Source organism: Tiliqua scincoides, chromosome 5 (assembly GCF_035046505.1).
Source record: "Tiliqua scincoides isolate rTilSci1 chromosome 5, rTilSci1.hap2, whole genome shotgun sequence".
Lineage (NCBI taxonomy): Eukaryota > Metazoa > Chordata > Lepidosauria > Squamata > Scincidae > Tiliqua > Tiliqua scincoides.
Window position 1 is genome coordinate 94,168,307 of NC_089825.1, and position 72,089 is coordinate 94,240,395.

At 42.1% G+C, this 72,089-nt stretch overlaps 3 protein-coding genes across 3 annotated transcripts; all 3 read right to left on the reverse strand.

The window, feature by feature from the left end:
• Positions 1-4,700: 4,700 nt before the first annotated feature.
• Positions 4,701-41,445, reverse strand: LOC136652364 (vomeronasal type-2 receptor 26-like). Its single transcript, XM_066629301.1, has 8 exons — positions 41,307-41,445; positions 20,832-20,931; positions 18,421-18,712; positions 16,797-17,630; positions 15,091-15,303; positions 14,164-14,290; positions 12,895-13,458; positions 4,701-4,813 (listed from the first exon to the last, which is right to left on the reverse strand). Exons 1-8 carry the CDS (start codon positions 41,443-41,445, stop codon positions 4,701-4,703), a joined length of 2,382 nt encoding a protein of 793 aa, XP_066485398.1.
• Positions 41,446-53,989: 12,544 nt separating this feature from the next.
• LOC136652366 (olfactory receptor 10A7-like) lies at positions 53,990-57,545 on the reverse strand. The gene is made up of 3 exons (XM_066629302.1): positions 57,514-57,545; positions 55,853-55,964; positions 53,990-54,949 (listed from the first exon to the last, which is right to left on the reverse strand). Exons 1-3 carry the CDS (start codon positions 57,543-57,545, stop codon positions 53,990-53,992), a joined length of 1,104 nt encoding a protein of 367 aa, XP_066485399.1.
• A 4,403-nt stretch (positions 57,546-61,948) lies between these two features.
• Positions 61,949-62,920, reverse strand: LOC136652367 (olfactory receptor 6C4-like). Its single transcript, XM_066629303.1, has one exon. It carries the CDS (start codon positions 62,918-62,920, stop codon positions 61,949-61,951), a length of 972 nt encoding a protein of 323 aa, XP_066485400.1.
• Between the last annotated feature and the right edge of the window lie 9,169 nt (positions 62,921-72,089).

The window sequence follows — 72,089 nt, forward strand, 5'->3', positions numbered from 1 at the left end:
TTTCCAAGGGTGACCAGCACTGCTCCTGCTTGTCCAAACTGTGTCTAGGGAAATTTTTGGGGGGCCTATTTTTTCCATGACTATCGTTTTTCATGGTCATCGTTTTTCATGCATGAACCCCATTTTTCCAAGATTGCCCTCATCCTCTCCCAATCAGTTCAATTGATGCTGCAGAGTTTGCAAGGGTGACCAGCACTGCTCCTGCATGTTCAAACTGTACCTAGGGCAATTTTTATTATTTTTGACCTATATTTTTGCTGACCCCAGGGTCATCATTTTTCTGGCCTAACCCCCATTTTTCCACAATCAACATCATCCTCTCTCAGTCAACACTTTTGATTCTCCAGAATTTCCTTGGGTTATCCACAATGCTCCAGCATGTCCAAACTGTGCCTAGGGAAATATTTTTCTTTTGGCCTATTTTTTGGATGACCACCAGGGTCATTATTTTTCTGTCCAGAACCCCAGTTTTCCAAGATTGCCCTCATCCTTTCCGAATCAACTTTTTTGATGCTCCAGAGTTTGCAAGGGTGAACAGCGCTGCTCCTGCATGTCCAAAATGTGCATTGGGTAAATTTTTTTGGACTATATTTTCGATGACCTGGGGTTCTTCAGGCCTGAACCCTATTTTTCCACAATTTCACTCATCCTCTCCAAATCAACACTGTTGATGGTCCAGAGTGTCCTTGGATGACCAGCACTACTCCTGCATGTCCAAACTGTGCGAATATTTTTTTGATGACCCCGGGGTCATCGTTTTTCTGGCCTGAACTCTATTTTTCCAAGATTGCCCTCATCCTCTCCCAATCAACTCTCTTGACACTCCAGAGTTTCCTTGGCTTATCTGAAGTTCTCCAGCATGTCCAAACTGTGCTTTGGGGGGAAAAATTTTTTTGGTCTATTTTTTTAATGACCCTGGGGTCATCGTTTTTCTTGCCTGAACCCCATTTTTTTACGATCAACCTCATCCTCTCCCAATCAACTCCTTTTATTTTCCACAGTTTCCTTGAGTCATCCAGAATGCTCCAGCATGTCCCAACTGTGCTTTGGGAAGTGTGATTTTTTTTTTGCCTATTTTTTCAATGACCCCGGTGTCATCGTTTTTCTGGCATGAACACAATTTTTCCAAGATCGCCCTCATCGTCTTCCAATCAACTCTCTTGACACTCCAGAGTTTCCTTGGCTTATCCAAAGTTCTCCAGCATGTCCAAACTGTGCTTTGGGAAAAGTTGTTTTTTTTTTTTTGCCTTTTTCTTCAATGACCCCGGGATCATCGTTTTTCTGGCCTGAACCCCATTTTTTCAAGATCGCTCTCATCGTCTCCCAATCAACTCTCTTGACACTCCAGAGTTTCCTTTTCTTTTCAGCACTTCTCTAGCATGTTCAAGTTGTGCTTTGGGAAAAAATTTTCTGAAGGACCATTCACCATCATTGATCCAATGCCAAGTTTTCAGGCCACACACTAGAACCAAAGAATGAGTGGAACTGACGATTAGGGCCTGGAAATTCTGTGAACTGGACTGGGTGGCCAACTGCTGAGATCTAGGAGTTCTGGTCTAATGATTTAAGATGCACTTTCCCCATGCAACTGATTATACTAATACATATTGGTGCTTATGGAGACGACCTGGGTTGTATTTTCACTACAGCTTTAATCCACTTTCATTGCACTTCTATTCCCCCAATGCATTCGAGGAGGACTGTAGTTTGTTAAGGTATCTGATAGCTATTAGAGCTACCTGTAACAAATTACAGTCATATTAAGCTACCCTTAACAAATGCATTGGGGTAAAAGAAATGCATTGAAAGTGGATTAAAGCTGTAGTGGAAACACAGCCCCCAATGGGTACCCAAATTGATTTTGTAATTTATTTATACTGTATAGTTTGTTTTGTCATGCCCTGGGCCCCTTGGATGCCCTGGGGATTCCCCCCCCCAGGCCTGTATGGGAGTAGACAAATCAACTGAGCTCTCATTGGGATCTAAATGCCTAACACCCTTGGGTTTCCTTCAAACAGACCATAGAGTCACCTACTGGAGCCAAAATTCCTTTGGGTTTAGGAGGCTCATTAAACAAAGGAGATTCTATTTAAAAGAATTCAAAGGAAATTCCAGTCTTCTCCTTCAGAAAGAGATGGAGAGATACATAGCAGAATGGAGATCGTAAAGAGATGGGAATGATAGTAAGTGAACATGAAAATTCAGCCTCCTACCCATAACTCTTGCATTTGAACTGGGGCAGAAAGTTAAATAAATGGAAGAGGCACTCAGGCTCAAGTCGATGCAGCAGCTGTGAGTGGGGAAACATGAATGAATCCAATGTGAATTTCCAGAGGTTGCCAGTAAAGAAAAACACCCAAGAAAATCGGTCTCCAGGTAAATGAAGTAAGTGTCAAAGACTACAGCCTGTCTTTTGTGTGTATTTTGTGGGAGGAAAATTTGGAGGAAGGAGATTGACAAAATTGCTTCTTTTCCTGCAAATATAAGCATTCAGTGCCTCAGTTAGAAATGTTGTCACAAGGTATGGTGATGGCCACTAGCTTTGGTAACTTTAAAAGGAAATTGGACAGATTCATGGAAGAAAAGCCCGCCAATGGCATTTAGTCATGACGGCTATGTGCTATCCAATGGCTCTATGCCTCTGACTACCAGTTACAGGGGAGCAATGATGGGAGAGAATGTCTCACGCTTGTGAATGTAGCAATAGCAGCTTGTGGACCACTGTATGAAATAGGATTTAAAGAAAGCCAACCTCGACTAAGGATCTTTGAAAGGAATGACTCATTGATTTCTGTGGTGCTTAGCTTGGGATTCATAGGCTTAGGATACAAAGCATCAATATCAATCCTTTGTTACATGTTTTTTTCTTGATGAATGTTTCTGAATGTAGAACTCTTTGCTCTTCAAAATATGGGGTTGAAACCCATTCCAAAGAAACATATGACTAGGGGCCCAGTCCTAAACGCCAACACTCCGTTGGCGCTGAGTGTCACAAACGCGTGGTAAGGCACACCTGCGATGCTCAGTGCCAGGTCAGTGTTGGCGCCAGCTCAGCCCCAGTTCATATTGAGCCAGCGCCAGCCAGAGACCCACATAAGAACATAAGAACAGCCCCACTGGATCAGGCCATAGGCCCATCTAGTCCAGCTTCCTGTATCACCAAATGCCCCAGGGAGCACACCAGATAACAAGAGACCTGCATCCTGGTGCCCTCTCTTGCATCTGGCATTCTGACATAGCACATTTCTAAAATCAGGAGGTTGCACATACACATCATGGCTTGTAACCCATAATGGATTTTTCCTCCAAAAACTTGTCCAATCCCCTTTTAAAGGCATCCAGGCCAGATGCTGTCACCACATCCTGTGGCAAGGAGTTCCGCAGACCAACCACATGCCGAGTAAATAAATATTTTATTTTGTCTGTCCTAACTCTCCCAACACTCAATTTTAGTGGATGTCCCCTGGTTCTGGTGTTATGTGAGAGTGTAAAGAGCATCTCTCTATCCACTTTATCCTTCCCGTGCATAATTTTGTATGTCTCAATCATGTCCCACCACACTGTCCCCATTATCTGGAACCCTGCATTGGGCCAGGGACAACACTTGTCATGGAAATGGCCTTCTTATCTATCCAAGAATATTAAGCAGGTGCTGTATCGTCCATGTGAAGGGAATAGATTTGGGCAAAGCATGCCCCATGTCCAATTGTCTTAGAGGGACAGCAGACTTCTAAGCTCAGATGTAGCCAGAACACCTAGTAGCTTGTGGTGCACTTCACTCTATAAGAACATTCAAAACATTCAACCAAAATTCAGTATGGTGGAAACATTGCCAATTGTGCTGGGATTAGAATTTGCTAACACCTTGGCATGGAAAACATGGAAAACAACATGGTATCCTGATTATATTTTACAGTTAGTGGATGAAAATTATGGTCAAATCACAGCATGGAAATCAATCCTCTGTCACGGAGTTTATCCTTCTGGGATTTGGAGTTCTGCCTGAGCTGCAGATCTTCTTGTTCTTGGTATTTCTGGTGATCTACCTTTGTACGGTGGCCGGGAATCTTCTAATAGTGATACTTGTTTTGGCTGATGTGCACCTTCACACCCCAATGTACTTCTTCCTGGGGAGCTTGTCCTGTCTGGAGACATGTTCTAGCACAACCATTGTGCCCAGAATGACAGGCAGTTTCCTATCTATGGACAGAACCATTTCAGTTCAGGGATGCATTACTCAGTTTTTTTTCATCTGTTCATTAATCACTACAGAAAATTGGCTACTGACAATCATGTCATATGATCGTTATTTAGCAATATGCAAACCTTTGCATTATGCCACCATCATGACTGTGAGATGCTGTTCCCAGCTAGTGATGGGAGCCTGGGTCGGTTCTTTTGTACTTACTTGAATACTGGGATTTCAGATGTCCAGAGTATATTTCTGTGGCCCCAATGAGATGGACCATTTCTACTGTGAGTTTATTACAATGTCAAAACTCTCTTGCAGTGATATTACCCAAATGGAACTTACCTGCTTTGTCTTTAGTTTTGTTTTCACAGCCTTGCCATTTCTTCTGACAATCACTTTCTATATCTTTATAATTATCACCATCCTGAAGATTCCATCCACCATTGGGAGGAAGAAGGCCTTTTTGACCTGCTCCTCTCATCTCATGGTGGTTTGCATTTTTTATGGCTCAATCATCATTTTTTACATGTTGCCAGATGTCCCCACCCTGAGAGAACTCAATAAATTCTTCTCTGTCTTCTACATGGTTCTGACTCTCTTGATCAATCCCATGATCTACAGCTTGAGAAACAAAGAAGTTCACCAAGCCCTCAGAAGAGTCAGCAGTAAATTAATCATTTTTGTGAGGACTCATTAAAACTCATCCCTTTCTTTAGTTTATCAGGCATTCACCATATTGACTGATTGCTGATTGAACCTGATGGGCAACCACTCCTTTGGGATGTCGAACTTGCTGTGGGACATTGCAGTTTCTTCGTGATTGTGCGGAACAGGTTTTTTCTGATTATGGTTTCATTAGTGACTTTGTACCATGTTATGATGTACAACAATACAGTTTGATTTATTGATTGACTGTGCTATTAATTAGACCAAGGTAGGTCAAGCTGTGCCGTAGCTGCTGCCCACCATAGAAGAGGGGGGCATGGGGGGTCGTCAATGCCCACAGACTGAGAACCACTTTCATGAGACAGGTGGTCTTCACGTCACACAAACCTGACAAACTACATCACACAAACCATAAAAGTAAGTCATTTTGTAAGGGAATGGGAGTTTTCAGTCAGTGTTTGCGGATGAGTAAGCATCAGAAAGCCAACCTGATAAGGATTTTAGCTATTCCCATAGATATAAATGACAAACTATTATTAAAATTTTAAGGTATTATTAAAATATTTTATATCAGTGATTTGCAACCTTTTTCATCTAATGGCACACAGACAAGGTGCTAAAATTGTCAAGGCATACCATCAGTTTTTTGTCAATTGACAAGGCACATCACCCTGCTGGTAGGAGGATCCTATCACCCAATGGCCCTACCAATAAACAACTCTTCCCCAAGCTCCTGCATGGCACACTGATTGTGTTGAAAAATCACTGTTTTACACTATACTATGCATTGCATAATATGCATACTATGCATACTATCCTATGCACTATACCAGATTTCTGCTTTCTGGATATACTGTGTTGCAGGACACAATCCTAACCAGGTCTGCTCAGAAATAAGTCCTGTTTTGTTCAATGGGCTTACTCTTAGACAAGTGTGGTTAGGATTGCAGCCACAATCATTTGGGGGAACATTTTGAGTCTTCTACTTGGAAGAAGAAAAGAAAATGTTTAATTGCCAGATTTTTTTAGCATGCAGGTTATCTTACATTACCTGATATGATCAGGGCCTCAGTTTATTAAGGTGAACCCCATCATAATGAACCAACAATTTCAATATCCCCCTCCCCCCAAATTCCAATTCCCTGAAGTGAGTTCAATGGGACTTACACCCAAATGAGTATGAAGGGTGAAACTTTACAGCCCAATCCTTGCTAGAGCTGGTGCCATGGGTGCTGCACTGGAGCTAGGTGTCGCAAAAGTGCTTTGCAATGACTTTAGAGTAAGTAGCACTGGTGGGAGGGCCTGTGCCATCCTGCTGGTGCTGAATGTGAACAAATACCCAAGCAAGTATGACCTGCTCTGTGCAGCAAGGAAGCGGAGGAGGGTTTTTTTGCCTGCCCCAGACTGATGAGGGAGGGACAGTATGTTCAGTAGGTTTCATACATTAAAAATTAGTCACTGTGTTTAATAAAGTAGCACAAGTACAACCCAATTGCAATCTGGTGTCTTTGCTGGGGGGTGTGAGTATAAATAGAATGCTAGATGCAGGAAAAGTGGCAGCAAGATGCAAGTATCTTGTGTGTGCTTCCTGAGGCATCTGGTGGGCCACTGTGAGATACAGAAAGCTGGGCTAGATGAGCCCTGGGTCTGATCCAGCAGGGCACTTCTTATGTTCTGATGAGGGAGAAACAAAGGCTGGGAGAAGTTTTTTTGGGGGAGGGGAAGGCAGGGAGAGAGCAGTTCAGGCTCAGGAGGGGGCAAGGACAGTGGAGGCGGTCTCCCCAATATCCAACCCCATCCTGAGCCTGAAAGCCCTGCATGGGGCTTCTTTGGCTTGCACTAGTGATTTTGCTGGTGTAGATGAGAATAGCCCCATTGCACAGGCTGGAGCTCAAGAACACCTTTGGCATGCTTAGTTACAGTGCTGTATACAGCATGGAACATGTGGTCCTGCTGCGCCAGATCTGAATAGGATTGGTCTATTAGTTCCTGCCTGGTCAGTCATGGAGTGTCTCAGACCAAAGCAACTTTCATAAAGATAGAAGCAAGGAAGGAATATAAATAAGTGCTGTTGCATGTATTTTGAGTTAGCGTCAAAATTCTTTATTAACCAACATCATTATCACATTTTTTTTTAAGTTTGAAAGCCTGCATTGGATTAGTAGGCAATATCTTGTTTCAAATGCAGCTTTTGAGGGGATTTTCCTAAACAACAATCCTGACTCATGCTGTAACCAAGGCATAAGGGAGTTAGAAAAAAAATATGGACCTCCTATTGGGATCTGAATGCCTAACACCCTTGGGTTGTCTTCAACCAGACAGTAGGGTCACCCGATGGGGATGGAATTCCTTTGGGTTTAGGAGGATAATGAAACAAAGGAGATGGTACCTAGAAGAAGTGAGAGGAAATTTCAGTCTTCTCCTTCAGAGAGGCTACAGATGGACAGATATGTAGTAGAATGGCAATTGTAAAGAGAAGGGAATGATAGCAAGTGAACATGAAAACTCATTCTTCCACCCATAACTTCCGCATTTGCACTGGGGCAGAGAGCCAAAGAGAGGGGAGAGGCACTCAAGCTCAGACTGAGTAGGGAAACATGAATGAATCTGATGTGGATTTCCAATGGTTGCCAGTAAAGAAGAACACACAACAAAATCTGTTTCCAGGTAAATGAAGTAGGTAAGATTCTTATGCTTGGGCCACAAACCATCAATATCAGTCCTATTGTACATGTTCTTTTTTAATATTTCTGAATGGAGGATTCTACTCCTCAAAATATAGGGTTGTGTCCAATTCCAAAGAAACTTATGACTACATTGAGCTTAATGGGATGAGTTAACAAAGGCTAATGTACTTCACAGAAGAGCAGAACTAGCTGGCTCATCTCAATTACAGATGTGGCTTTTGTATATAGAAGAGGTGCAAGGCATATTTCTATCGTGGTTATATTTTACAGTTGCTGGTTGAAAATCATGGTCAAATCAAGGCATGGAAATCAATCCTTTGTCACAGAGTTTCTGGGATTTGGAGATATGCCTGAACTAAAGGCCTTCTTCTTCTTGGCATTTCTGGTAATCTACCTTTGCAGAGTGGCTGGGAACATTCTAATATTGATGCTTGTTTGGGCTGATGCGTACCATCACACCCCAATGTACTTTTTACTGGGAAACTTAACCTGCTTGGAGACTTGTTCTAGCACAACTATTCTGCCCATAATGATGGCTTATTTCCTATCAATGAACCGAACCATTTCAGTATAAGTGTGTGTTGCTCAGTTTTTTTTTTTTCCTCTGTTCATTAATCACTACAGAAACATGGTTATTGGCAATCATGTCTTACGACCGTTATTTGGCAATATGCAGACCTTTGCATTATGGCGCCATCATGACTATGAGATGCTGTTCCCAGCTAGTGACGGGAGCCTGGTTCGGTTCTTTTATAGTTACCTGGATCCTGGCATTTCAGATGTCCAGCTTATATTTCTGTGGCCCCAACAAGACTGACCATATCTTCTGTGACTTCATTAAAATGGCAAAACTCTCTTGCAGTGATACTACAACTATGGAACTTACCTCCTTTGACTTAATTTTTGACACGGCTTTGCCATTTCTGCTGACAATAATTTTCTATATTTGTATCATTGTCACTATCCTGAAGACAATTGGGAGGAAGAAGGCCTTTTTCACCTGTTCCTCTCATCGCATTGTGGTCTGCATTTTTTATGGCTCAATCAGCATTATTTACATGTTACCAGACACCCCTACCCTAAGAGATCTCAATAAATTATTCTCTGTTTTCTACACAGTCCTTACTCCCTGACAGGTATTCTGACTCTGTCAGGTATTCAGAAAATTGAGTGATTGCTGATTATACCTAATGGGCAACCACTCCTTTGGGATGTTGGACTTGTTATGGGATAGCACAGTTTTTTTTATGACTGTGGCTAGGCTGATTTTTCTGATTATATTTTTGATTAGCCATTGGTGACTTTGTATTGTGTTACAATCTTAAACAATACAATGTTGATTGACTGATTAATTAACTGATTGATTGATCATGCTATTAGACCAAAGGTAGGTCATCTGGGTTACAGGACTCCTTTCTCTGTTGCCTGCTTAGTCCTCTACAGATGGTCAAAATGCCATAAAGGAATGCATATTCTATTCAAAAAAGCTTATGCCAAAATAAGATTGTTCAGATCTGAAGCAGAAAGGCTGCCCAATCCAAAGTAGCACCCTGCATGGTAATACAATTGCATCAACAGGGCATCTTCTGCCACAGGCAACTTTGGTTTCCAGACGCCTCCTTGGGGCAAGGGAACATTTGTTGCCTTGTTTCCTTACCAGCACCTACCTGGTAGGCACCTGTCAGGCCAGTGGGTCTACTTGGACCTATTCCAGCAGTATTGTGGACCTGTGAAGGCAGATCAAGCCTGAAAAGGGGCTGTGGATTTGGCAGATATCCAAACTGTCGAACCTACTCCTTTCCTGGTCTCAATCCACCCTACTCCCAGTCCCCATAGATACCCCATTCTGCCCACCTCCCTCCAACCCCTTCTGCGATCCTACCTTGTGCAGTGGGCATCCTTGATTTGTTACTGCATGGAGCCAGCAGTGCACTGATTCTGACAGATGCAAGCCCGCAAACCCGCAAGTATGTTGTGCTTTGTGACTGGAAAAAAGTGTCTAGTGCCCCAGAACATTTATTCCTGTGGCACTAAGCACTGTTAGGATTGGGCTATATAGGATTGGGCTATATAGAATTGGGCTCTCGCTCTGTGTGTGTGTGTGTGTGTGTGTGTGTGTGTGTATACAGGGCTTTTTTTGTAATGGAACGCACCGGAATGGCGTTCCGGCACCTTTTTTCTCCCCTCCTCCTGGCCCCCACCTTTTTCCCCCTCCTCCTGGCCCCCACCTTTCCCCCCTCCTCCTGGCCCCCACCTTTTTTCCCTCCCTGCGCTGCCCAGCACTGCTGGCTAGGGAGGGATTTGAACCTCCAACCCCCCTCCTGGCCCCCACCTTTTTCCCCCTCCTGGCCCCCACCTTTTTCCCCTCCCTGTGCCACCCAGCACTGCTGGCTAAGGAGGGATTCGAACCTCCAACCTTGTGCTCCACAGCCCAGCACTCTCTCCACTGGGCTATAGGAAAGCCTAGAGTTACAGTGTTCAGAACTAATATATAAGGTCCTGAGCCCAGCTGGTGGCCATCAGCGCCTCAAGTATTAGTGCCAAACACTTTGAGCCTAAGACTTCCAGTGGCTCAGTTACTAAAGTGCTGGTCTAAGGAATAATTTTTTTTCTTTTTTTTTTTTTTAGGTGGGGAGGTAAATAAAAGATTACACTTGTTAATCTTAAACTTGTTCTTGTAAGTGGGTTCCTGCACCTTTTATTATTTTTTTTTTTTACAAAAAAAGCACTGCCCCTGCCTCATCGCACTCAGCTCTCGCCTGAGCCCAGCCCGCCTTTCCTCTCCCCGCGCTCTGCTTCCCCACGCTCAGCTACCAAGCTGGTGAGGGCGTGGGGACATGTGCTGAGGAGGAGGAGGATGACGAGGAACAGCAAGCCAGGGAGACGGGTTGCAGCACCCAGGTACTGGCTTGGCAAGAGGAGGGGGGGAAGGAAGCTGGCTGGTGCAGCCCCTGCACCTGAGACAGCCTAGGCATGTCTACTGAGAAGTAAGTCCCCTTGTGTTCAGTGGGGCTTACTCCCAGGAAAATGTGGATGGGATTGCAGCCCAAGCCTATGCAGGTCTACTCAGAAGCAAGTAATTCATTCATTTTTATAGTTATTAATATAAGGCTTGGCTGATCTAAATAAATTAAGCAAAAATTATTACTAATAATTTAGTAGCTTTGTAATGTCATCAACAGGAGATTTAGGTTTTTAACTATAAATGGGGAAGCTTAAGTGTCCTTGCTGCATTATAACAACACTTAGGAAATATGTATTCCTCTGTGCAGTAGGTCAGATCATTGTTGTCTATTAATTTTTGGTTTTTTTAGACTATATTTAATAATCACTATTATTATAATGGGGACATAGTACACAGGGGAAAGGGGGGAACCACAAAAGATGGGTTAATGAATTGATTAAGTTATGAAGTTATGAATCAAAAATCATGTGGTCACACACCCTCTATTGGTTCAAGATGAGTTGTAAAATAGATTATATTCCGGTATTATATAATTTATCTATTTTACAATTCATCTTTTGTGTTTATTCTTCTGCTCCCCCCCTTGTGTGCTTATATTGCGCATTCATTGTTATCTGATCACATATTTCTCTTTTTTTTTTGCACCAATCATGTTTCAATGTTTTGAGCCAATAGAAGGTATGTGACCACATGATTTTTGATCCATAACTTGTTTATTAATCAATTAATTAACCCATCTTTTGTGCCCCCTCTCCCCTGTGTGCCAATTGATTTGGATTCAAACAAATCTGTAGAGTGATGTAATGTAATCATTTTTTATATTTTGCCTTCATCAATTGTTTTAACCAATATTTATTAAATGTTTTAAAAGTTTTAATTATTTTTTTTGGTTGTTACATATTTGCAAATACATGCAACAAGCCGTGATATAATCCTTGGTGTGTGCTCCAGAGGTGGTCCGTCTCTTTTTGTTCTTCTCTCTTGAAGATCTCGCCTCATTTTCTAGTTCTTAAGTAGTTGGGGAATGGGGATTTAACGAGAGAGAAATGAGATGAATAAATAAATAAATAAATAAATAAATAAAAGATTTATTTTATTTTAAATAAAAAAATATTTTATATATATATATATATATATATATATATATATATATATATATATATATATATATATATATATATATATATATATATATTTTATTTTAAATAAATTTAAAAATAAATAAATAAAAGATTAACAAGTCATGAGTTCTTGCACTTTTTTTTTTTTACAAAAAGCACTGTATATATATATTTTAAGGACTCCAGGGGCCCTTAAAATTCCTCTAAAGTGAAGTAAAGGTCATGGATGAGCCTACTCTCTTCTCCGGAACTCCAGACTTAATACAAATTGTTCCTGCAGTTGCACTGAGCTGTAGAATGCCATCAAGCCTTTGGGATGATCAACTTCTACTAAGTGCCCAATCCAGATAGGGACTTATGCTGCTAGAACTAGCATTCCAGAAGCATAAGGTCTTTTACAACTGTCTAAAAGTGTGACATACGATTCTGCGCTGTTTAGCCACCCCTACAAGTGGGTAAGCACCATTAGCCCATGTTTTCAGCACTTTACATTGCAGAGATAACCTGACATTGCAAAACTGGGATTGGGTAGGGGGGACACAGCCAGCTGGTGAGGCAGCATGGTGGCTTGGTCAGCTGGTGCATTCACGTTTGGCCCTTAACACATTCAGGCACAACACATGAATAGAGTTTCTGTGTATGTGGACTTTACTTCAGTTCACTGGCAATCATAATTAATAAGCACAAAGGAGTGTCCTTTCAGACGGAGTCTCTACTTCAAAACAAACAGCAAAATAGAGTATATGTGTAACTCCAGCCCCAGAAACATTTGATAGATTGGGGTACATGTCAGAATTTTCAGATTCCTTTTTTCTCTTGAAATTTTGTGAACATTTCCAGCTTAATCTGGTTTTGCCTCTGATCTGAAAATTGTATTCTGTGGTGCAGATTCTGATCCAGCGTGATATTTTGGATACTTGCACATGAAATACAAATGTTCCTTCTGACATAACATATCTGTCTCATCATGCAGAATTCAAAGCAATCAATTTATAAATGGGTTGCAATTTTCATGATCATAAATTCATGGAGGGGGGAATCATGCAAAACACCTACAATTTTAAAATGAGGATCAATAATTTCTTTTCTCTATTAGAAGCTTCCTGCAGTTGAGATCTGCTCTTAGAACAATAATGTAACATTTGGGGAGAAAAATGCAAGCCAGTAGCCCAGTGTTGGAGGCCAAGATGGCAAAGACCTCCACGGCCACTACATATTTCCCCTTGGTGCTGAGGTAAGCAGGAATGAAGGAAATCCACACACTGCAAAAGACGAACATGCTGAAGGTGATCAGTTTGGCTTCATTAAAAGTGTCGGGCAGTTTTCTAGCAAAGAAAGCCACACAGAAGCTGATGAGGGCGAGGATACCAATGTAGCCCAGTACAGAGTAGAACATGATGACAGAGCCTTCATTGCATTCCACTGTGACTTTCCCAATCTCAGAGTGCATGTCCACATCTGGAAATGGAGGTGAGGTTGCCAACCATGTCATGCAAATACCCACTTGAATGAGGGAGCCAGATAGAACAATGGAGATGGTGACATTTTTCCCCAGCCATTTCCTCATCCTGTTGCCTGGCTGTGTGGCCATGAAGGCCAAAACTACTGTAATTGTTTTGGCAAACAAGCAGGAAACAGCGACAGAGAAAATGATGCCAAAAGCCGACTGCCGGAGAAGGCAGGATACCTTGCCAGGCTTCCCAATGAACAGTAGGGAAGAAAGATAGCAAAGCAGTATGGAGCTTAGAAGGACACAAGTGAGTGCCCTGTTATTAGCTTTGGCAATTGGGGTATTCCAGTTCTTTTTAAAGGTGTATATCACCAAAACTGTGATCACAGCAAAGACAAAAATAAGGAAAACCAAAACAATTCCCAAAGGCTCTTGGTAAGATAGAAAGATGATGGCCTTGGGGATACAATGATCTTGGTTCTTGTTTGGATATTGATCTTCTGGACACTTCACACAATGTACTGCATCTGAAAGGGACAAACTACTGTTAGCAGCTCTGTTCATTCATTCAGAGATGTAAGCTTTAGGGCAGTGGTTCCCAAACTGTGGATCAGGGTCCACTGGAGGGTCACGGCCTGATTTTTGGTAGGTCGCCAAAGGGTGATGGAAAGATCAGACAACTAATTGTCTCAAGCCCTGTGATAATATAGCTGCTAATTATCCTGCAATGAGCTCAGCTCCTGCAGTTTGCAAGCATGTGTAAATATAGGGAGATAAATATTGCAGGGCCTTTTTTCTGATTATTACTTATAAATAAATAAAATATTTCTTTCTAGATCTCCTTTTATGAAAGTCTGGCAAACCTAGGTTGGTCCTGATAGAGCGTCATTTTAAAAAGTGGGTCCCTGTGCTAAAAAGTTTGGGAATGACTGCTTTAGGGAGAAATGATGAAAAGTTGGTGGACCTTAAAACGGAAAATGGCATATCAATCAATAACTGCACGCAAGGGAAATTTCTTTAAATTAGGAAGTTATATGTATATTTGAAAATAGTTCTTAGCAAATTTTTGCGCTGTTGTTTACCTGTCTGGTTAGAGACCGTGTCTTCTGGGCATCGTCTACAATCATAGCAACAAACTGGTTTCCCCTCTTGAACTGTTCTGCTCTGTCCAAGATGGCAGCTCGCAACACATGTTGAATGGGGCTGCATCTAACAATAAAAGAAATTGGGAGGTAAGTTGAAGCTGTATGTGAGGGGGAGGGGCTTCTGTAAACTGACTCAATTCCTGGGCCCAATCCTCTTTCATGGATCAATTCAAACTTTTTCCAGTAATTGATGCAGGTCCCCGTTGACCCATGGTTGTGGGAGTTACCTTGAGGTAAAGGAATTAATGTTCCCTTATCCTAAGGTGATGTCCAGTGGTAAAAAATCCCCTGCAGGATACAGTGGAAGCCATGCTGGTGCTGCTGCATCACTGTGCAGGGATTTAGTTAGGATTGGGCTATTATGGAATCACAAAGGGTATGCTGCTGTTGTACACTGTGGGACCCCTTGAACAAATGGCTGAAGGAACCCCCCCCCCCAGACACACACACATCACTGGCTCCCAGATACCATGCTGGAGCAGGTAAGGTGGTGCAGGTGTTGTTCCTGGGCAGTTCAAGGGACATTTGGGTGGGGAACAGGGCAGGCAGGGATGATTTGAGAGTGAACGGGTTAGATCTTGGCAGTAGTGCACATCAAGATTCTACCCCTTTTCCCAGACTGACATGCCTCCTAAATCTCCTTGGGCTTATGTGAGCTAAATGTCTGGCATAAGTCTGAGGAGACCCATTGGTGGCTAGGTGGCTTACAGAGAGGTAAGTAAAAAATATTTTTACTTACCTCTCCTGGGGTATCTTGTCATTCCCCCCCCCCCCACTACAGCATGCAGTGTGCACTCTGGGAGTGGGGCTGAATAGTGTAAACTGCTGGAGGGTAAGATTGGGGCATTAGTTAAGTATTTCTACCTGCTGAAATTTGCTATTCCAAATGATGGCATCATCACTGATGGTAAACTTTTTATTTGGAGAAATTGTTCCAACTCGGATCTTAAGAAAAGATTGGTTGGGGAAAGTAACCCAGTTGATGATATCAAATCCAGATGACAATTCTTCATTGGCAAACAAGACCTCATGCCCAGCACCATTGTTAAAGTGAATATTTTTCAGGGAAGAGTGCAGCTAGGTTTGAGAGGAAATATATTTATAAGGTTCAGTCCATTCCCTCAGTGTGCAAATTACAGTGGGCCTACCGTATCCGTGAGTCACGGACCTGCAGAATCAACCCACTGTGGTTAAAAAACATTGTCAAAATGCAACCATAACATAATGCCTTTTGATGGTGGCTGCTATCTGTTAGCCAAGCAATGCATCTGCCCCACTTAAAAGTCAAAAAGGAAAGGCACTGGGCTGCCAAGAGGGTGTTTCAAAGAAACTTGCGTCACTTTTCTTAACCAGATCACCTAGTCACACTACCCTCTTGCTCTCAAGCCTTGGACACTGCCGAGGGTACCTGCCTGTGGCAACATCAGGCACAAGTACAACCATAATCACTGAGGTGGACAAAAGTCTAGACTCTAGAGCGACAAATCCCATGATTCAGCAATGGGATTTTGGCACCTACAGATTTTGGAATCCACAGGGAGTCCTGGAACGAATCCCCCATGGATATGGTAGACCTTCTGTATAAAATTGAGTGTATACAAACCTCTCCCCCCCCCCCAAAAAAAAAGGTGCCTTAGAGCCCAGTTCTAACTAAACACTGCCTGCTGTGCCAGAATGGACTCTGCTGCAACCTGCAGGCAGCTGGAAACAATGCAGGGACCGAGAGCTAAGCAAAAATCTTTTTTTTTTTTTTTTAAATTCACCTTCCACCCACATGGTCCCCAGTGGGTTTACTTAGACTTGCACCAGCTCTTTAGCAGGTAGGAAAGTTTGAATAGAGGGAAGGAGGTGTGTCAGGGTGAAATCGAGGACAAGTTTTCTGTGGAGCCATTGTTGCCAACACCTGCCATCTGTCTGCCCAAAATGCCTCTTGGAGGTCCCAAACTCCTCTCCTTTCTTCCCACATTCTGCCCTATTCTGCCCACCCCATACCCCCCCTCTCGTTGGCTTACCAGCACCAGCAGGGGTGAAGGGCTCCCCTGGTGCTGCTGCAAGAGCGACCATAAAATGACCATCAGTGGGAATTGTGTTCCACTGTCATAAATCTCTCCGCATGCCAACCCAATTCTAATTAGGACCAGGATGTTAGACCTGAAGTGTACAGAAATAAAGCGGGCAAATTTCCTTCATTTTTCTTCCCACCTTATCGCCATACAACATTCTTGCATTTTTAAGAATTATTTTATTTGGTTCTCTCCCCTAAGATTTCAAGACAGTTTCATGGTAACAACGTTACTATGTGGTTTCAGTCATCAAACATTTATATCACATCTTCTGTCCATTATGGAGCTCTAAACACCATACATGGGATTCCCTGGAGGTCTCTCACTGAGGTTCTGGCCACACCCAGATCTGCTGACCTTTGGAAAGGTGACAACCATGCATGCCTCCAGATTAGAGACTAGAATTGGGATTTAACTCACACTAACAATGGAATCCCAAGCAGTCTCCTCCCTACTAATTTGGTTAGGATTGCACTGTTAAGTCATTCATTACAATGTGGAATGTACCTGCCAGGGTTTTACATTCAAATGCTTGGATTTGCCTCTGTCTCGCAGGGTTATTTGTCCAGACACATCTATAGTGTGTAAAGCATGAGCTACAGCATAGATAGCATTGTAAATATGATAGCTCTGACCACTCATCTCCATCTCTAATAGAGAGGCAGGCATGTTCTCCAGCGTCTCTTCTCCTGCACAGTGTTCACAGTCTTTTAATACTCCATTAAGACAACATTGGAATGCATCTGGCAAGAATAAACAGAGAAGATATTTCAATGAGTTATCAGGCTTTAAGTTTTGAAGGAAGTCTGTGAACGCTGGCACAGGACTTGTAGCGGTTGAGAAAGACAAGGTGCCGTGAAACGTTTTGGAAGCGAAGCCCTGAACATCAACTGCATTGGTGAAATCCCAGTGAGGTGGGGTGATCCAAACCTTCCCTACATGGCGCTTCATCACAAATTCAGTAAAATGTATGGCCATTGTTAAAGCATGCAAGGACTGAGAATCTCCACTGACAACGACCACATTGCCTTCGGACAGTAAAAGTGTTGAACGTAGACTTGATACGTGTTGAATGTATTGATGGAAATTGGCATGCTGGAGTAAAGCAGTCCTTTCCAAGAAGGCAACACAAATGTTCTTCTGGACAAGCAATGGTGTGAGCCTCTGCAGAAAAATTTCTCCACTCTCATCATCCGAAACAATGAGGCCGATCCACGTCCATTTGAAATGCAGCAGAAGCCAGATGATTCCACTGTGAAGAATACCATTCCTTGGTGCATTCCAGTATGCAGTAGGGAAGTAGTTTCTGGTGACTGGAGTCTCATATGCACCATAGGTGACCTAATGAGACAAAAAAAAAATATGACTCATTAGAGCTTTGAGACCAAGCTGCAGCTTTCCAAAGCAATGTGGGAAACATGGTGAGCAACTGTGAGATACAGGAAGCTGGACTACATGGGCCTTTGGCCTGATCCAGCGGGGTGTTCTTATGTTCTTAATGTGCTTATTGCCAACATTAAAATGTAGACTTTGGTTTTACTAGAGATGGCCAATCTTTCAACTTTAGGGCTCCTGGACCTTTAACAATTGTGTAGAGGAGGGAATTTCAGCAGATGCAGCTTGTCATCTGTGACATGAGAAGCTGCACCTGCTTAAATTCCCTCTTCTACACAATTGTTAAAGGTCCAGGAGCTCTACAGTCAAAAGGTTGACCACTTCTGCGTTATAGAGACAAATCTTGATTTAACTGACTAATGGCAGAAGGAGGTGTCCGTTAAAGCCCTTTAATTCTAAATGCTACAATAGCCGATTTACTTTTCAAACCTCATCAAATTCTGGCACTCCAAAAATATTCATACATATTCAACTCAAAGCCAAAGTACCAGTCACAAGTTGCTCAGGCCCAGTAGCAAAACCCTACAGTGGGCCTTACTGCCATTCTCCACACCGCTGCACAGATGACACATTGTATCATCTACTATCACCGGTACTGAGGGTTCAGAGGTTGGGCTGGCTGGCTGAGTCTCATGATAGACATGGGGTCTTGGCCAGTATCTGACCTTTCCAACTACATCAGAGGATAACTAAACAGATGTCGAACTGCATTCATACACAAATACAAAGCGCATACCTGCGGAATCTTGTAGAGGCTCAAGATGGAGTCCATTTGGATGGTGTATTCCACAGTGAACCCTGCAATGACAGACAAGACAGTCTCTTTCTTATCACACTTGTAATTGAATTTATTCCTTGGGTGTTTGAAGAGCAGATCCAGGGTGGTCTCATATGTGATGAGTCCATTAAAAAAGTTGTCATAGATCTTAAACCCCAGGGTCGCATTGGGCAAGAGGATGAGGTTCTTGTTGATCTCATGAATGGCAAAAATGAAGGACAGGACGTGCTGATAGTTTTTGAATACTACCCTGCAATGAAATTGACATTGAGACTTAGCGCCCAATCCCATCCCCCATCATTTTACACTATGCACCCATGGTGATGGAGCATATGCTGCATGCTGTGGTAGAGGGAGTGTGATCAGATAGCTTGGGAGAAGCAAGTAAAAATATTTACTGTCAATGATTATTGCGGGGACTTCCGGTGGAGGAACTGTGTCGGACGGCTGTATCTTCGCTGCGGTGGAGATATCAACACAGTTAGAAATCAGCTTGGGAGAATGTCAGCTGATTAAATTCTCCCCTGGAGAACAGGGGAAGACTAAGAGTTTAGCCAGGTGCACCGAAAAGGACCACCTAAAAGATTTTCATTGCTGAAGCAGAGGCTTTATCAGTGGATTCCTGGAGGTGATACTGGTGTCGGCTATTCCATTACTCTCGCTGCTGTGTCTGAAGTTGTAATATGCTACAACGCCCGACGCTTCCCATTTCCTTGGATAATTTAATGCTATGAAAGATTTGAGAATCAGGAGCTTTCCCTCCACAGACCTGGAATATCCACAGGACTGGGGTGAGTTTGGTTACTGTTTGGGGGATGCAAGCAACAAAAATACAAAAGGATTTGATTTACCCTGTGAGTCCTGCAGAATTGGACTTTTGCTTGGTCTTTTGAATTTAATTGGTACAGCTGAGATAAGAGTGAAATTACAGCTCTGGGAAAACAGCCAGAAATATTTGACCTTCAGTTGCTATCTTGGTGAAGGCTTTTGAAAGTTTGTTTTAATATGAAGAAGACAACTAGAAAAACTTCAGTGGATTCAACACCTGAAACAATGGCGGATTCTGAGATATTACAGAAGCTTTTGGATAAAATGGAGGAAGTGAGCTGCAGGATGGTGAAGTTTGAAAAAAAAAATGGATGAGAGACTGAATATAATGGATAAGAGTCTTAGGGCCCAATCCTGTGGTTCGTGCCGCACCTCCACGGCGCGGACCACAGTCACAAACGTGCCATAAGGGATGTTTGCGGGGCTTACCGCTGGGCTCCCACTGTAGGTGGCTCAGCTCTGGCCAGCACTGAGCCACCGTCCGGCGGGCACCCGTGTTCCACGGCTTGGCAGTGCCTGCGACCGCCGTGTTGCAGAACAGGGAATGGGGGCGTGGTCGGGGGCATGGGGGAGGCATTCTGGGAAGGGGGGAGGCATGGTCAGGGGTGTTCCAGGGGGCAGGGGAGAGGCGGATCCGCCGAGCTGAGCTCCGCTGGATCCTAGGCGCTCATGGAGGTATTCCCTAAAACAAGCATCTGGGGAAGTTAAACGAATTAGAGGCAAAGTAGAAGCTTTGGATAATAAAACAGAAACTATGTCTAGAGAATTGGATAAGTTAGACATACTGGGACTGAGAAATAAAGAACATTGTTTAAGGGTCAGATCTATTCCTGAGACAGAGGAGGATATCATAATAAAAATTATTAAAAATCTGGCAACTTTTTTGGAATGTGAAGAGGAAGTTATGGAAAAGGAAATTGATAGAATTTATAGAATAAACTCTGCAGTTGCTAGAACCCAAGAACTCCCAAGGAACATGGGGGTCTATTTTGTTAAAAGGACAGTAAGAGATCGAGTTCTTCAAAAACACTTTTCTACAAAAATGAAGGTGGAAGGCGTAGATAAATGGTTTTAAAAGAAATACCTACCAGGATTTTATGCAAGACGAAAGACTATTCCCCTCTTGGTGTTAAAGCTGAAAAATAAAAGGATTTCCTTTTGATGGGAAGTTCCAGAAGGAGTGTCATTTATGTTTAAAGGCCAAAGGTTTAAGTTGAATTCCATCCAGAAGATGAGAGACTTTTTGGAAAGAGAGGGAAGGGAACTGAAAGAACTGCAAAATATAGAGGAAACGGAAGCACCAAGTTTTGCAAATGGATTATAAATGGTTAACATGAAATGTCAATGGGGTAAATTCCCTCCAGAAAAGGAAAAAGATATTTTATTATTTGAAGAAATTAAAGAATGACATCACATGTATACAAGAAACACACATAATGAAAAAGGACACAAAATACTTGGTTTATAAATCCTTAGGGGAGGAGTTTATATCACCAAATGATAAAAAGAAAAATGGATTTGTTTTATATATTAAGTCACACCTTAAACCAGAGCTTGTAATGTCAGATGATTCAGGTAGATATGTGGGAGTACAAGTAATTATAAATGGTTCCAAAATTATGGTGTTGGGGGTGTATGCACCTAATGAGGATAAAAAGAAGTTTTATAAACAACTTATGCTTAAGCTTATAGAGTTGCCTTATGAGAACTGGTGTTTGTTGGGTGATTGGAATGGAGTAATACTACCACAGACGGATAGGAAATCAGAAAGAAATATGAAAAATTAGCAGGGCAAATTGCCTCCCATTTTTTTTGATTTAATGGACAATTTGGCATTAGTAGATATCTGGAGACAGAAGAATGGTGACTCAAGGGAATACACGTTCTTCTCTGAGAGGCATAAGTCTTTCTCAAGAATAGATATGATTTTGATGTCTAGAAATTTAGCTACTAAGGTCAGTAAAGTGGATATCCCTCCAAAGAGCCTTTCAGACCATAATCCAGTAATGATGAAATATAGGAGAACAGTTAATACTTACAGATGGCGACTAAATGAAGCCTTGTTACAAAACCCAGTTATTATTCAAGGTTGTAAAAAGAAATTGATTGAATTTTTTGAAGATAATTTGGGCCAGGGAAAACATCCAAGAATGGTCTGGGATGCTAGTAAAGCTTTTATTAGAGGATGTTTCATGCAACATAACTTTCAATTAAAGAGAAAGAGGCAAGACAAAATTCAAAATATTTTACAGGAGATAAAAAGAAAGGAAGAAGAACTAGAGAGATCCTTAGGGAATGCAAATGTCATACAACAAACTAAAGTTTTGCAGCAACAGTTATCTATGTTAACAGTAAGAGAAATGGAAATTAAATTGAATTATTTGAAACAAAGGTCATTTGAATTTGCAAACAAACCAGGGAGATGGTTGGCTTATAAATTACGAAAGAGAAAAGAAGACTATACTGAAAATAAAGGAGGGTGATTTGACTCTAACAGAAAATATGGCAATAAAAAAAGCATTCCAACATTATTACTCAAATTTATATAAAGGATATAAGGTACCTTCTGAAAAAATAGATGAATACATTGGGAAGCAAAAGTTACCTAGGATATCAGAAGAGCACAGGCAAATCATGAACGGTCCCATAACAGTAAAGGAATTGGAAGAAGCTATAAAAAAGTTTAAATTAGGAAAGGTACCAGGCCCAGATGGACTCCCGAGCATATACTACAAGACTTTTGAGAAGGAGCTCTTATATCCTTTGCAGGAAACGATGAATTCCATTTTAAGTGCAGGACAGATGCCCAAAACTTGGAGAAATGCAAATATAACATTAATACCTAAGGAAGGTCAAGATCCAACTCTACCACAAAATTATAGACTGATGTCATTATTAAATAATGATTATAAGCTGTTTACAACAATATTAGCTGATTTAAGATAGTTTTGCAAGACATTATTCATGAAGATCAAAGTGGATTCTTACCAAAAAGACAATTGAGAGACAACATTAGAGCTGTGTTGGATACACTGGAATATATGGAGAAACATATTGAGAATTCTGCAAGCGGCACTGATATTCTTAGATGCACAGAAAACCTTTGACAATCTGAACTGGTTTTTTATTTTTAAAATTTTGGAAGCTATGGGCTTTGGAGAAAGTGTTATAAAATGGGTGAAATCAATTTATAGTGCGCAAACAGCTCAGATAATAGTTAATGGGGAATTGACAAAACCATGTAGAATACAAAGAGGCACAAGACAAGGTTGCCCATTATCACCTTTGTTATTTATTCTTGCCCTGGAAATATTGAACAGGGATATAAGACAAGATAATAGAATTCAGGGTATAAAGATTAAGAAAGAAGAGTATAAGTTGAGAACATTTGCAGATGATTTGGTGTTGAAATTGGAAGACCTAATAAAAGGGATTGACAAAATGGCCAAATTTAAGGAATTTGGAGAAGTTGCTGGATTTAGGATTAATAATGAGAAAACTAAAATCTTAACTAAAAATATGCCAATACAAGATCAGTTAAAATTGTCAAATAAAACAGGTTTTAAGACTGAAAAGAAGGTAAAGTATTTGGGTATCATTTTGACAAACAAGAATTGCAGGCTGTTTCAAAATAACTGTGTTAAGCTATGGAGTGAAATAAAAAAAAGATTTAGAAAGGTGGGATAAAGTTCAACGCTCGATTATGGGAAGAAGAGCAACAATTAAGATGAATGGTCTACCAAGAATGCTATTCCTGTTCCAGACAATTCCTGTTTTAACATCTGATATACCATTTAAACAATGGCAAAAAGATTTATCCAAATTTATCCGGCAAGGGAAAAAGCCACGAGTTAAATATAAAATTCTACAGGATGCCAAAGAGAGAGGAGGGTTGGGATTACCTGATTTAAAATTATACTTCACTGCTTGTTGTCTAACTTGGATGAAGGAATGGGTAACATTGAGAAACAGAAGATTACTGGAATTGGAAGGACATGGTTTGAGGTTTGGCTGGCATGGGTATACGTAGTATGACAAAGCTAAGATTAATGCAGAGTTTAATAACCACTCTGTTAGGCGTGCCATTTTGAGAATTTGGAATAAATATAAAGTTAGATTTTGCCCAAAAACTCCATTGTGGTTATCACCACAAGAAGCTCTACTTAGAAAAGAAATTATAACCACACATAATTGGTTGACTTATCAGGATGTGATAACATTTTCCCAGGGAGAAAGTATGTTAAAATCAAGAGAGGAAATATTAGATGAAGGATATGTGTGCAAGTGGTTTCATTACTTGCAAATTCAGGAAAGGTTTAGAACAGACAAAAGAACCTTTGGCACTGAACAACACAAATCAGAATTTGAAAGGGAATTATGTCTAAATGATGTCTAAATCATCACTAAAATTTATAAACTCTTATTAAAACTTGAAATGAAAAAAGAACAAGTAAAAAACTGCAAGATAAAATGGACTCAGAATTTTGGTTACAATATCTCAATGGATCACTGGATGGGTTTGTGGACAAGAGGTTTGAAATTTACTTTAAATATTTAATCTTAATATTTAATCTTAGGGAAAATTTCTATAAGATGATGTACAGTTGGTATTTGTCTCCCATGAAATTGGTTAAAATGTATAACACAATGGGACGTTGTAAATGTGAACACCAGGAGGGATCATTTTTTCATATGTGGTGGTCCTACAAATTTGCAAAAAAAATTTGGACACAAATTCATTCGCAGGTGCAGAAAATTTTGAAGATTAATATATAGTGGAAGCCGGAGTTTTTCATGTTGGGTTTGATGGACAACCAATTGAAAAGAGAACATGGGGTATTATTGCTGTACATGATAACGGCAGCAAGGATACTTTATGCGCAGAAATGGAAGTGCTCCAGTATACCAACAATAAAAGATTGGCTGACAAAGATGCTGGAGCTGGCAGAGATGGCAAAGTTGACAGCTTTAATTAGAGAAAAGAAAACAGACTCAAAGCTCAGATTGTAATGAATTATATACCTGCAAAGCTCAGATTGTAATGAATTATATACCTGTGGGTTTGGAGACTGAATAGAAGAGACGGACATAAAAGAGATCTAATATTAAGTTTATTATTTTTATTGTATTAAATATTATAAAGAAAGATATTATTATGATGTATGTTTGTAAGACTGTAGTAGAGCAAAGTGGAAGACTTTTAAAATTTTGTGTTAGTTCAATATTGTAAATAATAAAGTTCTTCAAAGGAAAAAAAAAAGATTACTGCAGGAAGTCGCAGTTTTTCGCCTTGATCAGCCCCAGTTTTTCATAATGCCACAGTTCTGAGTCAAGCTTTACCTACCTCCATTTTGAAAATTGGATAACAAAACAGGACTTGTGAAAAAGTAAAGCCCCTTTCTCGAGTTGCAGAAATCCACATGTATGGCAAGTACAAAGAGTTCCTATTGAAATTCTCACACACACACCCCCATGCCATTGTTAGAAACCCTTGTCTCATCCGGTGCAAGTATTGCAGCTATGAAATAATAAAGAACTTACATAAAAGTGTCTAGCTCCATATCTGGTGGTCTCTGAAAGTTGATTTGAAATGTATTCACTCGTATAAGAGATAGGACCCCACCAATTATAGTATCTCCTGACTTATATAAATTATTTTTACCTCTTTTTTCAAAATTACATTCATTGTTTGTATCTGTCCAACAGACAAGAGAAGGGAGAAGCAACAACAACAAGAGCAGTGGCAACAACAATCGGGCTGCACATGTGTGTCTAATCTGGTTGCAGCTGCAGGCTGGCATTCTGAAGGGCAATCCCTGCTATGCTTACTCTATGGTATGCCCCTTGCTAGAATGGCACTCAGGAGCCATACAGAAACAGAATTTATGTACAGAGAGATTCTGCTTTGTCTCTGCGGGTGAACTAAAGAAGGGATGCCTGATTAATCCCTGCTGTTCCACGAAGCAATCTCCCAGTTCTGTGCAGCAGTTCAAAATAAAACCACTAATGTTTTTAACATGAATCTCTATTTTTATGACCAACTATGGAAGAAAGAAAATAACAGTGATTTGGATAATTACAGAGTACAAAAACAGCTTCCCGATGGCACTGATTCTCTGAACAACTTGAAATATGTACATATTTGTCTGGATCAAATGAGACAGGATTTTGTGAGGGGATTGACCTCAATGGGGATTGTGATGTTAGGCAGAGTGACTTTGCTGTGGTCCCAGTCAAGATTGTCATTCCCCCCCTCAGCAGCTGTACTTGAGAAATATCTGACAAGGAAGTGGTAAGCATCTTGTGTCTCACCTGGTTTAACCCAAAGGTCCAGATCACTAGTTATACTAACAGTCCAATCCTACCTGGTGGCCTGCTGATGGAATTCATGCTCAGTTGCTGGAAGGCACAGTCTGCTGGCATGGCAGCTGCAGTGACAGTGAGCAAAACTGGGACATCCACGCACCACAGGGGCGGATATGTTGGCAGCAGATTGGGCAGTGGGTGGAAGGGGGATGACCAAGGTGAGAAGGAGAAGGGTTGGGGCAGGATTGGGGCCAGCTGGGGGCATACTGAGGGAGGGTAGGGGGCAGATATTGGCAGGGGTAGCACTGCTGATGCTCCCTTCCTGGCCTTGACATCCTTCGGCCCACTTGCACCAGCCAAAAAACTGCCACACTGTTGGGGACTGTCCCAAGTTGGGGACCATGGCATGGTGAGGTAGATATGTTGCCTGGTACCATAAGGATAGACCCAGATCCGAATGAAACAGTGGTTCAGTTGCCCGGTGTGGTGCAGAGACAAATGACAACACTGTTGTGGAAAGCAAAGCACAAGTTTATTGAGGCCTTCATCGGCTCCTCAGAGACAAAGCTTCAGATCAGACAACAGCCCCAATATCTGGGGCAATGAGTATTTTATACAAAGCAGCACTAAGTCATATTCAAAGTAATGCCCCTTTACCCGAAAGCAACACGCTTTATGTAGTACTTTTTCCATCATGCTCTCTGCATGAGCTGATCATGCAGGAGGTGCGCAAACCTTTCTCCCAGCTGTCTTATTGGCCAAGCAGTTTTGTAACTTTGCTTGGAATGTGCGCAAATTGCAAGCTGTGCCCTGTTGTTTTACTTTTTATCTCACTTTCTCAGCCATGTGGGACCTTGAGTCGCTTACCTGCAAGAGGAATTTCATTTTATTCCCTTTATTGAGATCTACCAAATCTTTGGACCTATTGAGGTCTAGCAACACGTTAGGGCAGAATATAACAGGTAAGTACAGAATTATTTTAATTCCCTCTCTGTAAGTAATAGCATGAAGTGGAGTCTGTGTTGGCATCACTTCACACAGATAGGATTGGGCTGTAAATGTATCATGTGACTAGTCAGTTAAAAAAAAATAGCTGTATCATGTGACTGGTCAGTTTAAAAAAAAATAGCAGCAGTGGTGTGCCCAGAAATTTGGGGAAGGGTCATTTATTAGTAGGACCATTGAGGGACTGTCAATGAACATGAATTTGGACACACTCCGGAAATTAGTGGTAGACAGAGGGGCCTGGTATGCTGTGGTCCAAGGGGTCATGAAGAGTCGGACACGACTTAACGACTGAACAACAACAAATTCAGGGATGTGTGCCTTGTCAATTGTCCAAAAAATCTGATGGTGTACATTGACAATTTTAGTACCTTGGTTGTGTGCCATGAGACAAAAAAGGTTGAAAATCACTGCAATAGTTAATTGTCAGTGCTTGAGGATGAAAAAGCATCAGAGAGCTGTCATGGATATTTAATAGAAGCAAGTGTTATGAAGTTCAGAGATTAAAAGGTTAACTATTATGAGGACCAGAATGAGAACTGATCAAATGGCAGCTACTGAGCAGTTAGTTGGCCTGAGCATTCCATCATCAGAGAGTTATAACTTACCCAACTGATAGGGAGGTCCAGAGAGAGAGGTCCCAGTCTGAGGAGATCTAGGAGGTATTTATCTGAGTAGGCCAGTTTAGGTATTGGTTCCTAAAGGGAAACCCAGGGGGTTTTGTTATGTTCGATACTGTTTCTGTGCCTTTTTGACATAGTAAAGTTTGGTTTGCCTTTGACGTTGCATTGGTTGGGACTCTTCTTTTTCTAGCATCCCCTTTTGAATTCCTCAGCCCCAGGCGCAGCTTTTGTGCTCAATACAAATGAATGAGTGCACCGCACATGTTTAGACTGAGCTTCATAGTTCTTTATCCATCAACTCAGGTTCCCAGCAAGAAACTGAACAAGGAAATTCAACAGTAAAACAATGGCGCTCCCTTTGGTATTTGAATGCACAGCACTCTTGGGTTCTATTCAACCAGAGAGTGGAGTCACCCAATGGGGCAGGAATTCCTGTGAGTCTGAGAGGCTAGTTAAACAAAGGAGATGCTCTATAGAATGAGTGAGTGGAAACACCAATCCTCTCCGTTAGAAAGGTTAAATATGGAGAGACTTTCAGCAGAATGGAGATTGTGAAGGACAGGAGAATGATTGCATGAAATGGGCCTGAGATCCAAAAAGAGGTGAGAAGTATTCAAGCGCACAACTATGCAGCAGCTCAGAGTGATGACACCGTTATGACATGATGGAATGATGAAAGGACTACATCTGGATTTCCAGCAATTGCCACTAAAGAAGCGATACAGAAGGAAAGATGATGTAAGGTATCATGAGAGGCTCCATCAAAACTGGAAATCAAAAACTTATCAGAACCGAAGTAGGAATCTGCTGCATTGGGTTAGATGAGAAAGGTACATTAAATTTAACAGATCAACAGATGCTTGAAGTAGGTGTCAAACACTATAGCCTGTCTTTTATCTCTGAACTATCAGTTGAAAATTAGGGGAGGGGGACTGACAAAACCATTTCTTTGCCTGCAAATGTATTCATTTTCTGCTTCATTTTGATATTTAGAATACCAGTTGGGGAGGAGCAATGGTGGGAGAGGAGTTTGTCTTTCTCTCCTGCTGATGGGCTTCCCAGAGATAGCTGGTGGTCACTGTAAGAAACTGGATACTGGACAAGATGAATCATTGAATTGATCCAGCAGGCTTTTCTTATAATTTTATTCAAATTTGGTTTTTATTTGGAAAACTGAGACATACTGTTGTATCGGAAGAAAGTGAATCCTGAGTAATCTCTTTTGAAATCAATGAGACTTAAGTAACATGCATGGGCAATGACACTTTTTTGTATATTCATTTGTGGATTAATATTTTGGGTATAGTGCTAGTTGTTTCTTAAAATATGGAGTTGCATCCAATTCCATAGAGAGTTATGACTACATTCCATTTTATTTAATGGGACTTCTTGTGAGTTAATAAGGATTAATGTATCTCATTCCAGTGGAGAACTGGGTGGCTTGCTCATCTCTACTGCAGAGATAGGCGGTAGATATGGAACCGGTACAAAGCATGTTACCACATACAAAGACATTTTTGTAATTGGCAGTTTCCGAGGTTGCACGTCTTAATTGTATAATTGGCACTGCCTCAGTATCTGAATACTTTTGTCTTCAAACTGCCAGGGTACTTTGAAAATATCCTGTACATCCCCTGTACTGCCTTTTTCAACCAGCACATGTTGCATGCTTAGTTAGCGCAGGTTTATGTAGAACTCATGGAACTTGTTTCTTTTCAGTTCACATAGTATATGCAGGGTGATCTAACATGGATCTTGATTCAGGTGCACTCCATTATAGAAGACCAATCAGAAAAATTTAGCATTAGAACTTGTTAACATTCCTGCATGAAAAATAACAAGTTATTCTGTTTATATTTTATAGTTCATACCAGGCTTACTGGATGAAAATAATGGTAACATTACAGGACGGAAATCAATCAACTATTACAGAGTTCATCCTTCTGGGTTTCGGAGATCTGACTGAACTGCAGATAGTCCTCTTCTTGGCATTCCTGGTCATCTATGTTGTGACTGTGGCTGGGAACCTTCTTATAACATTGCTAGTTTGGACTGATGAGCACCTCCACACCCCAATGTACTTCTTTCTTGCTAACCTGTCCTGCCTGGAGACTTGTGGTACTACAAACATTGTGCCCAGAATGATGATCAATTTCCTCTCAATGGACAGAACTATTTCGATTCAGGGTTGTGTGACTCAATTCTTCTTCTTCAGCACTTTACTGGGTACAGAAATGTGGTTACTGGCAATCATGTCTTATGATCGGTATTTGGCAATATGTAAACCTTTGCATTATGCAACCAACATGAATATGAAATGCTGCTTCCAGCTGGTGATAGGAGTATGGGTCAGTGCTTTTGCATGTACATGTGTATTGGCATTTCAGATGTCCAAATTACATTTCTGTGGCCACAACAAGATCGACCATTACTTCTGTGACTTTATTCCAGTAGCAAAACTCTCCTGCAGTGATACTACCCCACTGGACTTTACCTCCTTTGGCTTTAGCTTTCTGTTCACAGCCATGCCATTTCTGCTAACCATCATATCCTATCTTTGTATCATTGTCACAATTTTGAAAATTCCATCCACCATTGGGAGGCAAAAGGCCTTTTTGACCTGCTCCTCTCATCTCACAGTGGTTTGCATTTTTTATAGTTCAATCATCTTTGTTTACATGTTGCCAGACACCCTCACCCTAAGAGAGCTACATAAATTCTTCTCTGTCTTCTACACAGTCCTGGTTCCCATGATTAATCCCCTGATCTATAGTTTGAGAAACAAAGAAGTTCACCAAGCCCTCAAACGTGTTTGCAGTAAATTGACCATTTTTGTGGGGATTCATTTGAACTCATCCCTTTCAGTTTAGGAAGCAGTCAAAACCTTGACTCATAGCTGATGAAACCTGATGGACTCGCTTGGGATATCAGACTTGCTATGGGATATGGCAGTTTCTTGTATATTGTGCCTGGGGTAATTTTCCTGATTATTTTTTTAGCTAGATATTAATAATTTATTAATGACTGTGTCATGAATATAATTTTGATTGTTTGATTGGCATGCTATTAGACCAGAGGTAGGTCATCTGGGCAGGAAGTCTGACTGAGTGGTAGAGCTGCCACCTATGAAGCCCAAAGACAGCTGGGAACGCAGTTCAAAACAGGAAGTAGCCAAGAGCTGCATAAAACACTGATGAGATCAGTCATCTCAGCTGATGAGAGAAGCAAAAGATGACTGGCGAGAGTAAAGGAATGCCATCATCTATGTGGGGTAGGTGAATGCAGCCAGAAAGAGAAAAAACTGAGAAGGACTCCATGTGGAATGAGGCACCCTAGGAAAATATAACATATAATAGTAAAAATTCCTAGGAAGATTTCGTAAAGCCTGCCTATGTAAACTGCCTTGAATAGTCAGAAGAGCAATCTAATGAAAAGAAAGATGATATATTATTATTATTATTATTATTATTATTATTATTATTATTATTATTATTATTATTATTATTATTATCTGGGTAACAGGAACTGGTCTTGCTTCCTCTGTTCCCTATTTAACCCTCTTGGAATGGTGACAATCTCAGCAAATGAAGGCATGATGGGGGAAATTTTGGAGATGCAGGAGACATGTGGGTAACTCAAGGAAACAGTGGGGCATCCACAGAGATACTTAGGACAGGTTGAAGGCGATCAAGGAAAAATGGGTTTCAGGCCCGAAAAATGATGACCCCAAGATAATTGAAAAAAATTGGAAGAAAATACAATTTTCACCTAGGCACACTTTGGACATGCAAAAGGAATGCCGGACACCCAAGGTAACGCTGGAGACTCAAGAGTTGATGGGAGAGGATGTGTGCAATTGTGGAAAAATGGGGTTCAGCCCAGAAAAACGATGAACCCAGGGTCATCGAAAAAATAGGTTCAAAATTTTTTTCCCCAAGGCACAATTTAGACAAACAGCAGCAGTGCTGTTCACTCAAAGAAACTTTGGAGCAGCAACAGAGTTGATTGGGAGAGGATGAGGGCGATCGTGCAAAATTGAGATTCAGGCCAGAAAAATGATGACCCTGGGGGCATTAAAAAAAAAGGTCAAAAATTTTTTTTCCCCTATGCACCCTTAGGATGTGAAGGAGCAGTGCTGGTCAGCCAAAGAACTCTGGAGCATGTACATAGCTGATTGGGGGAGGATAAGTGCGATCGTGGAAAAATGGGGTTCAGCTCAGAAAAACGATGACCCCAGGGTCATCGAAAAAATAGGTCCAAAACAAAAATTTTCACTAGGCACTCTTTGGACATGCAGGAGCATTGCTGGTCACCCAAGGAAACTCTGGAGCCTCAACAAAGTTGATTGGGAGAGGATGAGGGTGATCGTGGAAAAATGGGGGTCAGGCCAGAAAAACTATCTGCATTGAAAAATTTTTCACTAGGCACTGTTTGGACATGCAGGAGCAGTGCTTGTCACCCAAGGAAACTCTGGAGCCTCAACAGAGTTGATTGGGGAAGGGTGAGGGCGATCATGGAAAAATGGGGTTCAGGCCAGAAAAACGATGACCCCGGGGTCATCAAAAAAATAGGTCCAAAACAAAAGTTTTCACTAGGCACTCTTTGGACATGCAGGAGCAGTGCTGGTCAAGCAAGGAAACTCTGGAGCATCAAAAGAGATGATTGTGAAAGGATGAGGGTGATCGAGGACAAATGGGGGTCAGGCTAAAAAAACGATGACCCTGGAGTCATCGAAAAAATAGGTCCCAAATTTTTTTTTTTACTAGGCACACTTTGGACAAGCAGGAGCAGTGCTGCTTTCCCAAGGGAACTCTGGAGCATCAACAGAGTTTATTGGGTGAGGATAAGGTCGATCGTGGAAAACTGAGGTTCAGGCCCGAAAAAGGATGACCCCGGAGTCATCAAAAAATTTGGTTGAAAAAAAATAATTTTCCCTGGGTACAATTTGAACATGCAGAACCAGTGCTGGTCATCCAAGGAAACTCTGGAGCATGAACAGAGTTGATTGGGAGAGGATGAGGGCGATCGTGGAAAATTGAGGTTCAGGCCAGAAAAATGAGGAACCCGCGCTCATCACAAAAATAGGTCACAGAAATTTTTTTCCCCTAGGCACCCTTTGAACATGCAAAAGCTGTGCTCGTCACCTAAGGATACTCTGGAGTATCAACAGAGTTGACTGGGAGAGGATGAGGGTGATTGAGAAAAAATGGGTTTCAGGCCAGAAAAACGATGACCCTGGGGTCATCAAAAAAATATGTCCCAAATTTTTTTTTTCTTCTCTACGCACCCTTTTGACATGCAGGAGCAGTGCTGGTCACCAAAGGAAACTGGGGAGCATCAGCAGAATTGATTCAGAGAGGATGAGGGCAATCGTGAAAAAATGGGGTTCAGGCCAGAAAAATGATGACCCCAGGGTCATAAAAAAAAAAGTTCCAAATTTTTTTTCCCATACGCATCCTTAGGACATGAAGGAGCAGTGCTGATCACCCAAGGAAACTCTGGATCATCAACAGAGTTGATTGGGAGAGGATGAGGGCGATCGTGGAAAAATGGGGTTCAGGCCAGAAAAACGATAACCTGGGGTCATCAAAAAACTAGTTTGAAATTTTTTTTTTCCCTAGACACACTTTGGACATGCCGGAGCAGTGCTGGTCACCCAAGGAGACTCTGGAGCATCAACAGAGTTGATTGGGATGAGGGCGATCAAGGAAAAATGGGGTTCAGGCCAGAAAAACTATGACACTGGGGTCATTGAAAAAATAGGTCCAAAACAAAAATTTTCACTAGGCACTCTTTGGACATGCAGGAGCAGTGCTGGTCATGCAAGGAAACTGTGTAGAATCAACAGAGTTGACTGGAAGAGGATGAGTGCGATCGTGGAAAAATGGGGTCCATGCCTGAAAAACGATGACCCCTCAGGCATAAAAGCACCTGATGAAGGGAGCATTTGGTGTGGGTAGCAGCAGGCCCTATGCGAGAAATTTTTGCAGGGTGTACAAAGTTTCTTCTGGGCCCCTTCCCAAAGGGTCTTCCCAATAGTCTTCGGAGCTCAGATCTACTAGGTTTCATATTGCAGAGCCCAGATCTACCTGAACAAGCGGCATTGGCAGATAGATAAAGTAATAAGGAGAACCAAACACATTCCTAAGTCTCTCTAAAATTTTTGAAACACAGAAAATCAATTGCACAGAATTAGTATCATCATATTTAGGCTCACACTAGAATGGATCAAAATGAACTTCTGCAGTAGCTGTAGCCCCACAGTTTGGTCCCTGAGCTTCTATACACTCCTTCATGGTTATGGGATCCACAAGACAAAGAGCTACAGGCCAGTTTTCTCCTAGATTTGACACTATATTAAGGAGGGTCATGGATGCTTTCCTAGGCCTGGTGTGTATGGCTTACAGCAGCAATTAACACTGCATGCACGTGGTTGTGCCCCAGCATTATGCACTGGCAGCGAGTTCAGGTGAGGTAGGAAAATTTCAAGTCCCAGGAACTTTCTGGGCCCCCTCCTTTGGTTCCTGGGCCCCCTTTCTGACCCTGGGCCTGGGTACAAATTACCCCCCTCTCCTAGGCCCTGGGAAGCAGAAGGAGGAAAGCTTGAGGAAGGGGAGACTGTAGACTGGATCAATGGACTGAGGAACTAATAGCTAATGGACTACTGGAACTGTGGCTGGACTGATTGGTAAATTGACTTTGGAGACTTCTGGAACAGACTACTGGAGACACTAAGATTGGTGTTTGGCTGCCATGCCCAAGACCTGTGGAGGACCAATGTGCTGCTGTAGTGGTGGGAGGAGCTGCTGGCAGGAGAGGGGAGGAAGGAGGACCTCTGCAGGTGGAACAGGTGAGCTACCCTGGTGGTGGGGTCCAGCAGTGCTGCAGGGCAGAACTAGGGTCATTTTTGAGGAAGAAGGGGAGCTAATTAGCTGAAATTGGGCATAATTCTCCAGGTGGAGGTTGGACTGGGAATCTGGCAAAACAGTAAGATTAATAGCCCAATCCTGAGCTGCCCAAAATGGCTACTGCTGCATCCTGAGCATGCCGGGCAGCTGCCGGTGGCTCCTTGGCAGAAGGGAGCAGACCCTGCAATGAGGCTATTCAACTCTGTGCCAACTATTTAGCTGGCACAAAGCGGCCTTGAGATCCGACATAGGGGTTAGGATTCAGCAGAGCAGCACTCCACCAGTCCTACTCCCTTCCACCCTGCCCCCTCCCTGCCCCACTTTTCCCCCACCCTCCCCCTGACCCGGAATGCCCCCCTGCCCCCACTCACCTCTCTGCCATCTGGAGCCACCACAAGCTCCAGGTGACATGGTGACATGTGATGGGCCCCCGGCCATTGCTAGCTCAGCATGGACAGGCACTGAGCTGGTACCAGCGCTGACCTGGTGGTGAATCTTGCAGGAGTGCCTTACAGCATGTTTGTGACACTCACTGCTGATGGAGGGTCAGTGCTGGGTACATAGGATCAGGCGCTAAGTTTTATTGAACACAATGGGATTACCTCTAAGTAAAGTAAATAACACTCTTTTGAAACACCTCTACTTACAGCTCATTTGGAGCAATTGTACATGTTTAGGTTTAGCATCATGGTTTCTCAGCCATTGAATCAGGGTGCCAGCAAGGGAATTTAGCAGTAAAACTACTGAGCTCCCATTGGTATTTGAATCCCCCAACACCCTTGTTGTTGTTGTGTTTTCTTTTGTCCTGAAACAAACAGTGGAGTCACCCAATGGAGCAGGACTTCCTGAGGGTTTGAGAGGTGAGTTAAACAAAGGAGATGCTTTTTAGAAGGAATGATAGGAAACTTCAGTCTTCTCTTTTAAGAAAGGCTACATACAGCAGCACTGAAATGGTAAGCGATAGGAGAATGATGGAAAGTAAACATGAAAACTTAGCTCTCTGACTGTAATTGTGCCTTTGTATTGGGGCCTGAAATTCAAAAAGAGGTGGGATGTTTTCAAGCCCAGGATTATTCGGCAGCTCAGAGTGATGATCCCTGAACCAACCAAATCTGGATTTCCAGCAGTTGCCAGTAGAGAAGCAACACAGAAGATGATGCATCAGTTACCAGGTATCATGAAAGGCACCATCCAAACTGGAAAGGAAATGAAAAACTTAATAAAGCTGTACTAGTAGTTGATAGGGTTTTCTGCTAGTAAATGTAGAAATATACATTTAAAATTGTGAATTTTATTTATTTATTTATTTACTTACTTACCTACTGAGAGCCCAATCCTATCCAATTTTCCAGGGCCAGTGCAGCAATACCAATGGGGTGTGTGCAGCATCCTGCAGTGGGGGGACAGTCACATAGGCCTCCTCAAGGTATGGGAACATTTGTTCCCTTACCTCAGAGCTGCACTGCGGCTGCACCGGAGCTGGAACGTTGGATAGGAATGGGCTCTAAGGGTGCAATCCTAACCAATTTTGCAGCACTGGCATAGCTGTGCCAGTGGGGCATGTGCTGCATCCTTCAGTTGGGGGAGAGTCATGGAAGTCTCCTCAAGGTAAGGCAATGTTCCCTTACCTCAGAGTTGCATTGCCCTTAGCTCAGTGCTGGAAAGTTGGTTAGGATTGCACCCTTAATTAGGGCCCAATCCAATCCAACTTTCTAACACCAGTGAAACCACAGTGCAGCCCTGAGGTAAAAGAACAAATGTTCCCATACCTTGAGGAGGCCTCTGTGAATGCCTCCCACCACAGGATACAGTGCATGCCCCATTGGCACAGCTGCACTGTCACTAGAAAATTGGATAGGATTGGGCCCTTACTGCCTTTCTCTGTTTTTACATTGATTCAAGGCAGTTTACATAGGCAGAGAAGTGATAAACCCCCATTTTTTCAACTGGGGTTTTTACAAGTATTGGAAAGTTCTGTGACTTCCTTTCACAAGTGGTTGGAAGTCACAGAACCCTCAATTTCACTGCATGTTTCTATACAAGTGTAGCCATTGTCCAGGACACACACTGCACTGTCCAAGTTTTTCATATCACCCTCAGTCAGTTCTCAAGATGTTGTCTATCTCTAGCTGCTCCTCACATTCCATATTTTCCACACTCTTTCATTTTTTCCCCGGTGCAAAGTTTATTTATTTATTACAGATACAGGTAAGGAAAATGGGACTACACAGGTTACACATGAGGGTATTGGCCATAGATTACAACATGTCTTAATCCAAAAGAGAAATCAACAACAACTGAAAAGAAAAATAGTCATCAATACAAAATTATCATATTTGTCATTATACTAATTAATGATTTAACTAAACAGTCAATATTGTTAAACTAAAAATTTTTTATCCAGTCATAAAAAGGCTTCAAATTTTGCACATAGAATATTCTTGCTGCTATACTGGTATGTACAATAAAATGTTTCTTATATTGGTCTTCAATTTCTGATGTCACATTTAAGAGGAATATTTCCAGTTCGAATGGTACTACACAAGTCAATATCTCTTTTAACAGTTTACATATCATTTTCCAATATTTCTTTGCTTTTCCGCATATCCACCACAGATAATAAAAAGTTCCCTCCATCTCTTTGCATCCAACAGTTATTTGATGACCCAGGGTACATTTTTACTATTTTCTCTGGAATTTAATAGCATCTATAAAACATTTTATATAAATTATCTTTAGAAGATACTGCTTTAATAAATAAAATAATAATAAAACTTTATTTCTATCCCGCCCTTCTTTCTAAAGGGACCCAGGGCAGCTTTAGTTATCTTAATACCACTTTAGTTATCTTAATATTTGTGTTCCAAATTTATTTTCATTTACATCTGCTTTGATTTGATATAATTAATGGAATACTCCTCACTTCTGAGGAGAATTCAGTCCATTAATATCTACAAAGAAAATTTCCACTTATTGTTCAGCCATTTTCACTCTCTGTCTTAGTACTTTCTTTGTTCTCTGTATTGTTGGTATTTTCCTTCTTGCTCCTCCCACTGCTCCTCCCATTCTTTCTTCTTCTTCTTCTTAACTCTCTTATATTTCTTGATCCCTCTCTTTTCTTCTTCCATTTTCTCCATTCTATTCTTTTTGGATTTAATTCAAAGATCCTTCTTCTTCTCTCTTTCTTTTTTTTACTCTCTCTTTCTCTGAGAGTTCCCTCTTTTTTCTTCCTGAAAATTCAGAGTTCTAATAATAAATACTGCTTTTTCCATGTCCTGTCTCATTACAAAAATCTCCAAAGTTGACATTTGATCCATTCTTTTTTCCATCCCCTCCATACTTTTCTTTGTCTGTTTGTCAGGAAGGCATTTATTTGCTTTATTTGTTCAGATAGTTTTCCAACCCTTCATTTCATTTCTGAATTCCTGCAACATACTCCTGCTAATTGGGTAAGAGGCACTTTTTCAAGTGGGTGCTCCTTTTTTTTAGCAGGGGGAGAGTAACTGGCCCACCTCACCCCAGCACTGTCTGTTCTAGTGGCTGTCTGCTGGTATTCATTTGCATCTTTTTAGATTGTGAGCCCTTTTGGGACAGGGAGCCATTTAGTTATTTGATTTTTCTCTGTAAACCGCTTTGTGAACTTTTAGTTGAAAAGCGGTATATAAATACTGTTAATAATAATAATAACATATCCATTAATGAGGTCTGGCTTTCGCTAACATCCTTTAAATTTTTTGATGTCATTTTTATCAATATCAAATCAAGCCAATATAGCTCTGGCTATAAAAAACAAATGGTCCAACAATTAAAGAATCAACCAAGTCTCATTGTCTTGCTTCACCTTCTTGTAAGGCTAATTCCCAAGTTTTATATCTAAAAGGAGTAAGTCAATAATCCACTTCAACACCAATGTCAAATTGTTCCAACAGTTAAAGAGTCATCCAAGTCTTATTATCTTTCATTCCTTCTTGTCAAGGGTAACCTTGAAGTTTTTATATCCCAAAGGGGTGGGTCAGTAATCCAATTCAAGTCAATAACACTGTCAAATTAAGTTAGTATATCTTTAATTGTTCAGGCCTGAGTCAACCCTTTTGTGACAAAAATGAAAGTGAAAGTTATTCCAGCCTTTAAAGATTAGTTGTTTATTTCTTTTCCATGCATACCATTCCAACAGGGTGATCCTTTATCTTCCCTTATTTATCTTGTCTTGTTTTTCACCTTTTCTTCCAGTCACCCTTATTACAAAAAAGGAAAAAAAAAAACCTACTCCAGCAGGGGCTTCTTTAAATCCAGGTTCACTCTTTTCCCCTCTGGGTGGCTTCAAGCCAACGTAAATAATCTTAAAGTTATCTTTCCCTCCTTCCGACCTCTTGATTGCAGTTCTTTTTATAGCCTTTTAATGAACTGGTTACTCTCAATTAAAGGATTATTCGCTTTCATGTTTTATCTAGGCCATGGGGGGGAAGGAGTCCTCAGCTGTCCGAATCGTCTCCGAAGATGGCCTCCGGGATACAATGTGATCCAGCACAGAGCAATATCGGGGGGTTATCTCTGTTACCCGGCACATGCCTGATCTCGTCTGATCTCAGAAGCTAAGCAGGGTCAGGCCTGGTTAGTACTTGGATGGGAGACTGCCTGGGAATACCAGGTACTGTAGACTTATACCATAGTCTTTCAAGACTGAAGGTTGCCAACCATATATCTCTGAAACCACCGTCTCAAGAGACAGCCCCGTTCAAGTTCTCAGCCTTTGTTCCTTCTTCTTGGCAATGAAGAGTACCTCATTGTTGAGGTCCTTAGGAAAGCACATCTATTTAGCAGTTCCCCTGGGAGCCCTCCAAGGTTCTGTGCTACTGCACTGTTAATTCCACCCCCCTTTTTCCACACTCTTTCACAGTGCCTTTGCGAGGACTGAGGTCCAACAGCAGCTTTCCAGCCTCCCTCCCAGGTTGAGAACCCAGGCTGAACCTGCTCAGCTTCTTCAGGCAAGGCGCTGGCTCAGCCTCCAGACCACAAACCCTGCCCCCTTTATGTTTTTTTTAACACATTGAACTGTTTTTTTATATTTGTAAGCTGCTTTTGATGCCTATTCAGAAGTGGGATATAAAATAAATAAATAATTCTAGGACTGTTGTGCTAGATTAGAGGTTTACATTAAATTTGGTGAATCAACAGATATTGAAGTAGATGTCAAATGTTACAGTCCAGTGTTTCTCAATGTTTGTCCTCCACTGTACCATTACATATGATCCACCTATATGAAGTACCACTGGAAGAACCACTGAAAGTAATTGGTGATGACATCATTGCTAGTTACTCCTGGGTTGGAAGGCCAGATGCAACATGATAAGCACCAGTAAGAGGTTCAGGGTGAACTGGAGGGCTATTTTGAGCATGGAAAAGCATGCTTTTGAGCCTCCTACCCCTGTTTGTTATATTGCATTGCTGGTCTTGTTGCAGGGCAGCAGGTGTCCAGAGTCCCACGAGTACCACCAGACATCACCTCAAGTACCACTGGTGGTACACATACCAACTGGTTGAGAAACACTGTTATAGCCTTTTGTTTTTCTCTGTTATCTTGGTTGAAACATGGCATGGGAAGGGATGGTAAAAAATTCCCTTTTCTGGAAATGAGGGAAAGATTGGGCTGACAGGCAAAAAATAAATACATTTCTGCCTGTCAATCTTTCCCTCATTGCTGGAGGTGAATTTCCTACAACAGCGCTGACTATTGTAAAACAGTCAACGCCTGTTGTAAAAGGGGTTCCAACAGCAGGCAAGTTTGCGCGCTGCTGGGAATGCTGGCGGGAAGGTCTCTGCCTTCCCCATGCCATCGCTGAGCTCACCAGAGCAGGTAAGAAATTGGGAGAGGTGGGGAGGGTGGTGGGAGGGCAGAACAGAGTTGGGGAGGGGGCATAACAGGGATGGGGGAGGCTGCAGGCAGGGAAGGATAATAATGTTTAATGTGTTTCATTAGACCAGAACTGGGTGGTTCTGTTACAGGGGAGGTCAGCATATGGAAGAGATACAAGACATGTAACTATGAACAAAGTTGTTTTTGTAATTGACTGGTTCTGAGGATGCAGGTCTTAATATTTACTTGACGGTGTATCGTTTTTGTCTTCCAAATTCTAGGGTACTTACTTTGAAAATATTGTGTACATTCTTAACTGCCTTTTTCAAGCAGGACATGTTGTCTGTTTATTTAGAACTGAGTTAGCCTAGGCCTCACTGCAATTTAAAGTGGACCTCTTTTTCCTTTCCTACATGGAGTTATTGGCTCATTCTGCAACAATGGTGAATTATGGATCACGATTTATAATAAATAAAATTTCAGGGGAGGAAGTGTTTTTTTACAGTACTCTTGCACTTGTTTTGCTCTTGTTAGAAATGCTTGTTCAGGAATGTTTCTTCTAAATACATGCAGGACACTTAACAAGCATGTAGTTCACTCCATGGTAGAAGATGCCCAGCAGTCCTGAGATTAGAACTTGTTAACATCCCTGCAGGAAAAATAACATATCATCCTGATTATATTTTACAGTTCATATCATGCTTGCTGTATGAAAATCATGGTCAAGTCACAGCATGGAAATCAATCAACTGTCACAGAGTTTGTCCTTCTGGGTTTCGGAGATCTGCCTGAGCTGCAGATATTGCTCTTCTTGGTATTCCTGGTCATCTACCTTTTCACAGTTGTTGGGAACCTTCTGATAATGATGCTTGTTTGGGCTGATGAGCACCTTCACACCCCAATGTACTTCTTCCTGGGGAGCTTGTCCTGCCTGGAGACTTGTAGTACCACAATTACTGTGCCCAGAATGACAGCCAGTTTTCTATCAATGGACAGATCAATTTCAGTTCAGGGGTGCGTTACTCAATTCTTTTTCTTCAGCTCTTTAGGAGCGACAGAAACATGGTTACTGGCCATCATGTCTTATGACCGGTATTTGGCGATATGCAAACCTTTGCATTATGCAACCAACATGAATCTGAAATGCTGCTTCCAGCTAGTGATGGGAGCCTGGGTCGGTTCTTTTGTAGTTACTTGGATCCTGGCATTTCAGATGTCCCGATTATATTTCTGTGGCCCCAATGAGATAGACCATTTCTTCTGTGACTTTGTTCCAATAGTAAAACTCTCCTGCAGTGATACAACCCCAATAGAACTTACCTGCTTTGGCTTTAGCTTTCTTTTCACAGCCATGCCGTTTGGGTTCACAATCACATTCTATATCTTTATAATTGTCACCATCCTGAAGATTCCATCCACCATTGGGAGGAAGAAGGCCTTTTTGACCTGCTCCTCTCATCTCACGGTGGTTTGCATTTTTTATGGCTCAATCGTCATTGTCTACATGTTGCCAGACACACCAACTCTCAGAAATCTAAATAAATTCTTCTCTGTCTTTTATGCTGTCCTGACTCCCTTGCTCAATCCCATTATCTACAGCTTGAGGAACAAAGAAGTTCATCAAGCCCTTGGAAGAGTTTGGGGTAAATTGACCATTTTTGTGAGGATTCGTTCGAACTAATTCCTTTCAGTTTAGGAAGCTGTCGAAACCTTAGCGGGTGTAACCTGATTGGTGGATGTAACCCACTAGGTGTAACCCACTGGGTGAAACCCACTTGCTTGGAATGTCAGATTTGCTATGGGAAGCAGCAGCTTCTAAATTATTGTGTCTGGGATGATTTTTATGTTTTTGGTTAACCTCTTCTGACTCTGTTCTATGTTATAGTCTTGAAAAATACCCCTGCTAATTGGATAAGAGGCACTTTTTCAAGTGGGTGCTCCTCTTTTTAGCAGGGGGAGAGTAACTGGCCCACCTCATCCCAGCAGTGTCTTTTATAGTGGCTGTCTGCTGGTGTTCTTTTTGCATCTTTTTAGGTTGTGAGCCCTTTTGGGACAGGGAGCCATTAGTTATTTGCTTTTTCTCTGTAAACCGCTTTGTGAACTTTTAGTTGAAAAGCGGTATATAAATACTGTTAATAATAATAATAATAAAATACAATTTTGATAGTTTAATTGACCATGCTATTAGACCAATGGGAGGTCATCAGGGCCTGATCTTGCTTCCTTGGTTGCCTGCTTAGTTCTCTGCAGATGGTCAAAATCTCAGTAACTGAATGCAAGTTGAAGAAAGGGGATTATATTCACAAAACCTTGTGCCACAATAAATGTCTTCATGATTCTAAGATTTCATTGTGATTCTGTAAATAAATAAGTAAATAAATAAATACCTCCTCCACCTGGTGCATGACTTTGCTATAGTATGACTTCCACCAGCTTACAGTCTGAAGGAATGTGAAGCCATTATCAAACTTGAAATATAAATTGTTTCCTTAAAATCCTTTTGGCTCTTTTAACTCCTAGATGAGTGGTGAGGATCAAAAATATACATTATTTTTCATCAGAAGAAATTAATGTGATTAAAACTGAAATCAATGAAACTTCTGTTAATCATTACTCATATGAACCTAAGAGGAGTACTGCTGGATCAAACCAGGGGCTCATCTAGTCCAGCTTCCTGTATCTCACGGTGGCCCACCAGACAAGTGTGGCACAGTGGAGAGACCATGCTAACTGATGCCAGGACTCCATGCTGGCAGTATGTGAACGACAAGTAGCAGGAAGGCTTTTTCAGAATAGAGGGAGGGCAGGGGGAAGGTGGGGAGGGGGCAGAAGTGGGCAGACGGAGGGCTGGCAGATTGGGCCTGGGAGGGGGGAGCGGGGATGATGGCAGAAGCTGCTGAAGAATCCGATCTCCCCTGCAGAGCCGCAGAGCCTGAGATAGGTCTCCTTGGTTCTGTACCAGCTAAAGAGCTGGCACAGCTCCCATTGGGGCCATTGGGGCTCTACATGGGGAAAGGGAACCAATGTTCCTTTACCCTGAGGAGACCTCTAGCAGCTTTCCTGATCCCACAGGATACAGCGGTGGCCATTTTGGTGCCATTATACTGTGCGCTATTGCCAGCCCACAGGATTGGGCTCTTAGAGTGTTCTAGTAATCATTGCAATCCTATACACATTTTACTATGAGTCAGCCCCATTGAACAAATGGGACTTACTTCTGGGTTGACATGCTCAGGCTCAAAATATTTTATATTATGACAAACCCAACTTTTCTTTTTTGATAGCCTGTAAGTATCTTAACTGTTTGGGAGTACATTCAGAGTCTCATGTACAGAGAAAAAATATGATGTGTCCTACTGTCAGATTATTCTAGCATTCACTATTTCTTAGGCTGCAATACTATACATATTTACCTAGGAGTATTGCCCATTGAATTAGTGAGAGGATTGTGCATAGAATTGTGCTGTTAGACTATATGTGTGACAAACGTCAGGATTCTAGTTCATGAGGAAGGATCCCAACACTTTGCAACTTCTAGTGAGTCCAGTGTTCCCTACCTGTAAGTATGTATAGGATTTTACGCTTATTTCCTGCCTGGCTAATCAAAAGCAGAAGCACTTACAGCTCATTTGGAGCAAGTAATGAATAAGTGCTTTTCTACATGTTTAGATTTAGTTTCATGGTTTCTCATCCATTGAATCAGGATGCCAGCAAGGGACTAGAACAGTAAAACAACTCAGTCCCCATATGTATTTGGATGCATAACACCCTTGGGTTTGTTTGTTTTTTAAACAAGCAGGGGAGTCACCCAAGGGGGCAGGAATTCCTGTGGGTTTGAGAGGCTAATTAAACAAATGCTTTTTAGAGGGAGTGATAAAACTTCAACCTTCTCTTTAGTAAAGGCTATGTGTGGAGAGTCTTATAGCAGCACAGAGATTGCAAAAGGCAGGAGAATGATTGAAATTAAGCATATAACTCCATCTATAATTGTTCCTTTGAATAGGGGCATGTGATTCAAAAAGAGGTGGGAGGTATTCACAGAGGAAAAGATGATGAATCTTTTACAAGGTATCATGAGAGTCTCCATCAAAAATGGAAATGAAAAGCCAATTAGAACCTTACTAGTAGTTGATACGGTTTAGAAAAGTAGGATATAAATTGCATAAATACATAAATAATAAATATTAGGAATTTTTTTCTTCTGTGCTAGATGAGAAGTTTCTTTTACATTTGGTGGCTCAACAGAGAGTTGAAATAGATGTCCAACATTATAGACATCTTTCTCTGTTCACTTGGTTGAAACCTGGTGGGTGGGATGATAAAACTTCCCTTTCCTGGAAATGTATTCATTTCCTCACTCAATTTGATATTTTAAAGACCAGTTGCAGAAGCACAATGGTGGGAGAGGAGTTTGTCTTTCTCTCCTGCTTATGAACTTCCCAGAGACAGCTGGGGTATCACTGTAAGAAACAGGGTGCTAGCAAGATGAACCTTTGGACTGATCCTGCAGAGTTCTTCTTCCTTATTCAAAGTTGGTTTTTATTTGGAAAACTGAGACATACAGTTGTATCCAAAGAAAATGAATCCTGACTAAACACTTTTTGAAATCAATGAAATATTTATTGACACATTTTTTTCATTATTTTAATATAATATATTCTAATATGCTATATTAATTGTTGATTATTATTTCTGAATAGAGAGTTATTTGTTCCTCAGCATATAGGGTTACATCCAGTTCCAAAGAAAATGAGGACAAAATTCCATTGACTTTACTGAGATTTGGTCCAGTTCAATGCGGCACTACCACTACTGGAACTCTCATTCCAGAGGCGGTACACACTTTACAACACTGGAAATGTGTGAGGAGCTGCTGACTTCCAGGCCACTACCACAGATGGCAGGGAGGATCTAATTTGCGGCAGCAATGAAGGGGTGCCCCATTAACATTTGTAAGTCAGCAGAGTGGGTGAAATGGGACGGGGTGGGTGGATTGGGGGAGGGCCAGCGGCAGGTTGGAGGTGAGAGGGGGCGTCACCTGGTACAAACATATTGTGCTGGATGCCATCACCTCCAGTGTCAGCCAACTTGCTCCCTTTGTCTCCTCAGACTTGTGTCAGCTAAAGACCCTGAAGGGGAAAAAGAGGAACACCATTACATCAGGGCAACTTTACCATGAACTGACTTGTCTTTGATGCATCCAGAGCTAGACTCCGTCACCTTGAGTAAGTTTGGACTGGTTCTTCAGAGGCAGATTCTCTCTGCTGACGACTGTGGAGATGCAGTGGAAGGTGTCAATTGGGTGATTAGGGTTTGCATGAATGTGATTGAGTAAGTTTACAGTTCCTGGTTGTATTATATAAAGACTTGATTGTTGCTGGCTAGTGGTCAGATGCATGTATTTGCTATGTGTACCTCACTTGATGCATCAAATAAACTTCTTTCTGGTTATTTTGTGTACCTCTGCTGATTGGACCCTGAAATAAAATTTCAGGGGAGAAAGGGGGTTTTATGCAGGACTCTTGCACTTGTTTCCCTGTTGTTAGAAATGCTTGTGGAGGAATTTGTTTCTTCTAAGTTCACATATACGCAGGACACTTAATAGACAAGTAGAATAGAGTTCACTCCATGGTAGAAGATGCCCAGCGGTCCCGAGATTAGAACTTGTTAACATCCCTGTATGAAAAATAACCTATCATCCTGATTATATTTTACAGTTCAAATCATGCTTGCTGGATGAAAATCATGGTCAAATCACAGCCTGGAAATCAATCAGCTGTCACAGAGTTCATCCTTCTGGGATTTGGAGATCTGCCTGAGCTGCTATTTTTGGTATTTCTGGTCATCTACCTCTTTACAGTAGCTGGAAACCTTCTGATTGTGATGCTAGTTTGGGCTGACGAGCACCTTCACACCCCAATGTACTTTTTTCTGGGGAGCTTGTCCTGCCTGGAGACATGTTCTAGCACAACCATTGTGCCCAGAATGACAGCCAGTTTCCTATCAATGGACAGAACCATTTCAGTTCAGGGTTGTATTACTCAGTTTTTCTTCTTGTGTACATTAATCACTACAGAAACGTGGTTATTGGCAATCATGTCTTATGACCGGTATTTGGCAATATGCAAACCTTTGCATTATGCCACCATCATGACTATGAGATGCTGTTCCCAGTTAGTGATGGGAGCCTGGGTCGGTTCTTTTGTAGTTACTTGGATCCTGGCATTTCAGATGTCCCGATTATATTTCTTTGGCCCCAATGAGATTGACCATTTCTTCTGTGACTTCGTTCCAATAGTAAAACTCTCCTGCAGTGATACAACCCCAATAGAACTTACCTGCTTTGGCTTTAGCATTTTTTTCACAGCCATGCCGTTTGGGTTCACAATCACATTCTATATCTTTATAATTGTCACTATCCTGAAGATTCCATCCACCATTGGGAGGAAGAAGGCCTTTTTGACCTGCTCCTCTCATCTCACGGTGGTTTGCATTTTTTATGGCTCAATCGTCATTGTCTACATGTTGCCAGACACCCCCACCCTAAGAGACCTAAATAAATTCTTTTCTCTCTTCTACACGGTCCTGACTCCCTTGCTCAATCCCATTATCTACAGTTTGAGGAACAAAGAAGTTCATCAAGCCCTTGGAAGGGTTTGCAGTAAATTGACCATTTTTGTGAGGATTCATTTGAACTCATTCCTTTCTTTTTAGTTTAGGAAGCAATCAAAAGCTTGATTCATAGCTGGTGAATCTTGCTTGGGATGTCAGACTTGCTATGGGATACAGCAGTTTCTGCATTATTGTGGCTGGATTGATTTTTATGTTTTCATCTCTGACTTCGTTCTGTGTTATGGCCTTAAATAACACAGTTTTGATAGTTTGATTGACCATGCTAGTTGACCAAAAGCTGATTATCTGAGCTATAGGACCTGATCTTGCTTCCTTTATTACCCCCTAGTCCTCTGTGGATTGTCAAGTTGTCAATAAATGAATGCATATTGGGGGAAAGGTGATTGTACCCACAAAAGCTTATGCCACAGTACATATCTTCATGATTCTAGACTTTATTGTTCTCCAAATTTGAAATAAAGATTATTTCCTTAATGCCCATTGTGGCTCCTCTAATTCCTAGATGTGTGGTGAGGTTCAAAAGTATACGTTATTTTTAATCAGATTATTCCTGATGAAGACCTCCAGTTATAGGGAATAATCCTCCATTTCAGTTTAGACTTGTTTTGGGCTCTTTGTTCCTAATGAAAACACTGAGATCACAGTTATTCAATGTCTTAAACAGAATGACATTTTCATTTCTTGTGTGGCCCTAATACATTGAATTTTAGTGGTGAACTATAAGTTCACCCAATAACAAAAATAATATATATGGTACTATACCACCATACAGAAGAATGTCCTTGTTGTATCAGGCCAAAGGCCCATCTGGTCAAGCATACTGTTTCACACAGAGGTTTCCCAGAAGTGTCGGGAAGTCCATGATCAGGAGATGACACCTGCACTTGCTTACATTTGTGAAGAAAATCTGGTGAAAATGTTATTGCAACAGTCCTGTTCAGTTTACATGTACATAATGATCAGTCTTTGTGTTTCTGTGTTCTTCACTGGTTACAAGCCATGATGGGTATGTACAGTCTGAGATTAGCTGGTTGCTCATCTTGGGGGTGGGTAGGAATTGTATTCTGTCATGGAAACTGGCTGTGAATGGCAGTTTTTTCGCCTAACCCAGACTGATGAGGGAGGGACGGTATATTCAATAGGTTTCATGCATTAAAAATTGGTAACTTGTGTTTATACGGTTGCCCAAGTTAAACAAAAGTGCAATCTCGTGTCTTCATTGGGGGGAGTGAAGGTAAATAGAATGTCAGATGTAGGTAAGTGGCAGTGAGATGCAAGTATGTGGTTACCTTCTGTGCATCCGGTGGTCCACTGTGAGATACAGGAATCTGTACTAGATGGGCCTTGGGCCTGATCCAGCAGGGATCTTCTTATGTTCATATGTATTTTGTCCTTCACAATCCATTTTAACATGGGACTCTTATGCAACGAATTTCTTCTAAACATGAACTTGCCCCCTTCCAGGCTCCATTCACCCACCAAAATTCCTATACAAGGGGCCAACGTGCTTATACCCCAATGCCCACTTAATCTGCACTCTAGATTTCATGGACAGAATTGATGGATTGGATCTAAAGGAAGTGGATCCTAACTGTTGAACTTAATGGAACGTCTTTTTGTCAAAACTCACTTGTCTCAATTTCAATGATGCGTCAGGATTGGAAAGGTATTGGAAATGTCAAATGCCTTATTTCATATCTTTCAATTTCAATCTCTTTTTCATATTCTCCCTTGAAAATGCATGTGGGGTCAATCTGGGTTTTGAATTGATATGCTGAAGAGTGTCCTATAAGAACATAAGAAGTGCAACTGCCATTTTGTTGCCCATTCTGCCAGTCTGGAGAGATCCTTCTGGAGCTCCTCACCATCACTTCTGATCTTCACCACTCGGAAAAGTTTGGTGTTGTCTGCAAACTTTGCAACCTCACTGCTCACCCCAGTCTCCAGGTCATTTATGAAGAGGTTGAAAAGCACCAGTCCCAGGACAGAACCTTGGGGCACACCGCTTTTCACCTCTCTCCATTGTGAAAATTGCCCATTGACACCCACTCTCTGCTTCCTGGCCTCCAACCAGTTCTCAGTTCATGAGAGAACCTGTCCTCTAATTTCCTGACTGTGGAGTCCTGAACATGCAAACCAATTTCCATTCAAAAATCTCAGCCTCCAAGGCAGACTGCAATTTCTGTCTGTTTTACATTCTCCCTCCCTTCCCCTTGAAAAAAAGTGTGGGAATTGAGGTGCGGTTTTCATCTTGAAATGCAGAATGTTATCCTGAAAGTGGACATTTCATTTTAATTTCTCAAGAAAATAAAGAACTGGGTTGCATTGCGGTAACCTTTCTTAAAAAACAGGCTATGGGGGGGGTCAACCTGGGGTTCCAAGATGACATGCAGAACAGTACCTCTCCTCTCTCTGTCAGTCCTCACATTACATACAAAGACAGAATATATTTGGAATATATATTTGGCATTTGGAATATATATTCCAAATACCCAATAATAAGCCTATATCCTCATTAGCTTAACCAATTAAATACCAGGCAGTACAGGGGTGGTGATAAAGCAGGAGAGGGTGGGGAGAGGTATAATGGGGTACGGGGGCAGCAACCAGGGTGGGGAGGTAGGTGGATCTGACCTGGGAGAGGTACAAGATTAGTGGCAGCTGTGCACGCTGTATCCTATCCCCCTTCCTAGGCCCGATTCGCTGACAAAGCAACATAGATTTGCGCTTGTGATTTAGCAGGTGCAGGTCTGAGTCGCCTCCCTCTGGCTACTGGGGCTTTCTTAGAGGCAAAGGGATGAATGTCCCCTTGCCTTGCAGAGACCTCCAGCATGCAAAATTCTCCCAGAGGATGCAGAGTAGTCTGCTCTGGTACTGCTGCATCAGTGTGGGTGTGGAGGAACTTGGATAGGAATGGGCTGCCCATTTTGCATCACTGACCATTCCAGGGATGGTGTTAGAGGTTGACCAGATTGGACACTGACTGAAAGTCATCATAGGGCCCATCAGGCCAGACTGACCTGTGACTCTTCAACATTGGCAACAATTGTAGCAGGGAGTAGCCCCCATGTAGCCCCCATGGGGGCCCAGTGCAGTGTTTTGCTCCAGGCTCCCTAGTAACTTGGCACAGGACTCCAGCAACCCAGAAAATCAGCCCATATGTTATTTGATTTGTATTGGAAATGAGGGATGAGAAACAGGAAGTACATTTTTCAGTTGGCCACTAGGGGGCTGATGGTTGCAATAAATGTATCTATAATACTGTAACTTTAATTTTTAAAAGGAAACTAAAGAGCAGCACTTAAACTGAAACCTAACCACCTCTATGTTCTCTCCAGCAGAGACAGAGGATTTCATGCAGCTCAGTGGCAATGATATCTTTGCAGCACTTTAGGACCTCAGCAGGGATGCTGTCTTTCCCAGGTGCCTTGCCAGAGGCAATAGAGTCCAGCACCACATGAGGTTCTTCTAGGGTTGGTTCACTGTCAAGCTCCTCCAACACAGGCAGGCACTCAATGTTGTTTAGCGCTTCTTCGGTAACTACGTTTTCTCTGGAATATAGCTCAGTGTAGTGCTGCACCCAGCGTTCCATCTGCTGCGCCTGGTCCTGGATGACCGCGCCTGTGGCAGACTTCAGAGGGGCAATTCTCTTCTGTGTTGGACCTAGGGCCTGCTTGATACCATCATACATCTCCTTGATGTTGCGTGTGTCAGCTGCTATCTGTATCTGGGAACAGAGTTGGAGCCAGTAGTCATTAGCACATCTCCTGGCAGTCTGCTGGACTTTGCTACGAGCAGCTTGGAAGACCTGCAGGTTGCGCTCACTGGGACAGGCTTTGTATGCTGCTAGAGCTCTCCTCTTTTCCTCAATGACTAGAGTCAACTCCTCAGGGTGGGCTTCAAACAAGTCTGCCGTCTTGTTGGTCTTCTTGCCGAATACAGACAAGCTGGTGTTGTAAACAGCATTCTTGAAATGTTCCCATCTGTTGGATGCATTTGCATCGGCCAGACCTGGAAGAATTTCCTCAACTGCTCTTGCAAATTCCTCCACTTTTCCCTGATCCTGGATCTTGCTGGTGTCAATGCAAGGTCTTCTTTCCTTTTTCGTGTGATACAGTCATTTTGTTCGCAGTTTCACTCTTCTGCACACCAGGGAGTGGTCAGTGTCGCAGGCAGCACCTTGATAACTGCGTGTGATCTTGATGCTGGGAAGGCTGGAGCATCTGGTGAGAATCAGGTTGAGCTGGTGCCAGTGCTTTGATCTTGGGTGTCTCCAAGAGACTCTGTGTTGGGGCTTCGTGTTGAAGAATGTGTTGCTGACACAGAGACCGTGATGGCAGCAAAACTCTAGCAGGCATTGGCCATTTTTGTTCATCTTCCCAGTGCCAAACTGACCTAAGCAAGTGGGCCACGAATTGTGATCAGCACCAACTCTAGCATTGAAGTTGTCAAGGATGAACAATGACTCTTTCTCGGGGACTTTCTTGATAGTGATGGCCAGGTCGTTGTAGAATTTGTCTTTATCTTCTGCTGGAGATGGCAGAGTTGGTGCATATGCACTGATGAGAGTGACAAGTCCTTTTTGACAAGTCGCTTGTTGGTTTTCACCCTAAACCCCATGGACACAATGAGGTTAATGGACTGTGGTGAGGCAGCACCTTACTGGCTGGGGACTTCCCAGCTTAAGGTGGGCGGTAGCTGCCCAATGAGCTGCAATGATCTCTCCCACCATCGGAAGCAGCCCCTGGCATCATGCTCTATGCCAATCGAACAGAGACTTATAACCGGTAAACTGCTGCTTCCTGTGTTGTGCCGACGCCATATGGCAAAGTTGGAGTGTCCTCTCCAGTGCGCGAAGCCTGGGTAAAGAAGGTATGGAGGATAGGCTGTTATCCTTGCAGCAAATCCCCCCACCTTGCTGAAATGGCCCAATGGAAAGGCAGAAGTCAATACGGTTGGTTCCAGCGGAGTTGCCAGAACGTGACTGTGTTCAGCCATGAACTGCCTCAGGGACTCTGGCTCTGGATTTTGCCTGGAGATTGACTCCTGTAGCCTTTTCCATAACTGGATGTAGCCACAAGGCAGTGGAGGTTTGGGATCAGAGTTTTCCTTCTCTCAGATGAGCTGTCTTCCCAGGTTAAGGAGTCCCATCTAGCCGGTGGCTGTTTAGTCGCCTCTTAGGACAAGTACAGCGAAACCGAGGGCCTATTCTTATCCCCCAGGGGACAGATTAATTATACTTTAAAGAAATAAAGAAATATGTAAAGAAATATTTTCTATTGTCTGTCCTAACTGTCCCAAGTTAGGGACCCCTGCTAATTGGGTAAGAGGCACTTTTTCAAGTGGGTGCTCCTTTTTTTAGCAGGGGGAGAGTAACTGGCCCATCTCACCCCAGCATTGTCTGTTCTAGTGGCTGTCTGCTGGTATTCATTTGCATCTTTTTAGATTGTGAGCCCTTTTGGGACAGGGAGGCATTTAGTTATTTGATTTTTCTCTGTAAACCGCTTTGTGAACTTTTAGTTGAAAAGCCGTATATAAATACTGTTAATAATAATAATTAGGACAAAATTTTAGTGGCTGTCCCCTGGTTCTGGTGTTGTGTGAGAGGGAAAAGAACATCCCCCATAGAACATCCCCCGAAAGAACATCCCCCGAGCATAATTTCAAATGTCTCAATTGTGTCCTTCCCCCAGCACCTTTTTTCTAGACTGAAGCTCCAAACACTGTAGCATTTGCTTGTAAGTGAAGTGCCCCAGCCCAGTATCACACAAGCTGCCTGCCCCCTTCTACTACAACAGGCAGTTGTGTGGTTCTAAGTGTCTCTTACTTCCAGATATCAACCAATCTGGACCCAAATGAACCCAAAGTCTTTCAACTTCAGTAACAGAAGGGTAATTTATTTCCATACAATAACCTCAAACACATAATATTAAGAAGTTACAGAATAACAATATACCATACAAATGACAACAGAATAAAGCATTTCAAAAACGAATAGGAAAACCCTAGCTCTCATCTAATAGGTCTTTCACCACAATACAATCTAGGTAACAACTAACAAGAAACTCAGCAGAACCCAAATAAGCCAACTTCACTAGATGGAGTAGATTTTATAGATAGCACAACTCACACCTATCCCCTCCAAATTAGCATTATAGATGTTTTTAAGTTCCCAATTGTAGGCTCAATCACCCCAAGTTAAGAGAAAATTTTTTTACAGTTGACATTGAAAATAAAACAGACCTAATCCTTTCTTTTCAATGACAGTCCAGTAATTATTTTGGTTTCTCTCTTCTGCACCTTTTCATTTGTTTCAACAAATTTGAGCAGTTCTGAGAGATCAAACTACTGTTTGAGAAAGTCATGAGTTTTTTTTGAGATGTTCACTTGTTGTATGGACAAAAACACAACTTGATCTGAGCACTGGGATGCTATTGCATTCCTAAAAACTAAGGGGGGAAGACCACCACTGAGACCTGCAACAAGGTGATCTCCTAGCTTCATCACAAAAACAAATGGAGGGAAATGAAAAATGGGGAATTTGTGATGAGCCAAATGCCAGCTCTACAATCACAAACTGTAGTAAGACTTTCAGTTTCAAAAACAAACGGAGGTATGAAACTTTTTTTTGCACACCCCTACAAATAAGGCAGTTCACATTGGCATTGGAATGTCATGACAATTGTGTCTGTTTGCAATAGTCAGTGGACAAATTCTATTATTGTAGCAATTATTTTTATTTAGCACGTTACAGAGTTTCATAAAATCAACTATAGCAGTGGTTCTCAAAGTTCTTGGGAATTTTACTCCTGAGGTAAATCTTTGCGGGAGAGGGGGCAAGGACAGTGACGTAATACCCAGGATAGTATCCCTAAGGTGGGGCGAAAGGGGGGTACTCTTACTCACTGCAGGCTGCTGCAGGCTCCAGCAGGTGTGGGGAGCCCCGCACATCTTTCTGCAGGGCTCCTCAAGGCACCAAATGTTGAAAAAAAGCAATCACGAACCACCTTTTGGTTGCAATTGCAAACCAGAAGTGGTTTGCGATCTGTTATTTTCAACATTCTAAGCCTCAGGGAGCCCTGTGGAGGGCTGACGGGGCTCACCTCATCTCCTGGAGCCTGCAGCAACCTGCAATGAATAAAAGCCTCTCCCTTTCGCCCCCCCTTCGCCCCCCCTTAGTGACATGATCCTGGGGATCATGTCACTACCCCTCCCCTTCCCCTTAAAGGGACCGGGGGACCTTTACAAGAGCTGAAGGGTTGTGACTCACCAGTCTGAGTACCACTGAACTACAGGATTGGCTCCAAGAAATGTTTTCATGTCACACCTTTTTCAACCTTTGTTGGATCCATCAGAACATCCCAAAATGATTACATTTGGTTCCTGAGTTTCCTAACATATCTGAAAAGAGCTTGCTTCACTTCTCTGTTTCTTAGACTGTAAATGAGGGGATTGAGCATGGGAGTTAAGACCGTGTAAAACAGAGAGAAGCTTTTTTGAGAGATCATCAACGTGTCTGTTTCAGGGACAACATAAACCAAGAATAATGACCCATAGAAAAGGGACACAACGATGAGGTGAGAAGAACATGTAGAGAAGGCCTTCTGCTGGACAGCTCTGGATTTAATCTGCAAGATGGTCATGATAATGCAGACATAGGAGGCCAAAGTCAGTCCAAAGGGGGCCCCTGTTGCTATAAGGGAAAGAATGAAGGTTGTAAGCTTTACTAGATGGGTATTGCTACAGGAGAGGTTTGTCACTGGATAGAGGTCACAAAAATAATGGTCAATTTCATTGGGCCCACAGAACGTAAGGTCTAACACAAGAGCTGTGACTACTGTGTTGGCCATTAGACCAATGCTCCATGATGTGCAAGCCAATTGGATGCAAAGCCTGCCGCTCATTATGGTGGTGTAGTGCAGAGGCTTGCAGATGGCCAAATACCGATCGTAAGACATCATTGCTAGAAGGTAGCATTCGGTAGCAGCAAGGGACCCAAAGAAATAGTATTGTGTGATGCAGCCCTTCATGGATATAGACCTGTCCCCAGTTACGAGACTGGCCAGCATCCTGGGTACGGTGGTCGTAATGTAGCAGGTCTCCAAGCAGGACAAGTTCATGAGGAAGAAATACATGGGGGTGTGAAGATGCTGGTCAATGGCGACTAAAAAAACAATGAGGAGGTTCCCAAAGATAGATACAGTGTAGATGGTTAGAAATGATAGAAAGAGAGGGACTTGCAATTCAGGGTGGTTCCCAAATCCCAAGAGGAGGAACATTGTAGTGCTGGACCAATTGTTCCCAGTTTGCTGAAGAACACTGAAGTCAGTCTGAAATACAATTTGAGAAACAATAGTGAATGTGAGTCTTGTCTCGGCCCTGCCCTGAGATGATGCTGGGAGTCGAACCTGGGATGCCTGGCATGAAAAGCAGGTGCTCTAACATGGAGCTACAGCCTTCCCCAACCCCACCAAAGCAAGCCCCTAATAAACTGGTAGAGAAGTGGATTGATACTGGAAAGGATTTCAAGTGAAACCTACAGCAAAAATCAAGAACTTCCCACTCAGAAAAACCCCTCAAGCAACCAAGACAGATGCAAAGAAAAAGGAACATTCCATGATTAGGAACATTAGGAATGATTAGTGTATAAGGAACAGTGGTGTAGCTACTGGGTGTATCTGACACCTGAGGGCATATTTTTTTTAACACCGCCCATTTTAATACCCTCTGGGTGTCAGGTGCCTTTTAGAAAGTGGTATTCTAAAGCCTATAGGAAGTCTTAGTTTGATTTTTTTTGGCTCAGGTCTGCTGCTGGGGGTGTGGGTTGGCACCCCCTCAAAGTGTGGTACCCATGGCAATGTACCCATGGCAATGTACCCATGGCAATGTACCCCCTGCTCCCTTTAGCTATGCCACTGATAAGGAAGACCAGGTGGGACCAGATCAAGCGAATATGGTATGACACAAATTGGAATGAGATTCCTAAACTGAACTTAAAGGCAAATATGATAAATTCTTAAAGGTTTACCTTTCTAATATCACTAGATGACATATCTGGAGTGGACAGTACATATTCCATTCTTAAGATAAAAAGTTTCTCTTGCATCTTTTTTATGCTGCCAATGTTTGCGTCAGATGGTAGTTCTGGAGTCTTCCTTTGTCTCGTCTTCAACCAGTATCCAATTATCTATTGTTCTTTTGGAAGCTTATTTGAAGGTCACACGATCAAGTACTTTATCAAAGTAAAGTTCCTTTTGTGGATCGATAATTGCCGTGATTGGGAAGGAGAGATCAGCCAAGCTGGCATTAAGTTTGGACACAATTCTCAACTTGGTTATTGTCCTTCTTTAACAAGAAGTTGTAACAATAAATTTGACAATGCTAAAGGTGTACATTGTTATCCTGCTTCATTGTGTTGCTTGATCAAGAGTGGAGGACCAGCATGCCAAGCAGCTATACAGTCATTATGTAGGATCCTAGTTCATAAATTGTCATGGATACTCACCCAAGAGCCATTTGCTAAGAAAGAAAAATGAACAGCAATGAATGTACTGCAGGATCTTGCCAAAATGAAGCCTTGAAAGTATGTGCTGAAATTTTTCCCAGTGGAATCTGATTTTATGTTTATTTGTTCGTGTTGCATCCTTGTTTGACGGAGGGGCCCTGGAATCTGAGAAGAGCTCCTAAGGGATTGTAGGGAATAGAGGAAAACTCCACCACAGGTTACAAGCCATGATGGGTATGTACAGTCTGAGGTTAGTTGGTCACTCACCATGAGGGCCGGATAGGAATTTATTTTCTGTCACTCCAATTGGCTATGGATGGCAGTTTTTTCGCCTAGTCCAGAGCGGTGAGGGAGGGACGGTATGTTCAGTAGGTTTCATGCATTAAAAATTGGTCACTGTGTTTAATAAAGTAGCACAAGTTCAACCCAATTACAATCTGGTGTCTTCGCTGGGGTGTGTGAGTGTAAATGGAATGCTAGATGCAGGGAGATGGGCAGCGAGATGCAAGTGTCTTGTGTGTGCTCCCTGAGGCATCTGGTGGGCTGCTGTGAAATACAGGAAGCTGAACTAGATGGGCCCTGATCCAGCAAGGCTCTTCTTATGTTCTTATGCTCTTAGTTGAGAATGGCTGGTCAAGCCAAACACTACCTATCACTAATATTTTGCATTTATTTGAATAATTCGAAATTATACATCATCCTTCAATAAACATGGATCCATGGCAGAATTATAAGTTAGAACCATGAAATACAATGCAAACCCTCTCCTCCCATTACAGTAAATCCAAGAAAATGTCATCACTTTTGATGGCAGGTGCACCCAATGGAGGGTTTCCATTCCAAAGTTGATCTCACTGTTAAAGAAGATACCAAGACCACAAGCAGGAAGTGATCCACAGGTAAAACCCAGCACTTAATATTGTCCCCAGTAATGGATCAGGAGCCCGTGTAATTGATTATAGGCTGGTGAAATCCCATCCCAGGTCTAACTAAGCAGCCTGGCAGATATTCTTTCAGTTGTAGTTTTCAGTCACCAAAGTGCTCTCAATGTGCGACAGCAGCTTAACCTAGAAGTCACCAGGGCACAGATCATAGTGAGCAAGCTGTCCCTCTTCACGAAGGCTGTGGTTGGGACACCAGTCTTGGCTGGTAGAAAGTGCTCCACAGTCACCACTTTGGCCTACAAGCTGGACCTGTGAGCACTCCCAGACTGGGGGACTTTTTTTATGACCACAGTTTTTTTCTGGGGATGCAGATCACATTGCTATCAGTTCGTCTCCCTGTGCAAACTCCATACCTGGGTGAAGAAATTCATTTTTTCTCAGCGCTAGAGAAAGCTTTGAAAGATGGTAGAGAGAATGAATACCAGCATATGGGGTTAGTACTTACCTGTAGTTAGTCACTGATACTCCAGGAATCATATCTAATAATCAAAGATGTTCTTAAACGTGCAGCGGAAAGCAGTTTGGGTCTTGGCAAAGTGAAACAGACTCTGATGTAGAATGAGTGTCTCTGCAATTGTCTCCCAAGTGCTTAAAAGAAGTGAGCTTGGGGAGTCGCTGTTAATGTTTGGGTTACATGAGAAACATTTCTGATGCAACCAGCCTCCTAAACTCAAAGGACTTATTATATCAATTCTTATTATATTGACCTATGGAGAATTGCCTTAGAGCAGTGTTTTGTGGGTTGGGACTGTGGGTTGGGACCCACTAGGTGGGTCATGAGCCAATTTCAGGTGGGTCCCCATTCATTGCAATATTTTATTTTTAATATATTAGATTTGATGCTGCCATGGTGTGTGACTGCATTTGGGGAAATGTTACAGACCTGTACTTTTAACAAGCTACTATGTATATTCTTTTAACAATGATAGTAAGTGGGACTTACTCCTGGGTAAGTGTGGGTAGAATTGCAGCCTAGGATTCCTAATCATTTTCCTGCTTGATGATGTCACTTCTGGTCATGACAGAACTTCTGGTGGGTCCTGACAGATTCTCATTCTAAAAAAGTGGGTTCCAGTGCTAAATGTGTGAGAACCATTGCCTTAGAGAATGATCCAAACTGAGAAGAAACTCACTAACTAAAAGCCAACCTGAACTGTCTGGATAGCATAGTCAGGGGGTTTCTCAGTACTTGGCTCATGAGAAAAGTTTTTGAGAGGTGACATCACAAATTGTCATCTATCTACACAGCAGCTGGCTTTATAGCTTGTGCAATTTCACAATGATCAATGGCAATTTCAACAAATGTTTCACTGAAAGATCAACACAAATCTCAGATGGAAAGATCCACAGATCACTGGCCTCACAGCCAGGTTTTCATGGTGACAGCCATTTTTTTAAGCACATCCTGCCTTGGGATGACACTACAAAAAATACATACATACATACATATATACATACATACATACATACATACATACATACATACATATCTCATTGGTGCTCCTGCTGCTGCTGACACCAATGACAGTGAAACAACAGTTAAATATATCTTTTTCTAAATTAAAAAAAAAAAAAGCCATACTAGCAAATGGGGGGAAGAACTGTGACCCCACAAATGGGTTCAGGCACAGATGTCATTGAACCCAAACAGACCTGGGAATGAACAATATGGGAGTCCTGAAAACGAATGCAGCTCTCAAAGAGGAAATATATATTCATACTTCATTCACCCCCTCTGACGATCTCCGACACTAAGATGGAAGAGGTGAAGCAACGACAACAAGAGGGGTTCCTTTCTAGGAAAGTGCACCAATTTGATAACCATGTGATGACTTTTCCTTTTCATGGCAGATTGGCTCAGAAGGGGCTGTTACATTTTATTTACAAGAAAACTATGTGAAATAGGAAACAGCAATTACTTTTAAACAATTCTCAGAGAAGTCAGAACTCCACAAGGAGGCAGGAATGGAGAGAAAGAATAACTACCTTCAGCCATTATTCTTGCATAGAGGATAATCCAACAGAGGATTCCCCCAATCTCCCCATGTGGCCATGCAGTCATGCCAGTGGGGTGCAAACTACATCCTTCAGGGGAGTTTTGGAATGCAAAAGCCTTGTCTATGTAATGGAACATTTGTTCCCTTGCCCCAGAATAAGGCCTTGCCACCCCACTGGGACTAATTGGACGTGTGCCAGCGATATAGCTGGTACATGTCTGAGAGGACCCGAGAAGGTGGATCAAGGCCAGGAAAGGGGAAAGGATACTTACTGCTGGTGCTGCTGCCACCAGTACCAACCCCTTCACTGACCTCAATCTGTCCTCCTTCCCGTCGCGATCTCTGCCCCATTTTCCCCCCTCCCTTTCTACCTATGCCCTCCTATCTCCCACTCCCTGCACTGACATACCAGTGCCAGGGCTGGCATGCAGACCTGGTTGTGTGCCAATTATGGTGGCAACTAGGCTACACTAAATGGCATGTCAAGTTTTGCAACAGCCATAAAGGATCTTACACTGCTGGAACCTACACTCCAGAAGGTATTCAAGGTGGCTAACTATATTTTAAAAATCCACACCAAGAAAACCTGTCATGAAACAGCACCAAAATTAGGAGGAGAAAATCTTCAGTTGATGCTGAAACCAAACGAGTGATGGGACCACCCTCACCCCTTGCAAGTTCCACAGTCTGACCATTCCACATGTCACCACTAGATGAACTTCTGTCCATGGCCAAACATACAAAAGGGCTTTCTCTGAAGTTCTCAGGGGACCAGCAGTTTCATGTAGGAGGAGATGGCACTTCATGGACTTTGGCTCCAAGCTATTCATGGCTTTCACTCTTTCACATAAAACCAGCACCTTGAATGGTATTCAGGCACATACTGGCAATTTGTGCAAGGGGGACCACACCCGAGTCATATGTTTGGCTAACCTGGAACTGGGAATCCCCCCAGTCTGGAAACAGCCAGCACAGTGGCCAGATATCTGAAGTCACAGTGCGGTGGGATTCCTCGCCGGGAAACAGTCAATGCTGCTGTTGCCTTCAACCCCCATTTCCCTCTCAACTCTCCTCCCCAGCAGCATCCAACAGAACAGATGAAAAAATGCATTCTTTGGACGGGTATTAAAAGACACCATTCACTATATATGGAAAAAAAAAAAACATAAATAGAAGTGTCTCTAATTTTTTCCTGACGAACTACGAGACAGATTTACTCTGCCCCAAAAAGTGACAGGGAAGGACAAATACAACATGTTTATTTATTGGCTAAATGCAACTAGCAGTCTTCTTAAGGCTGTGATCGTAAGCGTATTTTTCTAGAAATGACACTCAGTGAAATTATGATAGTTTGTAATGCAGATGATTATGCAGATGACTATCTGTTAATGCAGATTAACCCCTGGGGGCTGGGGGATAAGAATAGGCCCTCCATTTGGCTGTTCGTGTCATAAGAGGCGACTAAACAGCCACCGGGTAGATGGGACTCCTTAGCCTGGGAAGGCAGCTCATCTGAGAGAAGGAAAACTCTGATCCCAAACCTCCACTGCCTTGTGGCTACATCCAGTTATGGAAAAGGCTACAGGAGTCAATCTCCAGGCAAAATACAGAGCCAGAGTCCCTGAGGCAGTTCATGGCTGAACACAGTTACATTCTGGCAACTCTGCTGGAACCAACCGTATTGACTTCTGCCTTTCCATTGGACCATTTCAGCAACGTGGAGAGGGGGGATTTGCTGCATGGGTAACAGTCTATCCTCCATTTCTACTTTATCCAGGCTTCATGCACTGGAGAAGACACTCTGTTCCAGAACCACCATTCAGAGCGCGATACCATAGTCTTCCGAGACTGAAGGATGCCAACTAAGTGACTACTCAAACATAATATTAGGTTAAGCAACCTCAGTCCCAATTGGTGGATCTCTCATGGAAAAAGATGGCCCCTCAGATACTGTTCCCAAACCACTTAGGACTTTCAAGAGAATGATTACCATTTTGACAAAGAGCCTAATCCTATCTATCTCCCTCTCCTGCCAATAAGTGATACCAGAGTGGCTACTGGCTACTGATGCATCTTGTGGGAATGGGGGGAGGGAAGCAATTGCAGAAGTCTGAGTAATGGAGAATTTATTCCCTCCCTTAGCAGTAGCAAAAGTCTCCTCTGGGTAATGGAGAATTTATTCCCTTCTGGAGGTAAGCCTCTGCAGTATGGGGGAGTCCACTCAGATCCGCGCTGGTGCTGGTTCACATGAACAGGTTCTGGTCCAGGAAGGGGACTTGGATTTGGTGGCTGCTGCTGCCACCAAACCAGCCCCCTCTGCAGACCCAACCTGCCCTTTCCTCATCCCCATTGCACCTTCTACCTGTCCCCATCACTGCCTTGTTCTGCCCACCCTGTCACTGCTTCACCCACCACATCTTGCCTCCCCTTCCTTCCTAGTTGCCATCTCAAAGACAACTTCATATTGCAACCTAAAATGTGCTAGAGCAATTTTGTTCCATTGGTTTTAATGGAATGATGTATGAATGAATGAGACATGGTGGTACCTAAGGAGAGAACCAAGCCCAAATAACACCTAACCACTTCTATGTTCATATTTTGCACATTGTCACAGCAAAGTAAAGTGAGCATCATGGCTTGTTAATCCAGTAACTTCCTATTAATGGAATCACCTAGTAATTTCTTATAGAGGAACTCAATCACATACTGTAAAATTATGTTGAACCTTTTCTGCCCAACGTTGCATCTATGCAACAGGGATCATATGTGTACACCTATGGCTGGGCAGAAATAGTTTAAATAAAACTGAAGGGACCAATTATATCTATACATTTGTGTCAAATACAATACATTTGTATTTGACATTAATATATAATCCATACATTATGTCAATGCATTTGCCCGCATCCTTGTCAGAAGCACCAATTTGCAGCCAAGTCTTCCAAGGGCTCTGTGAACTTCTTTGTTTCTCAAGCTGTAGATGAGGGGGTTGACCAAGGGCGTTAGGACTGTGTAGAAGACAGAGAAGAATTTATTTAGATCTCTGAGAGTTGGGCTGTCTGGCATCATGTAGACAATGATGATTGTACCATAAAAGATGCAAACCACTGTGAGATGAGAAGAGCAGGTCGAAAAGGCCTTTTGCCTCCCAACAGTGGAGGGAATATTCAAGATGGTCCTGATGATGCACACATAGGATGCGAGAGTCAACAGAAATGGGGTGATGGTAAAAATAAAAGTTGACAGAAAGGTGATGAGTTCAACCAGGCTAGTGTCACTGCAGGAGAGTTTTTCTAGGGGGACAAAGTCACAAAAGTAATGATCTATGACACTGGGGCCACAGAAAGATAAATGAGACATCAGAAACAGTATGATACCATTAGCTAGAAAAGAATTGGTCCATGCTCCAGCCATGAGTTGAATACAGGGCTTTCCCTGCATGATGGGGGTATAGTGCAAAGGTTTGCATATGGCCAAATATCGGTCGTAGGACATTGCAGCCAGTAGGTACGTCTCTATACCAACACAGGAACCAAACAAATAAAATTGGACCATACACCCACCAAAAGAAATGGTCTTCTCTCCAGTGAACAAATTGGCCAGCATTTTGGGCAAGATGATTGAGCTATAGCAAGTCTCAAGACAGGAAAGGTTGGCCAGGAAGAAGTACATGGGGGTCTGAAGGTGCTGATCAGACACAATGAGAAAAACAATGAGGAGGTTTCCAGCTGTGGTCACCATGTAAATGATTAAAAATAGCAAGAAAAGAAGAGGTTGCAGCTCAGGGAGATTTCCAAAACCCAAGAGGATGAACTCCACGATGGCTGTTTGGTTTCCTTTTTCTGTGTCCCACATTGGTTCAATTCAGTGATGGTTGCATCAACCCTAGGGCAGAAAGACACCTGTTTTAATGGTAGTGGCGCCAACCACCACTTACACAAATCTCTGGTTTCAAACGCAAAAATAATGGTACAGAGCGGCCCTAAATTAAGATAGGTTTGGATACCATGAAGCCCCAAAGCAGATATAGTTTTCTGTCTCTGCCAGCAGCTTTCAGTGTTAATGTACCCTCTGGTAAATTCAGGGTCTGAAACTTTGTCTCAGGTCGACTAAGACTCACTTTAAATATATGTACTTGCCAGTGTTGATTGCTGAAAGTATTTACCTAGTCTGTCTAGGAATGTCTGAGAGTTTTTTTTTTTTTTGGGGGGGGGGTGGATGGACAGGGTTCATCATCATAATCATCATCATCATCATCATCATCATCATCATCATCATCATGCTAGAAGTTTAGATTCAACTTAAATATATGTACCTGCCAGTGTTGATTGCTGAAAGTATTTGCCTAGTCTGACTAGGAATGTAGTAAGAGATTTTTTTGGGGGGGGGATTTCATCATCATCATCATCATCATCATCATCATCATCCTAGAAGCTCAAGGTAGCCAGCAATCATTTTTCTAAGTCTATTTTATCCTTAAAACAATCTTGTTAGACAGCAAAGCATGAGTGCTAATGATAAGTCTATGGTCACCCAGTGAGTTACTGGGATTTGAATCTGGATCTTCCCAATTTAAGGGTTTAAATAGACATGACGTTGGAGATCTGTGATTTGAATTTTCCACAGTTTTTTCTTTATGTGAAAGAATCTACAGTATGTGCCGCTGCTAATTTGATCTAAGAACCAGCCTGCAGGAAGAGGGTGTTTAACATCATTTCTTGAATCTAAACCACCTGCTTCCCAAAGCTGTTATTAAGAGTCATGAGGAGAGAGAGTACAGATATATTGTAGTGGAGAGTGGTACAGAACCAGAAGTGTTTCATGTAATACCATTATAAAGCAAAATCCAAGCAAGGGCAATGCTTCTTACCTTTAATCTTGAATTTTGCAGATTTTTTTTTTTTAAGTTATCCACCAGGAATTTGCAATGCAACAGTCCATAAGTTCATTTGGTCCTTTATCCCTCTTCAAATTCTTCACCAGTCATGAAAAATACTTCCCACATCTTTGTAGCTTGTGATGGTGAATTTGTGGTCAGCAGTACTTTAAATGCTCTCGGATTAAATGCATACTATTAAAGGAAGATAAAGCATAGGACACTGCCTTAAATTGAGTCAGACAGTGGGTCCATTTATCTCAGCATTGTCAACACAGATTCGTAGCAACTCACCTAGCCTTAGACAGAATTCAGCCAAGGTCTCCATGCACACAAAGCAGATGCTCTTCAACGAGCTATAGCCTTTCTACTCTTTCTTCAAGAATCCTCTCAATCTTTTTTGAAAGGGGCCATGAATGACAATGGGAGTTTGGAAAGACTTTTGCTGAACTGAATTCTTCTGGAAAGGCAGATATCAGTTCTGCCTATTTGTCTTCCTGTCCAAAATCATTGAATGGGTGACGTTTCTCAACGTTGGCAGACGTTTTAAAAGATGGTGTGTTGTCAACGAAGGTTGTCAGCATATGAGTTAGTACTTACTTGTAGCCATTTGTGATTACAATCAGTGATGTTCCAGGATTTAGACATGGCAGTAGAGGATAACTCTCAAGTTGTAATGGGGGAAAAAAATGGACTTTTGGAAAACTGAAATTGTCTTGCTTGCAGAAGGAAATTGCTTGGGAGGGTCTGAGACTCAATTGAAAAACATCTGCCTTGCAAGCAGAGGGTCCCAGGTTCAATCCCTGGCATCTCCAGGTAGAGCAAAGAAAATTCCTGCCTGAAACCTTAAAGAGCTCCTGCCAGCAGTGTCAATAAGATAGTGCCATGTGGCCCAATGTTCTGATTCAGTATAAGGCATCTCTCAAAAACATTTAAAAGATGTGAGCTTGGGGAGTTGCTACTGGCTGCCTGGAGAACATAATGATGCAACCAGCCTCTTAACCCCAAAGGAGACACTTATATTAATGTTTGTCCCATAGGACGGCTTTGATGGCTCCTATAAAATGATTCAGCCATTCCAAAGCTTTTCCAGGCTTTTGTGACTTGCAAGCAGTGGTTGTAAAAGCCACTGTCCATTGATATTGTTGAAGTTTCATGGTGGTGAACACTACCAATTGATACAAGGTAATGAAAGCCATTTATGCTATGCAATTAAAACAAATTATTAGTTTAAAGCCTAATAAAGCAGCTTAATGAGAAAATGTTCATATGCTTAAAACTTAAAAAATCCACATCACTGTCTCTGTCTGAAACAGGTCTGAAACTGCAGACTGGCAGTTTTGCTAAAAATAACAGAGTCTCAGGAAGCTCTTGGCAGCATGCCAAAGGCATCTAGTAAGGAGATAACAGTTTAGAACAATACACACATTGTAAATAGGGAGGATGCTGGAAAGCATCCAAGCCATCTTGAGCTCCCTGCTTGTAAACAGAGAACCCTGAACAGATGAATACCCTTGGCAAAAAAGTAGTTTGCAGTTTTAAAATCATAATTCTTTCAGGGTTCTTTTTAAACCAAAAGAATACATATATTAAACACTAAGAGAGCTATTTAGAAGGTACTATACCAAAATTTCATAGAAATGCCAAAGGATTACAATGTTTGCATGCTTGCCAAATAATTCTTCAATGCCTTAATAGTTATTGTCTCTAAAGTGTAACCAACATATATATATATATATATATATATATATATATATATATATATATATATATATATATATATATAAAATGACATAGTAGCCTTAGAAGTGAATTTTAACTGTTTGAAAGTTTAATAAAAGCATAAAAATACACAGAAAGGTGAAAAACTATTTCCAGTTAAAAATCAAGGGTCTCACAGGGAGACAGCTCACAGACTTTGGAATGTGGGGAAAAAAACAACTTCTCAAAGATAACACTCTTGTCTTGGCAAAAGCATTCGCTGAGCCTGTATCTCTGTAGACCTTGAGGCCTCAAAGTTTTGCTAGTTTCACACACTTTAGGAATTTGGGGAAAGTTGCATCTCAAAGGCTCTTTTGGCATCAGAAGCGGGGAAAACGGAATGTTATGATGCTGAGAAGACGCAAATTTGCAACATTGTAATAAGGGAAAGTCTTACTTGGCAGGCTGAAATAGAGTTTTAGCTAGCGAGATACAGATAATAAGATAAGCAGAAACATTCTTGAGAAAGTCCCTGTTTGAGAGTTTGCCTGACGTGAAATGTAATCTGTTTAAAAGTAAATAAGAAAAGCCTTCTTAAAAGAAATCCTTTTTTTACAATAAGAGTTTGGTTTGTCTTGTATTAAATAAATTAAAGTACACCACTATACATCCCTTGAAGGTAACAGGTCACATATGGGATCACAGCATGGAATAGAAAGGACTCAGCTTAACAAAGGTTGACAGAAAGCCCCACAGTGACTGGTGGGAGCAGGAGAAAAGAATGTAAGAGATAAAAGAGGTGGCTCTTACCAAGGCCATCTAAGTTAAGGATGCCAAGAAATAAGTACAAAGACATGCCAAAAGGCCAGTTCTGAATAAAAATGAGGTTACAGTGCACTCTACTGGTACTTGAAAACAAAGTTTTCTATATGTTTAAATGTATGGTATGGCCTTATTTGAAACCTGTAACTTGAAGCTCACCAATCAAATGTCTGTAAGGCTGTCTCTGGCCAATCCAGAGTAAGCCCCATCTATGATGTCAAACTCCAGCCAATGAAAAGTGTAAAACTCCTCAAACAAAGGACCCAAAATGTAATAAAAGGGTAAGGTTGAGATTGAAAATTGCTCTCACTGCTTTGGACTGGAGACACCCCTTGCTGGTAATGAAATAAAGCTTGCAGACAATCACCACTCTTGCCTACTGAGTCTTGCTTTTGAACCTTGCAACACCTTGCAACACAATCACAGCAACATATATATATATATATATATATATATATATATATATATATATATATATATATATATATATATATATATTTAATTGCTCTGATCATAAAATACCAGAACTGTGATTAGGGAAGACCCAGTTATATTGTCCATATAGATAGATCTCTCAGCAGAACCTGGATTCATAGGGATCTCATCATTCAGAAGTGCAGGTTGGGATGTAACCTCTGAAAGCAAAGATATCCTTCAACCAGCTCCAAATGATATGAATTTCTGTGTAAGAAAGCTGATCTATTGAGTCTGTATGCTTACAGGATGCCATGTATCTGGTAAGCCCTGCCTCTGATGGTGCCATGCTCCGAGTCATGCCCTCTGCTGTCCCCATGGAGAGGGCATGTTGCTGCAAACAAAGCTCTCCATCAGGAAAATGAGGCTAGGAGCATGGCAGGAGCAGGGCTAGCTCATAGCATTCTGTAAGCAGGAGAGACTCCATACTCAAAGGACATTTGACAAGGTCTTCAAATGCTTACAGTGTGAAATGTTGTACCATTCACAGCACAATCCAAACATGCCTCTTCACTGGCACAGTGGCTACCACTCTGGCCGAAGGTGTCACAAATGCATGGAGGCCTGCACCACCCTGCTGGTTCTGTATCTTGACCAGTGGCTTCTGGCAAAGGCAAGAGTCATGTCAGGTGGCAGGAGGGTACAACGGAGGTGGGAAGGGAGCGTTTCTGGGTAGGGAGGGTGGAATGGGTAGATCGGATTGGGAGGGGGCCGGATCATTAGAGCAGACTTGTGTGTTATCCTTTCCTCCCTTCTGGGCTTGGTAGCCTTAAGAACATAAGAACATAAGAACAGCCCCACTGGATCAGGCCATAGGCCCATCTAGTCCAGCTTCCTGTATCTCACAGCAGCCCACCAAATGCCCCAGGGAGCACACCAGATAACAAGAGACCTGCATCCTGGTGCCCTCCCTTGCATTGGCATTCTGACATAGCCAACTTCTAAAATCAGGAGGTTGCACATACACATCATGGCTTGTAACCCGTAATGGATTTTTCCTCCAGAAACTTGTCCAATCCCCTTTTAAAGGCGTCCAGGCCAGATGCCATCACCACATCCTGTGGCAAAGAGTTCCACAGACCAACCACATGCTGAGTAAAGAAATATTTTCTTTTGTCTGTCCTAACCCGCCCAACACTCAATTTTAGTGGATGTCCCCTGGTTCTGGTATTATGTGAGAGTGTAAAGAGCATCTCCCTATCCACTCTGTCCATCCCCTGCATAATTTTGTATGTCTCAATCATGTCCCCCCTCAGGCGCCTCTTTTCTAGGCTGAAGAGGCCCAAACGCTGTAGCCTTTCCTCATAAGGAAGGTGCCCCAGCCCCATAAACATCTTAGTCGCTCTCTTTTGCACCTTATCCATTTCCTGATTGGCATGGCACAATGCCATGTGTGTAAGCACGACTGCCATGGGAATGTGGGAACTTCACATCAAGTTGTCCCATCTCTGTTTCCTTTATCCTTTTGGCTCTGAGTGTCTGTCTGCAAGCCGGTGCACAGGCTGGAGATTCAACAACAACAACAACAACAACAACAACAACAGTATTTATATACCGCTTTTCAACAAAAAGTTCACAAAGCGATTTACAGAGAAAATCAAATATCTAATGGATTCTCCTGATTAATGCTACGTTTCCGCAGCACCTTGTTGCTTAAGAAGTGGTCATGATTACGCTGCTCAGCCTCTTGCTCTGGAATCCATTTGGCTGTGGGCTTCTTGACATGGGCTGCACATGACAGGAACAGACCTGTTTTTGTACGTGGGTCTATCCTGATCACATCTGTGATGCAAAGGGGCACATAGGAGGTGAGCTCTTGAATCCTCCCCTTCCCACCTCTTTTCCTTCTGCAGCCTCTCTCTAGCCATGTTTATTTTCTGCACTGGAGCCTGACTGAGGACTTGTGGGGAGGGGTATAGACAATAGGGATTAAAAGCATTGGGCAAAATGGAAGGGTTCATGTACCTCCCCCAGGTCTTTGGGTGCTTTAAATCACCCTCCCCTTACATGAGGCTACTTGGACTTGTGCCAGCTAAATAGCTGCACAGATCCAAATAGCCCCATAGGGGAAGCTGAGGTGTTGTTTGGGGTAAGGGGGAAAAATATCACCTTACCCCAAGACCTCCAGCCTGCTCTAAGCTGCGCTGGATACAGCAGCAACCTTGCTGCCCCACTGCACCAGGGCAGCATAGGATTGGATTGTCGTAAAAAAATAGTCACCTTCTTCTGCCCTTTTGTAGCCCATGTTGAGTTTCCTTTCTGCATCATATCACATCACATCTGATGCTTCCTGAAGCATTCAGCTTTTCTTTCTTTCTTTCTTTCTTTCTTTCTTTCTTTCTTTCTTTCTTTCTTTCTTTCTTTCTTTCTTTCTTTCTTTCTTTCTTTCTTTCTTTCTACCTCCCAGCATGCTCTTACATTGCTTAGTTCTGGGGTGTTCTGGGGGCAAAAAATGTGGTCATATTTTTTTTCTCTGAATGGTCTGGTATGACACAACATTTGGGATGTGCTGGGAAAAAATGTTGGCCTTGAGAGGCAGCTCCAAGGGAAGGTCTGGTGCATCTTTTCAACGCAATTTAAACAGGCGAGGGGACATTCTGCAGGCAAGCCCCCCCCATCCCCATTATGAAAAATAATGGTGTTACACCAACAAATTCTATTGCATTCATGGTAAGCTGTAAGGCCAACAACTGGAAAACAAAAGGCCTGTTTGGTGAATCTCTCATCCATTTTGGGCAAAACTGCTAGGATTGAAATCCAATCAACGGGATTTCCAGAATGGAACAACTCTGTACAAAACAACCCTTAGGAATAGCATACTCTATACGCGATTAGTGGCCAAATCTTGGATTAGTAGTCTAGTGACTAATGGTCCAATCCTATCCTTGACCAGCTGCACAGGGCAGGGCCACTGACACAGTGAATCAATCAATCAAATTTTTATTACGATCATAGACCAACGTAGAACAAAAACAATACTGTCACTACATAATCAGCTACATTAACGACAATTCAGATAGATCAGTGGTTCTCACACATTTAGCACCGGGACCCACTTTTTAGAATGAGAACCTGTTGGGACCCACCAGAAGTGATGTCATGACCAGAAGTGACATCATCAAGCAGGAAAATTTTTCACAATCCAAGACTGCAATCCTACCCAAACTTACCCATTAGTAAGTCCTATTTACCCAGGAGTAAGTCCCATCATTGTTAAAAGAATATACATAGCTTGTTAAAAGTTCAGGTCTGTAACATTTCCCCAAATGCAGTGACATACTATCAAGTCTAATATATTAAAAATAAAATATTGAAATGAATGGGGACTCACCTGAAATTGGCTCACAAGGTGGGTCCCGACCCACAGTTTGAAAAACACTGAGGTAGATTAAAACTACAAATTATTATCCTAAAATTGGAATAAAATCAAAACTAGAAGTAAACTTAAAAATAAGAGCAAATTAACATAAGCTGTATACAATTCAGGTAGGCTAAAACTACACTTCATATTCCAAAATTGAAGCAGCAGAGATGGAATAACAGTGAAACATTGCATCCTGCAGGCTGGCTGCTCCCCTCGCCTCCAAAGGGTGCGGGGGGTGGGTGGGTGGAGGGGGCCTCCACATCTGTAGATTAGTGAATCTGCAGATATAGGATCTGTGGATATGCCCCTCCCCCCTGTACTAATACATACTGGTGCTTATGGAGAAGGCCTTGGATGCATTTCTGCTACAGCTTTAATCCTCTTTCAGTACACTTCTATTCCCGCAGTGCCTTCTGGTGGGGGACGGACGGACTGTAGTTTGTTAAGGAATCTGAGACCTGTTAGAGCAACCCTTTACATAATGCATTGGGTAACAGAAGTGCATTGAAAGTGGATTAAAGCTGTAGTGGAAAAGTAGCCCTAGGTAGGCTGAGATTGAAGTACCCAAATTTATTTTGCAATAAATTTGTTTCATACTGTATTGTTTGTTTTGTCATTGCTCAGGTCTCCTGGAAGCACAGGCCTGGGGGATTTTGCCTCCTTGCCCCCTTCCTTGCAGGTGCACATGCCAAAATCCTATCCCTCTTTTCCTGCCCCAAACCACCACAAGTCTCCTTGAACTTATGCCAGCTAGCTGGCATAGAACCAAGGAGACCCACTAGAGGCCCATATATAGGTAAGTAAAAAAGATTTTTTCTTACATCTCCTGGGCTGTGTTTTTGCCCCCCCAGCCCCCCCCCCCACTCACAGCATAGACTATGTAGACCATTAGTGGTGCATAGGATTGGGCCACAAGAATGACTGTTTATAAAACAAGTGCCTGCTGGAATAAAAAGTCCCTAATTAGATGTTTGAAAGACCACCATGTCTGGGCCACTTGGGTCTCTTACCAGAGTATGCAGCCCTGACTTTCTCTTCAGTTTTACCTTTTAACTTTTCCTGTTGAAGAACTTTTTCTCTTGTCTGTCTCACTGTTACAAAATAGCTATAATAAAAATGCTTGGCAGAGCTCCCAGAATTCTTGGCATCTTCATCTCGACTTTGGCATTTTAGCACAAGTAATGCTGAAGTCTAATTATGAAGGGAGCTCCTCATTAAGGCAGGACAGCAACATACCTGATCTCTCATTTATAAAATGCAACTGGGCGGTTTCCCCCCTCCCCCAACATTAGTTGCTTTTCAGAATTTATTTTCAAGTCCACGAAAATAAATCGTGGACTTATTTCGATTGTCTGACCAGAGCACTTGGGTTTAGCAAGTGATGCAGATGCTCAGATTAATAAAAAAAAATGGGAGTGCAGAACAACCAGGAACAGATGTGATGAATTTGATTCTAGATAGCCATCTTTTATGTTACTTTGAAATGCTCATTCTAATTTCAGGATGCACTTGCCATTTTGTTATCATTATCACGATGAATAATAATTCTTCATTATTCATTATTATGAATCCAATGTTATCTTGTATATATATTTTTAATGAAAAATGTGGAGAAAATTAATTTGGAGAACTCTAGCTCTGGGTATGTTTTGTCCAAAGAGCTGTGATTCTTGGTGAGCTACTGTACTTTTTTTTCTGAGCCTCAGTTTCAAGCACTCTGTGTGGTTGATGCTTTCAATCCAAAAACAAATGGAGATCATTATTATTAATAATGACCTATAATGAGT

Excerpts from the sequence above, each read along its gene's own strand:
- LOC136652364 (XM_066629301.1), bottom strand. The coding sequence starts at position 41,445 with ATGAGAGGAGCAGGTCAAAAAGGCCTTCTTCCTCCCAATGGTGGATGG. Across the intron at positions 14,291-15,090 it reads GGAATAGCAAATTTCAGCAG|ATGCAGCCCCATTCAACATG; the intron begins GTAGAAATACTT and ends TTTTATTGTTAG. Across the intron at positions 4,814-12,894 it reads CAGCATGTTCGTCTTTTGCA|CTGTAGATCATGGGATTGAT; the intron begins GTGTGTGGATTT and ends TTGTTTCTCAAG.
- LOC136652366 (XM_066629302.1), bottom strand. The coding sequence starts at position 57,545 with ATGATTCCTGGAGTATCAGTGACTAACTACAG. Across the intron at positions 55,965-57,513 it reads GTATCAGTGACTAACTACAG|AAGGACAATAACCAAGTTGA; the intron begins GTAAGTACTAAC and ends TTCTTGTTAAAG. Across the intron at positions 54,950-55,852 it reads AGGAACTTTACTTTGATAAA|ACTGACTTCAGTGTTCTTCA; the intron begins GTACTTGATCGT and ends ATTGTATTTCAG.
- LOC136652367 (XM_066629303.1), bottom strand. The coding sequence starts at position 62,920 with ATGTGGGACACAGAAAAAGGAAACCAAACAGCCATCGTGGAGTTCATC.